This window comes from Xenopus tropicalis, chromosome 9 (assembly GCF_000004195.4).
Source record: "Xenopus tropicalis strain Nigerian chromosome 9, UCB_Xtro_10.0, whole genome shotgun sequence".
In the NCBI taxonomy this organism is placed as follows: Eukaryota; Metazoa; Chordata; class Amphibia; order Anura; family Pipidae; genus Xenopus; species Xenopus tropicalis.
Genome location: NC_030685.2, coordinates 86,671,590 through 86,743,678, shown reverse-complemented (window position 1 = coordinate 86,743,678; position 72,089 = coordinate 86,671,590).

The window sequence follows — 72,089 nt, the reverse complement described above, 5'->3', positions numbered from 1 at the left end:
ACTGCTGCTTACAATGGGTGAGGGGGGGGTCAGATACCATACTGGTTCCGCTCTCCCTGTAGAACCAGAACAGCAGATAAACTGCCGGAACATGACAAACGGGCCAAAGAGTTTCTCAGTGAGAGGAAGGAGACGCACTGGGAAGATCAATGTTACAATATCGCTGTTGCAGAACTGCCAGACACTGACTGCCTGTGACTAAATGCAAATGTCAGACCCGTCAGAGTTCTGGTGCTGAGACTCCCCGGCCGCAGTCTTTGGCTTTAGTCCCATTCGTGCAACAAAGTCACCAAGTAAAGGTCAAGCGCGTGAGTTTTCTGGGATACTGTCGGAATATTCCGCCGGATTTTAGAATTCTCCTCTTTAATAGACATTTCTGTTTTTCGTCAGTGGAAGGGCCCAACTGCCCTGCTGCCTCCGCTCTCCCATGGGAAGGGCCCAACTGCCCTGCTGCCTCCGCTCTCCCATGGGAAGGGCCCAACTGCCCTGCTGCTCCGCTCTCCCATGGAAGGCCCAACTGCCCTGCTGCCTCTCCCATGGGAAGGGCCCAACTGCCTGCTGCCTCCCATGCCTGCTGCCTCCGCTCTCCAATGGGAAGGGCCCAACTGCCCTGCTGCCTCCGCTCTCATGGGAAGGGCCCAATGGCTGCCTCCGCTCTCCCATGGGAAGGGCCCAACTGCCCTGCTGCCTCCGCTCTCCCATGGGAAGGGCCCAACTGCCCTGCTGCCTCCGCTCTCCCATGGGAAGGGCCCAACTGCCCTGCTGCCTCCGCTCTCCCATGGGAAGGGCCCAACTGCCCTGCTGCCTCCGCTCTCCCATGGGAAGGGCCCAACTGCCCTGCTGCCTCCGCTCTCCCATGGGAAGGGCCCAACTGCCCTGCTGCTCCGCTCTCCCATGGGAAGGGCCCAACTGCCCTGCTGGCCTCCGCTCTCCCATGGGAAGGGCCCAACTGCCCTGCTGCCTTCCGCTCTCCCATGGGAAGGGCCCAACTGCCCTGCTGCTCCGCTCTCCCATGGGAAGGGCCCAACTGCCCTGCTGCCTCCGCTCTCCCATGGGAAGGGCCCAACTGCCCTGCTGCCTCCGCTCTCCCATGGGAAGGGCCCAACTGCCCTGCTGCCCCCTGGAGGGCCCACTGCCCTGCCTGCCTCCCTCTCCATGGGAAGGGCCCAACTGCCCTGCTGCCTCCGCTCTCCCATGGGAAGGGCCCAACTGCCCTGCTGCCTCCGCTCTCCCATGGGAAGGGCCCAACTGCCCTGCTGCCTCCGCTCTCCCATGGGAAGGGCCCAACTGCCCTGCTGCCTCCGCTCTCCCATGGGAAGGGCCCAACTGCCCTGCTGCCTCCACTCTCCCATGGGAAGGGCCCAACTGCCCTGCTGCCTCCACTCTCCCATGGGAAGGGCCCAACTGCCCTGCTGCCTCCGCTCTCCCATGGGAAGGGCCCAACTGCCCTGCTGCCTCCACTCTCCCATGGGAAGGGCCCAACTGCCCTGCTGCCTCCACTCGCCCATGGGAAGGGCACAAGTGCCCCGTAACAGTGACTGGCTATGGGGTATTTCATGGAGGGGCATTTTCTGTGTGTGTTTGTGACCTTTCCAGGAGTAAATTAGTTGGTCGGCCTCCCAAGAATAATTCGGCAATGAAAAGGGTGCAATCCATCACTTTGCGCCCCGGGCTGCGCATAGGGAAATGTCTCCCAACTGCCTGTATTCATGAGGGACTGGGAGGGGCTTGTATGTGCTCCTCCCCCTGCCCCCAATTGCCCCCTGCATGCCATTTAGCTATGAATGTTAGGGAGTGCTGGTTCACGAAACTGCTAAATGGCAAAAAAAAATGGTGAAATGTGGCAAATGCCCACATTTTTTTACTCATGCAACATTTTTGATGGGGTCACGCCTTCTTTTGAAGCGACTGTTCCTTTTTGGGGCCCTTTTTGCACCTTTTTTGACATGGCCACGAATTTTTCACAGCTGCCTGCCTTGTGTCTGGCAACTCTACTCCCCGTACTGGATTCTGTATCCGGCGGGAGGTGCAAACCCAGCCCTACCCAGACTGCTCTCTGAATATGACCCCTTCAGGGTTGGACTGGACGCTTGCCGGTTAGGGGGGACCCTGCGGGGGATGGGGGTTAGGGGACCTGGCTGGCGTGGGCACCTGCAGGGCCCCTGGGGTGGGAGAACCCCTCAGTCTGACTCTGGACCCCTCCAGAGTACAAGGGATATAGACCTACAATTGGCAAACCCATCCCTACTGGCTCTTCCCTTACCCCATAGCTCCCAGTTGGGGTGCCAAAGAGGCCTCAATGTCTGTATTCATGCTACTGAGGTGTGGCTACTGCAGATCCACAAGGCCCCAAGCCACTTTTCAAAAACTCAAAAAACAAACTGAGTAGTTTCTTGTTAAAGTGGTTTATCATTATTGTTTACTAACAATGAGCGCCAATGCTCCTAAAATGGCCGCTGGAGCACTTCCTGTTTGGGAAAAATAAAGAGGATTCATGGAAATGACAAATGGCAATATATTTCCGAAAATTTTGTAAAACTTTACGTGAATCTTTCACGAAACCTTCATACTATCAACTTATCGGGACTATTAATAAATACATCATTGATCAATTTTTTTAATAAAAAGAAACTCTCAGGAGTTTATGTGAGTTTCTAAAAACCCCAAAAAATCCAATTTTTAGTAAATCTGCCCCTAAATGTAACTTATACTCTAAAGAGAATAACCCCGGGGCAGAGAGAGAGAGCGAGGGGGGGGGGGGAGTTGATGATAGAGTTACACAGGGAGAGAAATCACCACTTATAATGAGGGATTTCAGACATTCGGAGGCAGTTAAATCATTTAGAGACGTAACATGAGGTTCTCGAGTCTCTCATCACATTAACGGGATAAATGTTGGTACTTTCCCTGCTGCAGGGGACTCGGCTAATGAGGGCACTTAGTGAGAAAGGTAATACCCCTGTGATTAAACAGAATGTATAAGAGTTATATATATATATATCCCCATTCACTTCTATTGAATAAATACAAGTGAGTTTTCCCCTCGACGTGACAAATAGACAGTCGTTTCCTCTCGACAAAATGAAATCTCCGATGCCACAACTCAAGGGCCTCGGTGGGGCAAACGCCTGGGCGCCCCCCGGTATCTCTGGAATAAATACTGGGGCTTTTATGAACGTGCCATAAAGCGGAATCATTTCCCGCCTATCATTCACCGGCCAAATATATTCCCGGGGCCATGAAATTTCAATCTATTGGTTTACGAGGCGAGGGAAGAGGGACATCAGTCAGCGGCGTCGCTGGAAATGGGTCCCCGGAGAAGGTGAACGTCAAAGGGTTCCGGGTTCAAAGGAGATCTCCGCAGAACCTACAAATCCTTCTGGTTTCCACAAGTCCCCAGGGTGGGAATGTGTTATTTGTAGACACGGGAAAGCGTCTGATATTCCTAATTTAATCCACATTAACCGGAACTTCCGAGGCCCCTCCGATAAATACAATGGGGATCCCCATTCTGATTCACATTTATTTATGAATCTCTTTTGTCATGTAGTTGGCTCTAGCACTTCAAACAAACCCTCATTAAAATGTATTAATAATCCTTTTTTACACTTTCAGTCATCTTAAAGATAGAAGTTTCCCTTTGAGACATTTGTTATGATTTATGTCACTTCTCAGCCTTCTCCATCCTTTGTTCTAACATCAGGTTACAGATATATAGAAACATTGGGGTAACAGTCACCCCGCTATAGTTCCAGGGGTACCCAGGGCACAAATAAGCACTCACCCCAAATCCCCCCCTAACTGGCCTTCAGGCTGGGCCCCCTTAGCCCATAACAAGGTTACAGATATATAGAAAACATTGGGGTAACAGTCACCCCGCTATAGTTCCAGGGGTACCCAGGGCACAAATAAGCACTCACCCCAAATCCCCCCCTAACTGGCCTTCAGGCTGGGCCCCCTTAGCCATAACAAGGTTACAGATATATAGAAACATTGGGGTAACAGTCACCCCGCTATAGTTCCAGGGGTACCCAGGGCACAAAAAAGCACTCACCCCAAATCCCCCCCTAACTGGCCTTCAGGCTGGGCCCCCTTAGCCCATAACAAGGTTACAGATATATAGAAACATTGGGGTAACAGTCACCCCGCTATAGTTCCAGGGGTACCCAGGGCACAAATAAGCACTCACCCCAAATCCCCCCCTAACTGGCCTTCAGGCTGGGCCCCTTAGCCCATAACAAGGTTACAGATATATAGAAACATTGGGGTAACAGTCACCCTGCTATAGTTCCAGGGGTACCCAGGGCACAAATAAGTACTCACCCCAAATCCCCCCCTAACTGGCCTTCAGGCTTGGCCCCCTTAGCCCATAACAAGGTTACAGATATATAGAAACATTGGGGTAACAGTCACCCCGCTATAGTTCCAGGGGTACCCAGGGCACAAATAAGCACTCACCCCAAATCCCCCCCTAACTGGCCTTCAGGCTGGGCCCCCTTAGCCCATAACAAGATTGCCCTTGGTGCAAATACAGTGCAAATCTTGGATATGACAGCGGAACTGTCCATGGTGCTGATCAGCCATAATCCCGCTGAATGAGCTGCTACTTTCCCTTAGTTACTTTCTAATGAAATAGGAACTCTCCACGGTGCTGATCGGTATCAGTACAAATCTGCCAGTACCGGTTCCTACAATAGAACCCACCATACTGGGCTGGGACTGGGCCAGATCCCTGAGTGAGAGAAGCTCATATTCCCAGTGACTGTTTCTCTCTCCCCGTGCCCCATACAGTCTATCCGTTACACAGACGCAGTTAGCGGCTACAGAGAAAGGCGTTTGCTTGATATATAAGAAGCTGAGAGCAGAGCCATGAATTCCGTATAAAGTCCCCGCGCTTATTGCTCACGTATCCCTATCATTACGCGCGGCTTTTCTCTCTTTGTCTGATGCTGAAATCGCCCAGTTGGTTCCAAGACGGATGAAGGCGACAGACACAGTCGATGGCTGAGTAATTCCGACAGACGCCATCCATTAATCCGCCGGCTTCTGCTTCTCTTTCTGCTTTGGCAAGAGTCATTGGATAAGTGTCAAGGCCGACGATCGTTTATTTTAATGTTCTATTAAAACGACACGGCGCTTAATATTTAACATAAACGGAAGCCCAATGACCCGTACGTCTGCATTCATCTGGGCCGAGTTGGCCATTTACTCATTATTGCCCGTTGGACTCCTAATGGGAGAGTCTCCCAGTATTCCCAGTATTCCGAGGCTGGAGCGGAGCTTTTCTGGGATTCAGGCTTATTATTCCATGTAGCCCCCCAGTAGCCCACCCAGTAGCCCCCCCATCGTCCAAATGCTTTAATGTCTAGAAAACCTGCTCTGTTGCTGGAAGCCTTCCCGTATCCCAGTATCTGAATAGTTTCCATATTGATCTCGTCAAACGTACGACCGTCTTAATAAACGCCGAGCCATTTGTGTGACGAGCGGCAATTTGGCTTTATTTTCAGCTGAACAACGGAATGGATTTCCTGCCACAAGTCATCGGCCGCCGGCGCAACTTTCCCCATTCCGGTTTCTGGTTAATGGAGACGTAAAAGTGAAAGTTAGCGAAGGGTCGGAAGGGGCAGAGAAACGACCCAAATCCATCAGATTAGGGGAAACAGTTACACTCATGGCCTATTAGGTAACACGGAACTACATTTCCCAGCAACCTCAGCCACAAATTGCCTTCTACAGATAATGAAACATAAATCATTGGCAGAACTTTCCCCAGACAGGGTTAATTGGCCTGTGTAGGAGGGGTCAAAGGGGTAACTACGTCCTTTCTTACATTCTAATTTTTTAAATGGTTAATGGTTAACCTGAAGCCTGCTGCTCAATAGGTGGTGATTCAATATGGCCGTCCGGTTACCTATTGCTGGAAGATTTGGTAAATTTTCCAAGTAGTAAATTCACGGAGTCAGGAAACTCTTGATGTTCACGTCAAAAAAGCGGCGGTTATGAAAAAAAGACCCTGACAGTTGATAATTGCTCAGAAATAGTTGGTGCCGACAGGGTGTAGCTGATCTCATTTAGGCCAATAAAGGGCCATAGAGTCTCCGAGCAATGATGTCTGCCCCATGACTGCAGCAGTAGGGTCCAGGTACTTACCATTTAGATCAATAGAGAAGCACCATTTTGCCAAGTGAATGCACCGACAGGGTCCAGGTATTTGCCATATTGATCAATGGAGGGGCGTCACTTTTCCAAGCAATAATCGTCTGACTTGCATCTGCACTGACAGGGTCCAGGTACTTTCTATATAAGTCAATGGAGGGGCATCACATTTCCACGCAATAATCACCTGACCTGGGACTGCACCACTAGGGTGCACAAATTTTGCCACCAGTGATATTTGCAGCTCAGTGGGCTGGTGACAAGAAGCTCTCATTTGCCCTTCCATTGTCCTAAATGGTAATTGCCAGGTTCTGCAGTTGCAGGTCAGGTGATTGTTCCTTATCAATGTGACTGGGTCTGCAGAGTTCAGGTGATCAGGTTACTATTTAGACCATGATCCCAAAGATAATCATCTGACCTGTGATGGAAATGGTAGGACCTGGGTACTTATCTTTGGGCCAAAGGAGGGGCACCATGATCTCAAATGATAATAATCTCACCTGTAATGGAATTGGTGGGATCCAGGTACTTATCATTTGGGCCAATGGAGTGAGACCATGATCCCAAATGATAATCATCTCACCTCTGAATTGATAGGATCTAGGTACTTACCATTAAGGCCAATGGAGGGGCACGATCATGATCGGACTGGTCCGATTGCCATCTTGGAGTCAGGAAGGAATTTTTTCCCCTCTGAGGCAAATTAGAGAGGTTTCAGATGGGGTTTTTTGCCTTCCTCTGGATCAACTTGTAGTTAGGTAGGTTAGGTATAGGCATTATGGTTGAACTTGATGGACGTATGTCTTTTATCAACCCAACTTACTATGTTACTATGTTACTATGTTACTATCTCACCTAGGATGGAACTGATAGGATCTAGGTACTTACCATTAAGGCCAATGGAGGGGCATCATGATCCCAAATGATTATCATCTCACCTAGGATGGAACTGATACGATCTAGGTACTTACCATTAAGGCCAATGGAGGGGCACCATGATCCCAAATGATAATCTTCTAACCTATGATGGAACTGGTAGGATCTAGGTACTTACCATTTAGGCCAATAGAGGGGCACCATGATCCCAAATGATAATCATCTCACCTATGATGGAACTGGTAGGATCTAGGTACTTACCATTTAGGCCAATAGAGGGGCACCATGATCCCAAATGATAATCATCTCACTCATGATGGAACTGGTAGGATCTAGGTACTTACCATTAATGCCAATAGAGGGGCACCATGATCCCAAATGATAATCATTTCACCTATTATGGAACTGGTAGGATCTAGGTACTTACCATTTCGGCCAATAGAGGGGCACCATGATCCCAAATGATAATCATCTCACTCATGATGGAACTGGTAGGATCTAGGTACTTACCATTAATGCCAATAGAGGGGCACCATGATCCCAAATGATAATCATTTCACCTATGATGGAACTGGTAGGATCTAGGTACTTACCACTTAGGCCAATAGAGGGGCACCATGATCCCAAATGATAATCATCTCAACTATGATGGAACTGGTAGGATCTAGGTACTTACCATTTAGGCCAATAGAGGGGCACCATGATCCCAAATGATAATCATCTCACCTATGATGGAACTGCTAGGATCTAGGTACTTACCATTTAGCCCAATAGAGGGGCACCATGAGCAATTTGTTGGGCGCCTGCTGAGCTGTGCTTGGCGCTTTAACAGACCGCGGCAGAGAGAGAGAGATGTGTCAGCCCTGGGAGACAAATAAACCTTCATAGCGCCGACACATTTCCATGTAAAGAGAAAAGATGTTGTTTTGCCTAATAAAATAATATTTGAAGCAGTTGATATAACACTTCCTTATCGGCGCTTGTCATACGAGACAGCCCAAACCTAATCTGCTCTCCTGCTCGCAATCTCGCCGTCAGCTCGTGACACCTCTCTCAGGTTTGACGAGACAATTCCATCTCAAAGGAGGTTATTTGAGCAAAGAAACTGGTGGATTTAGCGGCACATTAGTGACTACTTATCCGATGGAGCAATGTATCCAGAACCCACACAGAACCGGCTTTCTGACTGTGATGGGAAAATGAAGGATCAAGTTGTTCTGCCAACGTGTTATTGTGGGTAATTGCTGAGGCACCTCGTGGGCTTCTGGGCCAGGACTCGGGCTGCGGATGGGAAAAGCCAAGGCGGAATCATTGTGGCTGTGTATAGTTCAGCTCTTCCCCAGATGGAACTGTTAATTAAATGAAAAATCAATGTATTATTTAAAGAGTTACAAACCCTCTATAGTCACCAAATAGAAATCATTATTGGGTATAAGGTTGTGGTTTTGATACCTGTGGGCTGAACCTATGGGTTGGGGGGTGGGACCATGGAGCAGTGGTTGGGGGATGGGACCATGAAGCAGTGGTTGGGGGGTGGGACCATGGAGCAGTGGTTGGGGGGTGGGACCATGTAGTAGTGGTTGGGGGTGGGGACCATGAAAGCAGTGGTTGGGGGGTGGGACCATGAAGCAGTGGTTGGGGGGTGGGACCATGAAGCAGTGGTTGGGAGGGGGGCCATGAAGCAGTGGTTGGGGGGTGGGACCATGAAGCAGTGGCTGGGGGGTGGGACCATGAAGCAGTGGTTGGGGGGTGGGACCATAAGCAGTGGTTGGGGGTGGGACCATGAAGCAGTGGTTAGGACGTGGGACCATAAACAGTGGTTGGGAGGTGGGACAATGAAGCAGTGGTTGGGAGGTGGGACAATGAAGCAGTGGTTGGGGGGTGGGACAATGAAGCAGTGGTTGGGAGGTGGGTCATGAAGCAGTGGTTGGGGTGGTGGGACCATGAAGCAGTGGCTGGGGGGTGGGACCATGAAGCAGTGGTTGGACCATAAGCAGTGGTTGGGGGTGGGACAATGAAGCAGTGGTTGGGAGGTGGGTCCATGAAGCAGTGGTTGGGGGGTGGGACAATGAAGCAGTGGTTGGGAGGTGGGACAATGAAGCAGTGGTTGGACCATAAGCAGTGGTTGGGGGTGGGACAATGAAGCAGTGGTTGGGAGGTGGGTCCATGAAGCAGTGGTTGGGGTGGTGGGACCATGAAGCAGTGGCTGGGGGGTGGGACCATGAAGCAGTGGTTGGGGGGTGGGACCATGGAGCAGTGGTTGGGGGGTGGGACCATGAAGCAGTGGCTGGGGGGTGGGACCATGAAGCAGTGGTTGGGGGGTGGGACCATGGAGCAGTGGTTGGGGGGTGGGACCATGAAGCAGTGGTTGGGGGGTGGGACCATGGAGCAGTGGTTGGGGGGTGGGACCATGGAGCAGTGGTTGGGGGGTGGGACCATGGAGTAGTGGTTGGGGGGTGGGACCAGGGAGCAGTGGTTGGGGGGTGGGACCATGAAGCAGTGGTTGGGGGGTGGGACCATGGAGCAGTGGTTGGGGGGTGGGACCATGGAGTAGTGGTTGGGGGGTGGGACCAGGGAGCAGTGGTTGGGGGGTGGGACCATGAAGCAGTGGTTGGGGGGTGGGACCATGGAGCAGTTGTTGGGGGGTGGGACCATGGAGTAGTGGTTGGGGGGTGGGACCAGGGAGCAGTGGTTGGGGGGTGGGACCATGAAGCAGTGGCTGGGGGGTGGGACCATGAAGCAGTGGTTGGGGGTGGGACAAAGAAGCAGTGGTTGGGAGGTGGGACCATGAAGCAGTGGTTGGGGGGGTGGGACAATGAAGCAGTGGTTGGGGATTACCCCCTGGAATTACCCCCCACTGGCTGGAGCCCTATTTGTGATACGTTGATTAATAAGTTTCACTGGTTTCAGAGTTAGTTATTTGTACACATGGATGGATTGGGTGCTTGCCCAGAACCGATCCCTGCTGGGTAGTCAGGGGCCCGCAAGTCCCCCTCTCCCGAGTAGGCATGCTCTGGGAAGGGGGTTGGTTGGGCATAGGGGGCCCAGGGGGGGAGGTGTGGGGACCATGGTGGGGGACCCTTGGGGGGGTGCGGGGCACCAGCGGTGGCAACCCTGGTGGGCCCTGCACCCCCCAGTCCGACCCTGTTTGTACAACAGTATTTAATATAAAGTACATAAATATCTATAGACCGATTAGACCTATAGGCTGTTAAAGGATGAAAGAATAAATGGGCCGATGTATCTGTATCCATCGTTGGATTAAATCAACTCATTCCATTGAAAATAAACCAGAAAATACAGTATTTCCCTCCCGGGGGGGCGAGGTTGGCCCGTTATTAACAAGCAAACGACGGGTACAAATGGGCCCATATATCCCCATGTATCATCATTACGCTAAAAAAAATGATTTCCCTCCGATAATCTCCGCAATAATAAATCCGCATTAGCCAAATCCCTCCTTTGAACTTTCCCACAGACTCTGTATAATTTATAACCCGAGTCCCCGGCGCTAGTTAACTCGGAGAGGGTCCGTCCTCGCTGGGAGCTCGCTGACTCGGGAAGGAGATTCATGAACGGCTTTGTATGCCGAGCAGTCTGCCCCAATTACTAAAGTGCCGTCCTTGTATATCCGAGCCCCCCCCCCAACCCCCAGAGTCATTGGATCAGATGGAAACTACATGCAGCAGTTAGAAACCATGACTGTGGCTACGGAATGTATTTATACATATGGGTAGGGGGTGCCATAGTGTTTCCCTTAGACAGTACAGTATGGGGGTACAGCTTATTGTGTGCCCAGAACATTCCTTCCCTGTATATTTGTATTTATACATATGGGTAGGGGGTGCCATAGTGTTTCCCTTAGACAGTACAGTATGGGGGTACAGCTTATTGTGTGCCCAGAACATTCCTTCTCTGTATATTTGTATTTATACATATGGGTAGGGGGTGCCATAGTGTTTCCCTTAGACAGTACAGTATGGGGGTACAGCTTATTGTGTGCCCAGAACATTCCTTCTCTGTATATTTGTATTTATACATATGGGTAGGGGGTGCCATAGTGTTTCCCTTAGACAGTACAGTATGGGGGTACAGCTTATTGTGTGCCCAGAACATTCCTTCTCTGTATATTTGTATTTATACATATGGGTAGGGGGTGCCATAGTGTTTCCCTTAGACAGTACAGTATGGGGGTACAGCTTATTGTGTGCCCAGAACATTCCTTCTCTGTATATTTGTATTTATACATATGGGTAGGGGGTGCCATAGTGTTTCCCTTAGACAGTACAGTATGGGGGTACAGCTTATTGTGTGCCCAGAACATTCCTTCTCTGTATATTTGTATTTATACATATGGGTAGGGGGTGCCATAGTGTTTCCCTTAGACAGTACAGTATGGGGGTACAGCTTATTGTGTGCCCAGAACATTCCCTCTCTGTATATTTGTATTTATACATATGGGTAGGGGGTGCCATAGTGTTTCCCTTAGACAGTACAGTATGGGGGTACAGCTTATTGTGTGCCCAGAACATTCCTTCTCTTCTTTATAATTGTAAGGGGGAATTATTACTGCTTAATAAGGCTTCCAATGGGTCCCATTGTGCCGGTGCCACAGTCCCGTTACTGACGGTCACAGGGAAACCACTTGGCCCCCAGAGAAGCAATGGCGCCGCTCATTGAGTGGATTTTGCTGACGGGCCGTGGGTTCCGGCCGCCATGATGTCGCACTACAAGGAAAATATTGATTTCTAGCGAACGACATCACCGATTAGCTCAGCCAATCATGTGAGGTCACTGAACCAGAATCCCATTAAAGGTTATCGAAAATAACAAGTGGATAAATACAACATGGGATGTAATGTGGAAAGTAGGATTCTCCTGTAGAACAGATTTTTCTGGAATTAATTGATTTTCTGCTGTTTTTTCTCTAATAATTTTGCCCCAATGGGGCACAACAGCATTTCTTTGATGGGTGCAGAGCTGGGCCAGCATTGACACCCAAACACCCTGCCTGCCCACCCACACCCAACACAACATCCCCACCCCCCCTCTCCTTCTACATGGCAAGTATCCCCTTCCCACTGGGTTCACACAGTTGGCTTATGGCCCCTGCTTACACCCCTCTGACACCTCCCCCTTGTACCCACCCCCACAGTTGTTCCCTGGGGGGGCTGGCTCAAGGGGGAGGTGCCTCCCTACCCCTAGTTGTGTCCATGTATAGATGATTTCTATCAGTGGAGTTGAAGGAGAATTCTCACTTGGGTTAGTAAATCCATCCAATACAAGCCCATTGGAATGTTGGGTAAATTGAGAAAAATTTTGCCGGAGAAAATTCAGTCAAAATGTAAGAAATGTGCAGAATTGAGACTCAGTTAAAAAAAACATTTTCCACTCGTTATTTGTTATTATAAATGATTTTTCGTTTCTTTTTTTTCTTCAAATTTTTGAAACTTTTTTAAATTCCCTAATTTATTTCAAAAATGTTCACAATTTTTTTGTTTTGTTTTGTTCTATTTACTAAAGCATTTTTCAAATTGTAATGATAGTTTTTTTGTTTAATCTTTTTCCGAAATCGACGGGGGGCAATTAATCAATTTGAGTCTAAGGCGCCAAAAAACAATATCACCCACGGATAAAATGGGTGAGTAAATCCGTCCTGTTGTGTTTTGCCGGAAATTCCACGAAATGACAGTAAAATTTGTGAAACGGGGAAAAATCCTTTGGTGCGTATCTTTTTTTTTTTTTTTTACAGAACCGCGCCCATTCTTTTTGTGACCACGCCCACTACTTTTTTTGATGTGCAACAAATTGTTTCTCTGCAAATTTTCGCAGAAGTTTCCCAAAACCTTTTACCAATGCCAAAATGTACAAATTCTCTGCAAAAATTTGCTGAAGAAAAGTTGCGCGTGCCCAAAGAAAAGTGTTCACGTGTCCAAAAAATGACGGGCGCATCCCAAATTTTGTTCCAAAGTTTCTCAAATTTCTCAGCAAATCAGAACGGGACAGATTCACTCATCACTACTAGTCAGTCCAGTTTTGTTACCAGCCCATTTGTCAAGAAGAAGTGGTGATTTCTCATTGGCTTTCAAGGAGGACCTTTAGGACAGGAGGAAAGTGGAGGGACAGGGCCACGACAGGGCAAGAATGAGGACTCAGGTAGTGTTAGGCGCAAGGGCTCATGTGGCTTGTAGTCCAGGCAGTGATTGGTAGATGGTAGGGGAGGTAATAAAAAGGGCAAGTGGAAGGGGGTTTGCCGCCAATTTTACTGAACAGCCCCACCCACCCACCCTATTGAGAGGCACAAGTCGCAGCCATTGGTGAGGAATAAGGGGCAGGAGTAGGCAGTAGGAGCCATGGCGGAATTTGTGCAGGTCAGAGACTAGGGGTGGCAGTGATTAGCCAATGTTAAAAGGGGAGGGACAAAAGATAAGGGGAGGAGTCTCTGGGATTTGTTATGCTGGTTAACAAGGGATCTCCATAGGAGCAGCCTTCAGATGCTAAAGGTAGAGATCCTGCTGGATAGGGTTATATATTAACGTGTTGGCATTGTAACGTTATATGATTGATAATTATATGCAATAAACTTGGCTGCGGCCTTGTATACCCACACGGAGTCTGAGTGTTAGTGAGACGGGGGTGGGGGTTTTGGGGGAGGAAGGGGCAAGACGCTGCCCATGTCAAGGCAAATCAATATGGTGGCACAAGTCAATATCAAAAGAGTGATTTGAATTATTTGAAATCAAATGAAGCAGAAATACCCGGCGTCTGATTTTATAATTACGCTTTATTTTATCCATTTTATTTAATTATAAATAGTATAAAATGAATGTATTTGTAGGATACATAGGGGGAATTGTACTGACATCTCAGTGATCCCTACAGCAAACTTTGTATTTGTGCAACAACTGTATTTTTATGCTTCACCTGTGTCCCCGGCTCAGTCAGTCTCAGCGCGGCCCCTTTATTAATCCCCGCGGATTTACGGGGCACTTTGTACCGCTCCCTGATTCCCCTCTCTGTGTTACCTGTCATATTAAATCAATGAGACGCTGAATGGGCCCCGGGACGTATTCATTCCCTTCACCCTTCAACCTTTCAAATCAATTCACAAACATTTTTCCTTGATAATTCTACATGTAAGGGACTCGCTTATAAATATTATATAAATCAGTTGTTACGGGGAGAACCCTGGGACGAGACAATGTGTTTTATTCACTCGGTTTTATGTCGTCTATAGATTATTTAGAAGCTGTATAATAATAATAATAATATTGTTAGTGTTGTTGGTGTTAGGGTTTTCTGGAATTTAGCATTATTTTTAATTCATAATTATTTTTATAAAATGCATAAAAGTAAAATGTATAAAAATTACTAAATAATAATGTGTATACATGATGATGATGATGATGATGATGATGAAGATGATGAAGGTGAAGAAGATGATGATGATGAAGATGATGAAGATGAAGATGATGAAAAAGATGAAGATGATGATGATGGTGATGATGAAGATGATGATGAAGATGATTATTTAGAAAATGTATAATAATATTGTTGGTGTTAGGATTTTCTGGAATTTTGCATTATTTTTAATTCATAATTATTTTTATAAATGCATAAAAGTAAAATGTATATAAATTACTAAATAATAATGTGTATACATGATGATGATGATGATGATGATGAAGATGATGAAGGTGAAGAAGATGAAGATGATGATGACGATGATGAAGATGAAGATGATGAAAAAGATGAAGATGATGATGATGGTGATGATGAAGATGATGATGAAGATGATGATGATTATTTAGAAAATGTATAATAATATTGTTGGTGTTAGGGTTTTCTGGAATTTTGCATTATTTTTAATTCATAATTATTTTTATAAAATGCATAAAAGAAAAATGTATAAAAATTACTTAATAATAATGTGTATACATGATGATGATGATGAAGATGAAGATGATGATGATGATGATGAAGATTATGAAGATGATGAAGATGATGATGAAGAAGATGAAGATGATGATGAAGATGATGAAGATGAAGATGATAAAGATGAAGATGATGATGATGGTGATGGTGATGATGAAGATGATGATGATTATTTAGAAAATGTACAATAATATTGTTAGTGTTGTTGGTGTTATGATTTTCTGGAATTTTGCATTATTTTTAATTCATAATTATTTTTATAAAATGCATACAAGTAAAATGTATAAAAATTACTTAATAATAATGTGTATACATGATGATGATGATGATGATGAAGATGATACAGACGGCTCCAAAATGATCATTAGAATATGACGGCGGCCATTTTGCTGGGTAGGCGGCAATTAGAAGAACATTCATTTTGGGCTCATAATTCCGTCGCATTTACAGAGCCAACGGAGTAAATTAAAAACAAAATGTAACAGGCTCGTTAGTCTTTATGCTCCAAAATGTTAGACTGAAATATTCTGTATATTGTTTTACCTGAAACGTAAACATCCAGCTCTCGGCCAATAGCAACGTCCCATCTGGCGCTTACTCGAGGAACTTTTTTTCAATCTCTGTTTGTAAAATCCATGAAATCCCATCACTGGTCACTGATTTACTGTATTAATAAGAAAAACTCGTTAGAATAAAAAACGTGAATATGTCCATCTTTCAAATTTACGAGCTCCAAAAACGTTGAAAAACTCGAAAAATTTGAGTTTGCAAATATGGCCTGACTTGGCCTAGGGCAACTCCCATTGACTTCTATAGGAACTTTTCTGTCACTTAATAAATACCAGACATTCTGTTTTTCAAACCAGAACTCGAATTTGAGTTTTTTAAGCACAAAAAAACTCAAATCGAGCAAAAAATCAAACTCGACCGTTGATAAATCACCCCCCCAACGAAGTCAAAACTATACCCCCAGAATGAATATTTACCCAAAAGATAGTTTATATTATTTTAAGGGGCCTATTAAAGAATCTCCCCAAACTGGAATATATATATCAGTAAATATTGCCCTTTTACATCCTTTCCCTTGAGCCGCCATTTTGTGATGGGCTGTGTGCTCCCTCAGAGATCAGCTGACAGGAAGTGATGCAGCTCTAACTGTAACAGGAAGTAGTGTGGGAGCCAAAGGCAGAACTCTGCCCATTCATTGGCTGATGGGGCCTAGCATGTATGTGTGCCTTGGCTTGTTTGTGTGCACTGTGACTCCTATGATCCCAGGGGGCGGCCCTTAGTACCTAAAATGGCAGTTTCCTATTTAGGATTACCCAATGGCACATACTACTAAAAAAGTATATTAGGACCTGCCAGACCGGGGGTGAGTGAGTGTAGGACTGGCCAGACCGGGGTGAGTGAGTGTAGGACTGGCCAGACTGGGGGTGAGTGAGTGTAGGACAGGCCAGACCGGGGGTGAGTGAGTGTAGGACAGGCCAGAACCGGGGTGAGTGAGTGTAGGACAGGCCAGACCGGGGGTGAGTGAGTGTAGGACTGGCCAGACCGGGGGTGAGTGAGTGTAGAAACAGGCCAGACCGGGGGGTTGAGTGAGTGTAGGACAGGCCAGACCGGGGGGTGAGTGAGTGTAGGAACTGGCCAGACCGGGGTGAGTGGTGTAGGACTGCCAGACGGGGTGAGTGAGTGTAGGACAGGCCAGACCGGGGGTGAGTGAGTGTAGGACAGGCAGACCGGGGGTGAGTGAGTGTAGGACTGGCCCAGGACGCGGGGGGTGAGTGAGTGTAGGACAGGCCAGCCGGGGGGAGTGAGTGTAGGACAGGCCAGACCGGGGTGAGTGAGTGTAGGACAGGCCAGACCGGGGGGTGACGTGAGTGTAGGACGGGCAGACCGGGGGTGAGTGAGTGTAGGAACAGGGGGCCCCAGACCGGGGGTGAGTGAGTGTAGGACAGGCAGACCGGGGGTGAGTGATGTAGTAGGACAGGCCAGACCGGGGGGTGAGTTGAGTGTAGGACAGGCCAGACCGGGGGTGAGTGAGTGTAGGACAGGCCAGACCGGGGGGTGAGTGAGTGTGGGACAGGCCAGACCGGGGGTGAGTGAGTGTGGGACAGGCCAGACCGGGGGGGTGAGTGAGTGTTGGACAGGCCAGACTGGGGGTGAGTGAGTGTGGGACAGGCCAGACTGGGGGTAATTGTAATGAGAAAGAAGTTGTTTCATTTTCCACATATAAACTGGTATCTATTCCCCGGTAACCAGCCATAACCACGCAGCACCAAATGCTGGAAATTTGCTACAAAGGAGAGTGAACAAAATATCCAGGGTTAAAACGCGCCGAGCTGTAGAGATCAGTCTCCCTTGGAAACAGGACCCATCAATACTGAGAGGCTGAGAGAAGATCAGGGCCCTCGGACTTGAAAGGGAGTTGTCACTGTGACGAGAAAGGTCAAGCGAGAAGAAAGGGCCCGGATTATGCTAAAGCCCCAAACAAATCCCGGATTCTGTGCGACCCGATCACTTAGTGATTGTTCAGCTCTGACAAATGTATTTCTGCAAGAGCCATTGATTTTCAAATACCCAACAAAAAAGAAATATCTTGGATTGAGGGAACACGTAGAGAGACACATACAGACCTTTCCATATCTCAAACACAAAAACCTTGTGAAATGGAGGCATTTGTGAACGGTCCCTTCAGTTGGTTTGTTATAGCTGGGTTAGTTGCCCTTTAATAACTATTATTCTCAGAGGCTTTACCACCTCTAATTGACACAAATAGATCTCTATACAGCCAAACACACACACACTCTGTACTACATAGTCTAGATATACCTATATACCAAGCTTGTTGGCCTTCTCCTGCTGACCTACTCATTATGGTCGTAATAATGACTTAACTGTTTTCCTAATACCTAGGGAGCGTTGGCAATTACCTTTCTGTGTACAATATCAATACCCAACGGAGCCCTTACACAACCAGCAACGTGCGTATGGGAACTGAAAACCGAGATGTGGCAAGTTCTTTATCATTAGACGTTCTAGGCTATTTTTACAAAAACTGTACATATATCCAGGTTGGAAGAGGACAAGAAGAAGAGGACCTTTCCTTGGTCTCTTAAGTCTTTCCTTGTCTGTATGTCTGTGAGTCTAACTATGGTGAATTTAACTAAGCTCAGATTCTAAGTGCCCACTCCAGGGAGAGAGGTCCATAAAGAAGAAACTAGTGGACCTTAGTTTCCATGATTTATTGGAGTTCAGAAGAACAGATTTTTACTGTAGAGATGCAATATGCTGGTTTTTCTGAGGGTCAAGTAAGACTTGACCCATAGATTCTGTTTCTGGTCTTTCTTTTCTTGACTTGAATAGCTCCCTGTTGTACAGATTGTATTTCTCTGAAGGTCATGTAGAACCTTTCCTGGGTCTCTCAAGTCCTTGTCTGTATGTCTGTGAGTCTAACTATGGTGGATTCAACTAAGCTCAGTTTCTAAGTGCCCACTCCAGGGAGACAGATCCATAAAGAAGAGCAGAACAATGGTCCATTAGTTTGATGAAACTCAACTGGAAAGAAAAGAGCCATAGAAGACACATCTCATAATCAAGAAGTCCAGAAGAAAGATGAAAATTATAGGATAGTCTTCACACCTTTCAGGCCTTAATATTGAGATCCAGTATGGTGGTTGCTCTGAAGGTCATGTAGACTCTTAAGTCTTTCCTTGTCTGTAAGTCTAACTATGGTGGATTCAACTAAGCTCAGTTTCCAAGTGCCCACACCAGGGAGAGGTCCACAAAGAAGAGCATAACAATGGTTCTGCTCTTCTTTATTGACCTCTCTCCCTGGAGTGGGCACTTAGAAAGACTTAAGAGTCCAAGGAAAGGTTCTACATGACCTTCAGAGCAACCACCATACTGTATCTCCAGAGTACAATCTATACAACAGTGAGCTATTCAAGTAAAGGAAAGAAAGGTCCAAGAACAGAATCTATGGGTCAACTCCTACTTGACCCTCAGAAAAACCAGCATATTGCATCTCTACAGTAAAAATCTGTTCTTCTGAACTCCAATAAATCATAGAAACTAATGTCCACTAGTTTGATGAAACTCAACTGGAAAGAAAACAGCCATAGAAGACACATCTCATAATCAAGAAGTACAGAAGAAAGATGAAAATCATAGGGTGGTCTTCACATTTTTCAGACCTAAATATTACTGACATAGAAGATTGGGGAAAACCTCCAAAGGAGAACACGATTTTTGGGGAATTTTTTTAGGAGATCAGAGCTTAGTTAATACAGACCCACAATATGCTCAGACTTTAGCACAAGCCCTATGTGATCATTTCTTTCTCCTTTGTTTTTCTTCTGGTTGTTCAGGAGAAGGTACAGTAGACACAGTAGGTTTGGTGCAGGCCTCCTAGCTGTTTTATGGATTTTTTTTTCCGATTCTCAAACTCAGAATCCCCAAAAACATCTACTTACTCAGAGGCCATTGGCCATTTCTTATAATAGGGATTCACGAACCAATCATTAGGGTCGAGGATTTTGCCTCATACATTTCACCTTATTTTTACTGGATATGTATGGATATATACATTTCTACTTGTTAATACTGTGTGCTGGGGACTTCTATTACATTTCACCTTAGAGCTGAGTTGGCTGCTATTAAACTTTACTTACAAGGTTAATTTGTAATGTTGCCCTGGGCTGCCTGGTTCCCCTGAGACCTACTGATTGATGGGAGCTCATTGGGCCCAGACAGACAGAATAAAGAGTAGATTAAGGGTATTTTTCATATCAGGTAGCCATATGTGACCCAAGCACTGTGGTCCTTGTGTTTTGGGGGAACAATTGTGCACTGGGCCCCCTGCAAAAAAATCTACAGAGGGGCCCGACGCATAGACGTACCTATATGAGGTCCCCTGATGGCCCACTCCCTGCACCCTCAAAAGCTCACTCCCTGCCCCCTCACCGCCCACTCCCTGCCCCCTCACAAGCTCACTCCCTGCCCCCTCACCGCCCACTCCCTGCCCCCTCACAAGCTCACTCCCTGCCCCCTCACAAGCTCACTCCCTGCCCCCTGACAAGCTCACTCCCTGCCCCCTCACAAGCTCACTCCCTGCCCCCTCACAAGCCCACTCCCTGCACCCTCCATCTGTAGAGAAAGTGTTATCCGGTGCTTCATCTGTAGAGAGGGGGTTAGTCAGTGCTCCATCTGTAGAGAAACTGTTATCCGGTGCTCCATCTGTAGAGAGGGGGTTACTCAGTGCTCCATCTGTAGAGAAAGTGTTATCCGGTGCTCCTATTGTAGAGAGGGGGTTAGTCAGTGCTCCATCTGTAGAGAAAGTGTTATGCGGTGCTCCATCTCTAGAGAGGGGGTTAGTCAGTGCTCCATCTGTAGAGAAATTGTTATCCTGTGCTCCATCTGTAGAGAAAGTGTTATCCGATGCTCCATCTGTAGAGAAAGTGTTATCCGGTGCTCCATCTGTAGAGAGGGGGTTACTCAGTGCTCCATCTGTAGAGAAAGTGTTATCCGGTGCTCCATCTGTAGAGAGGAGGTTAGTCAGTGCTCCATCTGTAGAGAAAGTGTTATCCTGTGCTCCATCTGTAGAGAAAGTGTTATCCGATGCTCCATCTGTAGAGAAAGTGTTATCCGGTGCTCCATCTGTAGAGAGGGGGTTACTCAGTGCTCCATCTGTAGAGAAAGTGTTATCCGGTGCTCCATCTGTAGAGGGGGGTTAGTCAGTGCTCCATCTGTAGAGAAAGTGTTATCCGGTGCTCCATCTGTAGAGAAAGTGTTATCCGGTGCTCCTATTGTGGAGAGGGGGTTAGTCAGTGCTCCATCTGTAGAGAAATTGTTATCCTGTGCTCCATCTGTAGAGAAAGTGTTATCCGATGCTCCATCTGTAGAGAAAGTGTTATCCGGTGCTCCATCTGTAGAGAGGGGGTTACTCAGTGCTCCATCTGTAGAGAAAGTGTTATCCGGTGCTCCATCTGTAGAGGGGGGTTGGTCAGTGCTCCATCTGTAGAGAAAGTGTTATCCGGTGCTCCATCTGTAGAGAAAGTGTTATCCGGTGCTCCTATTGTAGAGAGGGGGTTAGTCAGTGCTCCATCTGTAGAGAAAGTGTTATCCGGTGCTCCATCTCTAGAGAGGGGGTTAGTGTGGCTCCATCTGTACATAGAGGGTAAGTCAGTGCTCCATTTGCAGAGAAAGTGTTATCCAGTGCTCCATCTGTACCAAGCAGGTTATTCTATGTTCCATCTGTACAGAGAGAAATCACGGGGGGCAGGGAAGAGGTGGGAGAGCGACGTCATGGGGTGGGTCTTTCTAAATTTGGAAAACCAAGCAGGAGGTTTTGACCCGGACAACCCTTCCGGAAACTGAGCTGTCTGGGGCAATTCTGGCCAGGTGGCAACCCTGGTTCCACCCCACCCTGTTTCCCTGTTTCTCATTTTAAACCTGCAAAAGAAAAGTGACTTTAGTTTCAGACTGAAAGAAAATGTCCTTAACTTTCGGCAAAGTTAACTCGGGCGCGGAACGGGGGCTGTGGGTTGGAAAGTACATACCTTGCGAGGGAACAGCAATCTGCCGCTTGATTGATAGTGCCTGACAGGCAGCGCCGCTATATATAGAATCAATTGTCATTAAATAAAGGTGGATTTTCTCCGGCTCCTTTCTAAGCGGCTCGACTCCCGGAGTGAAGTCCTAACGACGAATTCAATAAAGGGGATTATGGGTGTTTTACATGGTGACCCCCGGGAGCCCCTTATTATTATTATTATCATGGTTAATTTATCTTCGAAACCTTAGATTTCTCTCAGTTGGAAAAGTTTCAGCAGCGGGACGTTTCCAATAACGAGGCATTAAACGAGCGCCGTAGATGGGGAGCCTTCTTGCCTGGAGCCATTCTAGAAATTCACCTGGAAATAAACCGCACGTCGGCGGGAGTTGAAATAAATTTGGGGGGGGGGAAGAAATAGTCCTGTCAGTCAGAGAGAGACGCGGCGGGACATCTTAAGCAGCTTATTGATCTCCGGCTGAAAATTCATACGAGGCAGCTGCTTGTCATAAAACATTCAGCGGCGGAAATCAATAAGAGATGGTGAGCGCTGGGGATGGGCGACTTCAAAGTGGCACTTTCTAAATCAGCCCTGCCGGAATGGCACGCCGGCACCGGTCTCGGTCTGCAAATGGATATTGTTCTCATGTTCTCTGACGCTGCCCTTGCCCGGAGAAATATACATACAGATACATAGCATACAGATGGAGCACAGGGTATTGCAGGGGAGCCCTCAAGCAAAGGCCACTCTGGGATACCGGTTCCATTCACTGCCAGTTACTGCTGGGATATTTTATGTTTCAGCTGTTTAAGGACAAGCTCCATCTGTACAGAGAGGGTTATTTTGTGCTCCATCTGTACAGAGAGGGTAATTCGGTGCTCCATCTGTACAGAGAGGGATTTTCAGTGCTCCATCTGTACAAAAAGGTTTTTTCAGTGCTCCATCTTTACAAGGTTATTCTACTCTCTATCTTTACAGAGAGGGTGATTTTGTTACATCTGTACAGAGAAGGTTATTCAGGGCTCCATCTGTAGAGAAAGAGTTATTCTGTGTTCCATCTGCGCAGAGAGGGATTTTCAGTGCTCCATCTGTACAGTTATTACTGCAAAAATACAATCCCTTGCAGTAAGTCAAAGGGGGTTATAATTATAACATTCAAGTTATTTCATTTTTTTGAGCGAGGGAAACTCACTGAGGAACAGCAGGACGTCATATTTGGCAAAATATCAGCAAAGTATCAAGACATATTATGCTCAGTGACCTGCAGGTTTGTTTCTATAAAGGGGCACTTGTGGTTTAATGTATGTCTTCCTGATGCAGCCAATCAGGAGTCAGCCAATAAGTATAGCCAATAAGTGGCTTCAGTGCCCAATAGCCTTCCAGATGCCAAATCCCTGGCAATGCCCAGACCTTCTCTCCTTTCTTACCAATCTTCACTACCTGAATCCTATGATCTTTCTTGAACTTTCTAGAACTTTCTCCTATCTAGCCCCCAGTTACGCCCAAATGCTCTGGATTTCCCTCCTTATCCCACCGATGCTCCAATGAACCCCATTCCCCAAACCCCTGCTGTGCCCAGATCTCCTCTTGGCTCCACTTGCCATCGGATTGGTCACTGCCCGCTCTGCATTAGTGCCTATATAACTCATTTGTACAGAAATACAGTCCGTTTCGTGTGTGGCCCCAAGAGAGAGGGATACGATCTATAGATTTATATCATTCCGTGCCTGTATAACTGCCGCCATTAAAGAGACTAAAAAATTGCTCCCTATGGGGGCTCAACCCTTACAGATCATTTCATAATACAAATGTTCTAATTTACTTTAATGTCAGATAGTATTGAGTCCATTTAGGGAACACAGGAATAATGAGGCACAAATGGACCTTAAGATGCTGTTGAAGCTCAGGACAATCCTACTCTATGGTTGGACTGGGCCGGTGGGCCCCGGCGGCCCAGACCCGACCCTTGCCAGTGATCCCTCTGCCCAACCGTTCCTCCCCTGACGTGTTAAATTTACGCATGCTCAGGGGAGGATGTTGGGTGGGGGACCCTTCGGGGGGTTAGGGGGGCCCCTGGGGGGTACCCCCCAGTCCGACCTTGCCCTACTCGTTGGTCCCACTGCTAACACTATGGCGCTCATGTATACACCTCAGTGCCACAGGGGGCATTGCTGCAAATCCTCAGGGAAACTAAACCCCCAAATTCCATTATCTGCAGATTCTAGTGAATTTTTCGCCAGACATGCATTCATTGCGAATATCCGGGTTTCGCCACTGGTGGATTTTTTTCACAAAACGGGCACAAAAATTCGCTGAGGAAAAGATTTGCAGAGTGAGGAAAAAGTCACGGGCGGGTCAAAAAAATAGTCGAGATCGTCGAAAAAATTTGCACTCATCAAAAAAGTTGAACGATAGGCGCGTTTAATTCATTTTTCGCTGTTTTGCGACTTTTCCGGCGAACCAAAACGGGACAGATTCACCCATCATTAGCAGATTCTACCTATTCTATAGAACTCGGCCATCGGGTCAAAAAGTTTTACTAATTTTTCAGCCAAACCGGACAGATTTGCTCATCACTAACAATCAGGCTAGCCATTGGATCATAACCCATGTGCCCATCTCAAGGGTCAGGGTCAATCCTATTGGTCCACTCCTTTATGCCCGCCCCATTTCTTTAGTATGAGTTCAGTTTATAGGATTTGTGCTGAACATACTTTTGCCTACAGTTTAAATCACAAAAAAAATGTTTTTTGTTGTTTCTAAACAGGGAAAATGGAAAAATGAAACTTTCTCCATGTTTGGAGCAACAAAAACAGTCACAACAAAGGGTGGCTGCAAAGGGCGTATGTGTTTAATTCTATTCAACTGCCCCTTTTTATCATTTTTAGTATAATGTAGACAATGATATTCTGAGACAATTTGCTATACGTTTTCATTTGTAATTATTTGTTATTTTAGCAGTTGTTTAGTTGCCAGGGTCTTGTTAACCTTAGCAACCAAGCAGTGGTTTGAATGAGAGGCTCAAAAGTGTATAGGAGGGGGTCAGACTAGAAAGCTAAGAAATAAAAAGTATGATAATAACATTGTAAGCTCAAAAAGCAATAGTTTTTGGTCGCCGGGGTCAGTGACCCCCTGTAAAAAAAAAACCAAATGCTTTGCAAAACTACAACTACAAACTTTATTACTCATCTCTCTATTCAGGACCCTGCCTATTCATTCAAATCAGTGCATGGTTGCTAGGGTAATTTGGACCCTAGCAACCAGATTGCTGACATTGCAAATTGGAAAGCTGCTGCATAAAAAGGTAAATAACTCAAAAACCAAAAATAATAAAAAATGAAAAACAATTGCACGTTGTCTCAGAATATCATTCTCTATATAGTAAGAGTTATTCTAAAGGTGATCCCCCCGTTACATTGTATCTGGGGGAGTTACTCCATGTTGCGCTCTCAGCAGAACTCACCAGCGCGGTGCTTTCTCCTAATGAGCGTAGAGCGTAATTACTCCCGTAAAGGCCGCACTTATCAGGAGGCTAAAGGGCAAGTATAATACGGTTTGCCCTTGAGTTAGTTAAAATCATATATAAATTGTGCAGGGTCCATGCAAATTACTGCGATGCCAACGAAAGATAAATGAAACGTCGCTTGTACCTTTTGTCCTTGGGAACCAAAAACCTATTCATTACAAAGCAAGATTGATTAGAGGCTAATTAAAGTGCGTCCCTTATTCTAATAAAGACATTTTATTTTCAGGATACTGGGTAACTCCTAGGCCGGCACCGCAAAGCCTCCTCATTAATTAATTGGAGCAAAAGCAACAGCTATGTGTATTTAGGGCAACACTCCGGCCTGCTCTGGGGGCAACCAAGTAATGATTGGGCTACGAGGAACAGAGATAGTAGGACAACATAGAAAGATGGAGACAGTAGGGCAAGATGGAGACAGTAGGACAAGATGGAGACAGTAAGACAAGATGGAGACAGTAGGGCAGAATGGAGACAGTAGGACAAGATGGAGACAGTAGGACAAGATGGAGACAGTAGGACAAGATGGAGACAGTAGGCCAAGATGGAGACAGTAGGACAAGATGGAGACAGTAGGGCAAGATGGAGACAGTAAGACAAGATGGAGACAGTAGGGACAGAATGGAGACAGTAGGACAAGATGGAGACAGTAGGGCAAGATGGAGACAGTAGGACAAGATGGAGACAGTAGGGCAGAAATGGAGACAGTAGGGCAAGATGGAGACAGTAGGGCAAGATGGAGACAGTAGACAAGATGGAGACAGTAGGGCAGATGGAGACAGTAGGACAAGATGGAGACAGTAGGACAAGATGGAGACAGTAGGGCAGATGGAGACAGTAGGACAAGATGGAGGACAGTAGGGCAAGATGGAGACAGTAGGACAAGATGGAGACAGTAGGGCAAGATGGAGACAGTAGGGCAAGATGGAGACAGTAGGACCAAGATGGAGAGGGGCAAGATGGAGACAGTAGGGCAAGATGGAGACAGTAGGACAAGATGGAGACAGTAGGGCAAGATGGAGACAGATAGGAGTGGAGAACAGTAGGGCAAGATGGAGACAGTAGGGCAAGGATGGAGACAGTAGGGCAAGATGGAGACAGTAGGGCAAGATGGAGACAGTAGGACAAGATGGAGACAGTAGGGCAAGATGGAGACAGTAGGGCAGGATGGAGACAGTAGGGCAAGATGGAGACAGTAGGGCAAGATGGAGACAGCTAGGCATATGGAGACAGTAGGACAAGATGGAGACAGTAGGACAGATGGAGACCAAGATTGAGACAGTAGGGCAAGATGGAGACAGTAGAACAAGATGGAGACAGTAGGGCAAGATTGAGACAGTAGGGCAAGATGGAGACAGTAGGACAAGATGGAGACAGTAGGACAATATGGAGACAGTTAGGGCAAGATGGAGACAGTAGGGCAAGATTGAGACAGTAGGGCAAGATGGAGACAGTAGGACAAGATGGAGACAGTAGGGGGCAGTAGACAAGATGGAGACAGTAGGGCAAGAAGACAGTAGGGCACAGATGGAGACAGTAGAGAACAAGATGGAATAGGGCAACAGTAGGACAAGATGGAGACAGTAGGACAAGATGGAGACAGTATGGCAAAGATGGAGACAGTAGGGGCAACAGATGGAGACAGTAGGGGCAGATGATGGGGACAGTAGGACAAGATGGAGACAGTAGGACAAGATGGAGACAGTAGGCAAGATGGAGACAGTAGGGCAAGATGGAGACAATAGGACAAGATGGAGAACAGTAGGACAAGATGGAGACAGATAGGACAGATGGAGACAGTAGGGGCAAGATGGAGACAGTAGGGCAAGATGGGGACAAGTAGGACAAGATGGAGACAGTAGGGCAAGATGGAGACAGTAGGACAAGATGGAGACAGTAGGGCAAGATGGAGACAGTAGGGCAAGATGGAGACAGTAGGACAAGATGGAGACAATAGGACAAGATGGAGACAGTAGACAAGATGGAGACAGTAGGACAAGATGGAGACAGTATAAGAAGATAATGAAAGTTTTGCAACTGAGGAATAAATGGATATCGGGAGAATGACATTTTCTTTAATGAGCCAAAAGCAGTTTTTGGGCAAATATGTCCTTTAATTCAAAGATTAATTTAAAACTTCTTACTAAACTTGTGAGAAGCATAATTACTGCTGCCTGTATATTTATCTCAATCAACAACTTCCCAGGAAGGCTCTATACATACACAGCAGGGGCCTATCTACGTGATGATCCACAGGAACCCTGCAGCGATATTACATGCTAAAGTATAAAAAGGAGTCAGAAACTTTACAGAGAAGTCTTAATGGAAGGAAAACATTAGGCACAAATTCAAAGAAATAACTAAATGTGCTCAAAGCCTGTACAGAGAGATACCATAAAACTATGGCACATAGGGATTCCCCTGTACTAAGCACAATTCAGCAGGAACAGCCCCCTAAGTTTGCCCATAGCCTGTACAGAGAGATACCATAAAACTATGGCACATAGGGATTCCCCTGTACTAAGCACAATTCAGCAGGAACAGCCCCCTAAATTGCAATCTTTGGCTATGAGCAAACTTAGGGGGCTGTTCCTGCTGAATTGTGCTTAGTACAGGGGAATCCCTATGTGCCATAGTTTTATGGTATCTCTCTGTACAGGCTATGAGCAAACTTAGGGGGCTGTTCCTGCTGAATTGTGCTTAGTACAGGGGAATCCTATGTGCATAGTTTTTATGGTATCTCTCTGTACAGGCTATGGGCAAACTTAGGGGGGCTGTTCCTGCTGAATTGTGCCATTGAGTTAGTTATGGTATCTCTGTTATGTCTGAGGCTTAGTTCAACTCTCTGTACAGGCTATGGGCAAACTGGGACTGTTCCTGCTGAATTGTGCTTAGTACAGGGGAATCCCTATGTGCCATAGTTTTATGGTATCTCTCTGTACAGGCTATGGGCAAACCTGTTCCTGCTCTCTCCCTATGTGCCATAGTTTTATGGTATCTCTCTGTACAGGCTATGAGCAAACTTAGGGGGCCGTTCCTGCTGAATTGTGCTTAGTACAGGAGAATCCTTGTCTCCCAACCAAATACTAACCAAGGCCAGCCCTGCTTAGTTTTCCAGATCAAATAAGATCAGGTTCATTTGGGCCGCAGGTGAGTTCCTGTATGTATCCAGGTGCACACAGGATTTAAATGTATCTATCTGCCCTCAGGGCACTCAGAGTTTGGCTTAGCCAGTAAGTACCCCTGTGGCACTCAGAGTTTGGCTTAGCCAGTAAGTACCCCTGGGGCACTCAGAGTTTGGCTTAGTCAGTAAGTACCCCTGGGGCACTCAGAGTTTGGCTTAGCCAGTAAGTACCCCTGGGGCACTCACAGTTTGGCTTAGCCAGTAAGTACCCCTGGGGCACTCAGAGTTTGGCTTAGCCAGTAAGTACCCTGGGGCACTCAGAGTTTGGCTTAGCCAGTAAGTACCCCTGGGGCACTAGAGTTGGCTTAGCCAGTAAGTACCCCTGGGGCACTCAGAGTTTGGCTCAGCCAGTAAGTACCCCTGGGGCACTCAGAGTTTGGCTTAGCCAGTAAGTACCCCTGGGGCACTCAGAGTTTGGCTTAGCAGGTAAGTACCCCTGGGGCACTCAGAGTTTGGCTTAGCCAGTAAGTACCCCTGGGGCACTCAGAGTTTGGCTTAGCCAGTAAGTACCCCTGGGGCACTCAGAGTTTGGCTTAGCCAGTAAGTACCCCTGGGGCACTCAGAGTTTGGCTTAGCCAGTAAGTACCCCTGGGGCACTCACAGTTTGGCTTAGCCAGTAAGTACCCCTGGGGCACTCACAGTTTGGCTTAGCCAGTAAGTACCCCTGGGGCACTCAGAGTTTGGCTTAGCAGGTAAGTACCCCTGGGGCACTCAGAGTTTGGCTTAGCCAGTAAGTACCCCTGGGGCACTCAGAGTTTGGCTTAGCCAGTAAGTACCCCTGGGACACTCAGAGTTTGGCTTAGCAGGTAAGTACCCCTGGGGCACTCAGAGTTTGGCTTAGCCAGTAAGTACCCCTGGGGCACTCAGAGTTTGGCTTAGCCAGTAAGTACCCCTGGGGCACTCAGAGTTTGGCTTAGCCAGTAAGTACCCCTGGGGCACTCAGAGTTTGGCTTAGCCAGTAAGTACCCCTGGGGCACTTAGCAGAGATCTCCAACTCCAGAAGTTCCTAGAACATTAGGAGAGAAGGTTCCTGCCAGTGCTGACGTCTGACTAACGGCTCTAATGAAACACCTACAGTAGGTGGCGGATATCTCATGCGCTCACTAATGAAAGTTTTCTCAACCAGAAAAAGAATTAAAATTAGAAAAATATTCCGGGCTGTTTCCTCCACAGTCACAGGGGAATAAAGGCTGATAGCGCCCCCGCCCTGCAGTACGAGATGTTTGGGCGGGTACATTATATTTATTTATACATATAGAAGATTAATAGGCCTGGGTTAAAAGCACTAGATTCTTCTTATTATTATTATTATTCTATATCATGTGATTTAGAAATGCCTAATATTCCTTCCCAGTCCAAGCTCCTCCCTTCTGTGTTGGTAGCTGAGATTGGTTGGATGAAGTGGATTGGTTGGATGGAGATCCATATAATATAATGAGTATAAGAGCATTAGTGAGGTTGGGCAGTGATGTTGGGGATCAGTTGGTGTTCCAATTCATCCAATAGGGGTTCAGTTGGGTTGGGGTCAGGGCTCTGTGCAGTCCTGGTTCTTCCAATCTCAGCAAACCCATTCTGTAGGACTTGGGGGGCATTATTTGCTGAAACAGGAAAGGGCCTCCCAAATTGTTGCTCCATATAGGAAGGACAGAATCCCATTGCAAGATGTGGGGCACCCAGTGGTGCTAAGACTGGACCATGGGCCCTGGAACTAAAGAGAAACTGCTCCCCTCCAATGCCAGCCCCCTGCTGAAGATATGCCCCACACTCACCTTCGGGCCTTAGCAGGAGTGCACTACGGAGATAGTAAGACAAGATGGAGACAGTAGGGCAAGATGGAGACAGTAGGACAAGATGGAGACAGTAGGACAAGATGGGGACAGTAGGACAAGATGGAGACAGTAGGGCAAGATGGAGACAGTAGGGCAAGATGGAGACAGTAGGACAAGATGGGGACAGTAAGACAAGATGGAGACAGTAGGGCAAGATGGAGACAGTAGGGCAAGATGGAGACAGTAGGACAAGATGGAGACGGTAGGACAAGATGGAGACAGTAGGGCAAGATGGAGACAGTACGACAAGATGGAGACAGTAGGGCAAGATGGAGACAGTAGGACAAGATGGAGACGGTAGGACAAGATGGAGACGGTAGGACAAGATGGAGACAGTACGACAAGATGGAGACAGTAGGGCAAGATGGGGACAGTAGGACAAGATGATGGAGGGGTTTCCGGGGGCCTACTGCTCCCCTAGCAGTTTCTCCACTGGGGGCACCCATAGGAATGGGTTCCCACATACTTTGGCATTACCGTGTATGAGCCCATTCATTCCGTTACCCCGCGAGGTTCCCCTTTAACCCACGTGGATTTACTAAATCCTGCATTTCAGCGTCTCTTTGTTTCGGCGGCACGACCCGCGCACGATAATTAACCAACCATGAAAAAACCAGCCGACTCTGTAATTAAATCAGTAATGGAATATTTTGTTCCCCAGAAACTTTAAGATGATATTAGTAGTTAACGTAAACATTACAATTGCAAATGACACGTTGCCAGGTAGTAATTACTAATAACGCGGAGCGGCGCCGGCATTCGGCAAATTGGAAAGATCTATTTTTAATTGAAATATGAGTGCGCTACGTGGGCTCGGGAATACCCGGCAGATTTACTACTGGATCATTGGCATTCGGGATGCGCCGCCACCGCCGCGCTCAGAGCTGTGTCCTCAAAGGTCGCGGGAAATTGAAGTCGGGAAGGCAAGCATGAAAAATGACTTATGCCTTTCATTTAGTAACGTTTACCTTTCAATCTCTATACGGCACATTGGGACAATAGAGCAAGGGGGACGGTGGGAGGGGCACCTGGGGGCCCCTCATCAAATTGGGAGGGAAATATTAGCGGTTCTACTTACAGGAAGCGTAAGGTGACATTCGCTGGTCGCAAGGAGAAAGGAAACATCAGTCAGGAAACGGGGAACCAAACTCTGAGGCCTAAGGAGACAGTAGGGCATGATGGAGAAAGTAGGGCAAGATGGAGACAGTAGGGCAAGATGGAGAAAGTAGGGCAAGATGGAGACAGTAGGGCAAGATGGAGACAGTAGGGCATGATGGAGAAAGTAGGGCAAGATGGAGACAGTAGGGCAAGATGGAGAAAGTAGGGCAAGATGGAGACAGTAGGGCATGATGGAGAAAGTAGGGCAAGATGGAGACAGTAGGTCAAGATGGAGAAAGTAGGGCAAGATGGAGACAGTAGGGCAAGATGGAGAAAGTAGGGCAAGATGGAGACAGTAGGGCAAGATGGAGAAAGTAGGGCAAGATGGAGACAGTAGGGCAAGATGTAGAAAGTAGGGCGGGATGGAGACAGTAGGGCAAGATGGAGACAGTAGGGCAAGATGGAGACAGTAGGACAAGATGGAGACAGTAGGGCAAGATGGAGACAGTAGGGCAAGATGGAGACAGTAGGGCAAGATGGAGAAAGTAGGGCGAGATGGAGACAGTAAGACAAGATTGAGACAGTAGGGCGAGATGGAGACAGTAGGACAAGATGGAGACAGTAGGGCAAGATGGAGACAGTAGGGCGAGATGGAGAAAGAAGGGCAAGATGGAGACAGTAAGACAAGATTGAGACAGTAGGGCGAGATGGAGACAGTAGGACAAGATGGAGACAGTAGGGCGAGATGGAGACAGTAGGACATAATGGAGACAGTAGGACAAGATGGAGACAGTAGGGCAAGATGGAGACAGAAGGACAAGAAGGAGACAGTAGGTCAATATGACGACAGTACGGCAAGATGCAGACAGTAGGGCAAGATGGAGAAAATAGGGCGAGATGGAGACAGTAAGACATAATGGAGACAGTAGCACAAGATGGAGACAGTAGTGCAAGATGGAGACAGTAGGACAAGATGGAGACAGTAGGGCAAGATGGAGACAGTAGTACAAGATGGAGACAGTAGGGCAAGATGGAGACAGTAGTACAAGATGGAGACAGTAGAACAAGATGGAGACAGTAGTACAAGATGTAGACAGTAGGACAAGATGGAGACAGTAGGGCAAGATGGAGACAGTAAGACAAGATGGAGACAGTAGGGCAAGATGGAGACAGTAGGGCAAGATGGAGACAGTAGGGCAAGATGGAGACAGTAGGGCAAGATGGGGACAGTAGGGCAAGATGTAGAGAGTAGTACAAGATGGAGACAGTAGGACAAGACAGAGACAGTGAAGCAAAATGGAGACAGTAGGACAAGATGGACACAGCAGAACAGGATGGAGACAGTAGGGCAAGATGGAGACAGTAGGACAAGACAGAGACAGTGAAGCAAAATGGAGACAGTAGGACAAGATGGACACAGCAGAACAGGATGGAGACAGTAGGGCAAGATGGAGACAGTAGGACAAGATGGAGACAGTAGGGCAAGATGGACACAGCAGAACAGGATGGAGACAGTAGGGCAAGATGGACACAGCAGAACAGGATGGAGACAGTAGGGCAAGATGAAAAAATTAGGCAGCCCTTTGGTTTTTTATGAAGTGTTTTATTATTACAGAGAAAAGTGTGAACATGCCCCATCTGCCTATAATCCCCTCTAATGTACTTGTACAGAGTAATCATGTCCCCTCGCAAGCGCCTCTTTTCCAGAGAAAACAACCTCAACCTCGAATAGTCTACTCTAGGAGTGAAAGTCTGACTTAAGGAAGTTAGTCGATAGGTCAGAGGCTTCACAGAACCAACGGAAGGCTTAGTACCCAAGAACATGAGCATAAGGGTAGAAAGAATTGCCTTGGAGGGTTGCTGTGAATTCTTTGTACTCTGGGGTTGGGTAATAGTGTTGGGAGTACTACCAACACTGGAGCTGTAGGACAGTCAGGCAAGGTGAGACTGTCGAGGTTCTAGCCCCCAGTCTATGCTCCTATCGCTAGGTGCTCATTTCTTATGTTGGGGCCACCCCTAGACTTGAACTCCAGACACCATCTGCCTTCCTCTACTAAGCCAAGCTCAATGAAGCCTGAACTTTGGCAATGCCATGTTGTAATGACTAAGGAACCCCACCCTACACTCCTGGACCAGTAGGGAATACCCACCTAACATAGGACATGCCCAACCTGGATGGATAACTTCTCCCATTCTCTAACCAGCACACTAGAATATACCTTACGAAGAGTAGGAGGACAAAGGGAAAGCTTTATAACCAAGCCAATTGGGGAATCCAGAAGTTTTGAATATTATTTATCAAACTTATTGCATCAGAATGAGCTGATGTTACAGGTATGGGACCTGTTATCCAGAATGCTCGGGACTAAGGGTATTCCGGATAAGGGGTCTTTCCGTAATTTGGATCTCCATACCTAAAGTCTCCTAAAAAATCAATAAAACACTAAATAAACCCAATAGGATTGTTTTGCATCCAATAAGGGGTAATTATATCTTAGTTGGGATCAAGTACAGGTACTGTTTTATTATTACAGAGAAAAGGGAATCATTTAACCATTAAATAAACCCAATAGGGCTGTTCTGCCCCCAATAAGGGGTAATTATATCTTAGTTGGGATCAAGTACAGGTACTGTTTTATTATTACAGAGAAAAGGGAATCATTTAACCATTAAATAAACCCAATAGGGCTGTTCTGCCCCAATAAGGGGTAATTATATCTTAGTTGGGATCAAGTACAGGTACTGTTTTATTATTACAGAGAAAAGGGAATCATTTAACCATGAAATAAACCCAATAGGGCTGTTCTGCCCCCAATAAGGGGTAATTATATCTTAGTTGGGATCAAGTACAGGTACTGCTTTATTATTACAGAGAAAAAAGAAATCAGTTTCTAAAATTCTGAATTATTTAATTAAAATGGAGTCTATGGGAAACGGGCTTTCTGTAATTCGGAGCTTTCTGGATAACGGGTTTCCGGATAAGGGATCCCATAATCTGAAGTTATTTGTAAATGCCATTGCTATTGAAATAAGTACCTGCCTGGCTGTTTATACTCTCTGCACTGCTGCTTCTGACCCCCCGACTCAATGTAGCAGAATCTGACAGAACCTGGAGGATAACGGACTATTTCTTGAAATGAAATCCGCCAGTGGCCACAAACGATAAGAAAGAAGCAATAAATGAAGGTATCAGACTTTATTGAAGCTCCTCTTTAGGAACCAATGACTTGTAAATGAATTCCATGGAAAGAAAACAGTGTCGGTGACCGCCGCGCCGCCAATAAAGGGATAAAGTGGCTCCGGCGCAGAGCGGAGCCATAATGGATACCTGCGCATCGCCTAATGTACTCCGGCTCCCCGTATTGCCTATAAATTACCGGGCAACTTGTCGGCTTTATAATTACTGTTTATTCCAGCAAAGTTCAAGAGCTGATTTATTCGCAGTCGTTTGGCGCGCGGCGGGGAGGTTAAGCGTGGGGGTCACAGATAGCGGAGAGATGACTCTCTCCCCCGCGCCAATTGATTTAACTACAAAAGCAAAGAAAAGGAGCCGTGATTGAAGCCGTTAAACCATTTAAAACTTCTCCGGCGTCGTGATTTGATTCATCGATGCGTTATCGGCCGTCGCATTAAACTTCCATTGAGGCAGCGGCGTCGGCATGAAAGGCAAACGGCGATTTACATACGAGAGGCGGATTATAGATTCTGACTGTCACTTAGAGGAGGAGATGTCCCTTTCGAGAGATCTGCCCGGCCCAAGCTGCCCTACTGCTAGATATTAGCAGCCAGAGACGGAATAGCCCCCCCCCCCCCGATATATATCCCCTATTATATCTTATCTACGGTGTTTATGTCTTTATTGTGATCATCAATACTGAAATATGATTGGCCGTCTTACTACAGTGTCCACTAATATGCAGATACCTTCCATAAAATTCTGCATTTACCTCTGCCCATGGTCATGTATGTGCCCCTCACCTTCCCCTCTGTCTGGGCAGGGTCCCTCTGTGTCTCCCCATTCTGTATGTGCCCCTCGCCTTCCCCTCTGTCTGGGCAGGGTCCCTCTGTGTCTCCCCATTCTGTATGTGCCCCTCGCCTTCCCCTCTGTCTGGGCAGGGTCCCTCTGTGTCTCCCCATTCTGTATGTGCCCCTCACCTTCCCCTCTGTCTGGGCAGGGTCCCTCTGTGTCTCCCCATTCTGTATATGCCCCTCACCTTCCCCTCTGTCTGGGCAGGGTCCCTCTGTGTCTCCCCATTCTGTATGTGCCCCTCGCCTTCCCCTCTGTCTGGGCAGGGTCCCTCTGTGTCTCCCCATTCTGTATGTGCCCCTCACCTCCCCCCTGTCTGGGCAGGGTCCCTCTGTGTCTCCCCATTCTGTATGTGCCCCCCCTCTGTCTGGGAAGGGTCCCTCTGTGTCTCCCCATTCTGTATGTGCCCCCCCTCTGTCTGGGCAGGGTCCCTCTATGTCTCCCCATTCTGTATGTGCCCCTCCTCTGTCTGGGCAGGGTCCCTCTGTGTCTCTCCATTCTGTATGTGCCCCTCGCCTTCCCCTCTGTCTGGGCAGGGTCCCTCTGTGTCTCCCAATTCTGTATGTGCCCCTCACCTTCCCCTCTGTCTGGGCAGGGTCCCTCTGTGTCTCCCCATTCTGTATGTGCCCCTCGCCTTCCCCTCTGTCTGGGCAGGGTCCCTCTGTGTCTCCCCATTCTGTATGTGCCCCTCACCTTCCCCTCTGTCTGGGCAGGGTCCCTCTGTGTCTCCCCATTCTGTATGTGCCCCTCACCTTCCCCTCTGTCTGGGCAGGGTCCCTCTGTGTCTCCCCATTCTGTATGTGCCCCTCGCCTTCCCCTCTGTCTGGGCAGGGTCCCTCTGTGTCTCCCCATTCCTTATGTGCCCCTCACCTTCCCCTCTGTCTGGGCAGGGTCCCTCTGTGTCTCCCCATTCTGTATGTGCCCCTCACCTCCCCCCTGTCTGGGCAGGGTCCCTCTGTGTCTCCCCATTCTTTATGTGCCCCTCACCTCCCCCCTGTCTGGGCAGGGCCCCTCTGTGTCTCCCCATTCTTTATGTGCCCCTCACCTTCCCCCCTGTCTGGGCAGGGTCCCTCTGTGTCTCCCCATTCTGTATGTGCCCCTCACCTTCCCCTCTGTCTGGGCAGGGTCCCTCTGTGTCTCCCCATTCTGTATGTGCCCCTCACCTTCCCCTCTGTCTGGGCAGGGTCCCTCTGTGTCTCCCCATTCTGTATGTGCCCCTCACCTTCCCCTCTGTCTGGGCAGGGTCCCTCTGTGTCTTCATATTCTGTATGTGCCCCTCACCTTCCCCTCTGTCTGGGCAGGGTCCCTCTGTGTCTCCCCATTCTGTATGTGCCCCTCACCTTCCCCTCTGTCTGGGCAGGGTCCCTCTGTGTCTCCCCATTCTGTATGTGCCCCTCACCTTCCCCTCTGTCTGGGCAGGGTCCCTCTGTGTCTCCCCATTCTTTATGTGCCCCTCAAATTCCCCTCTGTCTGGGCAGGGTCCCTCTGTGTCTCCCCATTCTGTATGTGCCCCTCACCTCCCCCCTGTGGTTGGCTGTACCTGTACCCATGCCCCCGGCCCAGGCATTTATTGGCCAATGTTCAGTTAAACACAATGCCGGGCAATAAATCCGGTTAAGGAACATTAAACAATATTTCACTATTGGCAGAAGATTTGAACCTTCGCCAGGAATGAAACATCTTCATTTCCCCCCCAGTCTCCGGCGCCCGCTAACCCCCTGCAACCGACGCCTCTAATCACATAAACCCGCGTAATTATTCTAATTCCTATCGATAATATTTCATCCGTCCGTGAAGCGCCTCAATAATCTCGTTTTTTCTCCCATGAACGTATTGATTTTGTGACAAAGCTGATTTGTGGATCTTTCTCCGATCCAATAAACTGTGAGATAAACTCGCTCCTTGAGTTATTATTAAAGCCTTGTTCCAAAATGTGAAATATTTTATCAAAAAAACCCTTTCTGCGCTGCGAGGGTTCAGCCGGATGGAAGTAACGCGCTTTGTACCCGCGCCTCTCCGCCCCACGCGCCGCGCTGCCTCCTGGCTTCATCACATGGATAATTTATCTCGTCAAATTAGTGATTGTCAGGAACCCAACAAGCGGTGAAAATGACTCCATGTGGTGAATTCATTAGAAAGGAACCTCTGCTGAGCCCCCACGCGTTTCATACAGAGAGGGGCTCATTCACAGACGAGCCCTGGAATTAACTACCTTTGCTGCTATAACTGCCCCTGCCCTTCTGGGAAGGTTCCCACTAAATGTTGGGACAGTGTTGCTGGGAGTTGCTCCCATTCAGCCACAAGGGCATTAGTGAGGTTGGGCAGTGATGTTGGGGGTCAGGCTCACAGTCGGGGTTCCATCCCACAGGGGGTCAGTTGGGTTGCCCCTCCCATTGCTGCTATAACTGCCCCTACCCTTCTGGGAAGGTTCCCACTAGATGTTGGAACAGTGTTGCTGGGAGTTGCTCCCATTCAGCCACAAGGGCATTAGTGAGGTTGGGCAGTGATGTTGGGGATCAGGCTCACAGTCGGGGTTCCATCCCACAGGGGGTCAGTTGGGTTGCCCCTCCCCTTGCTGCTATAACTGCCCCTGCCCTTCTGGGAAGGTTCCCACTAGATGGTGGAACAGTGTTGCTGGGAGTTGCTCCCATTCAGCCACAAGAGCATTAGTGAGGTTGGGCAGTGATGTTGGGCATCAGGCTCACAGTCGGGGTTCCATCCCACAGGGGTTCAGTTGGGTTGGGGTCAGGGATCTGTGCAGTCAGGTTCTTCCCTTCCCATTCTGTAGGACCTGGCTCTGTGCATGGGGGGATTATTGTGCTGAAACAGGAAAGAGCCCCCCCAAACTGTTCCATAATTCAGGAAGCACAGAATTGCCAGGAATGTCATTGTACCCTGTAGCCTTCTGGTTTCACTGGAACCAGGGGCCCAAACCATGGAAACAGCCCCAGCCCATTGTTTATCCTCAATCAAATGTTACCATTGACATTATGCATTAAGGCAGGTAGAGTTCTCCTTATATACAGCCCACCAAAATCATGTCTGCCCCCATGCACGTCCCAGCTCCGCCCCTAGGGGTAGGCAGAAGAGGCACCTACCTAGGGCGCAAAGAACTGGGACACAGGGCAGGTACCCCTTCTGCCTACCCCTTGCCTCACGTGGTGCGTTCCAACCCCCCACAACATTATCATGCATGTATTCTCAAGGGGGAGTGGCCATTGGAGACACAATGGCCAATCAGGTTGCATAGGGCACCCTGTCGGCTTGGCCCACCCCTGCGTCACGGATCTGCCCCCCCATGGATCTGCCCCTACCCTGGCAGGTAAGAAGATTGAAGAAAGTTGGCAACCCAGAATGCCGCTGCTAGATACCCTTCCATCCCATAATAACTCACCGGTGTGGGACAAAACTCCTGTTTAGCTGAGAGCCCTTAAACAACACTAATATGAACCAATCAGAGAGAGGTAAATTACAGTCGCTTCATTTCGCAAAAAAACTCACCGCCGGCAAAAACTCATTTATCCCGAGCAATTGCTTCCCGGGCCGAGGCGCGTTCCGCCGCCATTCGTCTTGTTATATCTGCGCTGCCAGGTAACGGCTCAGCGCAATTAATTATGCACCGCGCATACATTATGAATATGTTTATTTTATCCCGGCTTTGTTTTAATATTTACCGCCGCCTCCTTTCTGCATTTCAAAAAGCCGCTTCTAAATGATTATTTTAAGAGTTCTGTCCTCCGGCGCCGCCGACTTTGAGTAATTACAATACAAAACTGCATGTTTAAGCGGCCGACGCATTTCGCATCTTTTTTATTTTGCAGCGGTTTAACCCTAAAAGTGGCTGTACAATTTGGTTTGAGTTTACCTTTCCAGGTTCTACTGAATCCTTAGGGGTTTCCCATGGCATGTTTAAGCGGCCGACGCATTTCGCATCTTTTTTATTTTGCAGCGGTTTAACCCTAAAAGTGGCTGTACAATTTGGTTTGAGTTTACCTTTCCAGGTTCTACTGAATCCTTAGGGGTTTCCCATGGCATGTTTAAGTGGCCGACGCATTTGCATCTTTTTTATTTTGCAGCCGTTTAACCCTAAAAGTGGCCGTACAATTTGGTTTGAGTTTACCTTTTCAAGGTTCTACTGAATCCTTAGGGGTTTCCCATGGCATGTTTAAGTGGCCGACGCATTTCGCATCTTTTTTATTTTGCAGCGGTTTAACCCTAAAAGTGGCCGTACAATTTGGTTTGAGTTTACCTTTCCAGGTTCTACTGAATCCTTAGGGGTTTCCCATGGCATGTTTAAGCGGCCGACGCATTTCGCATCTTTTTTATTTTGCAGCGGTTTAACCCTAAAAGTGGCCGTACAATTTGGTTTGAGTTTACCTTTCCAGGTTCTACTGAATCCTTAGGGGTTTCCCATGGCATGTTTAAGTGGCCGACGCATTTCGCATATTTTTTATTTTGCAGCTGTTTAACCCTAAAAGTAGCCGTACAATTTGGTTTGAGTTTACCTTTCCAGGTTCTACTGAATCCTTAGGGGTTTCCCATGGCATGTTTAAGCGGCCGACGCATTTCGCATCTTTTTTATTTGCAGCGGTTTAACCCTAAAAGTGGTCGTACAATTTGGTTTGAGTTTACCTTTCCAGGTTCTACTGAATCCTTAGGGGTTTCCCATGGCATGTTTAAGCGGCCGACGCATTTCGCATCTTTTTTATTTTGCAGCTGTTTAACCCTAAAAGTGGCTGTACAATTTGGTTTGAGTTTACCTTTCCAGGTTCTACTGAATCCTTAGGGGTTTCCCATGGCATGTTTAAGCGGCCGACGCATTTCGCATCTTTTTTATTTTGCAGCTGTTTAACCCTAAAAGTGGCTGTACAATTTGGTTTGAGTTTACCTTTCCAGGTTCTACTGAATCCTTAGGGGTTTCCCATGGCATGTTTAAGCGGCCGACGCATTTCGCATCTTTTTTATTTTGCAGCGGTTTAACCCTAAAAGTGGTCCGTACAATTTGGTTTGAGTTTACCTTTCCAGGTTCTACTGAATCCTTAGGGGTTTCCCATGGCATGTTTAAGCGGCCGACGCATTTCGCATCTTTTTTATTTTGCAGCCGTTTAACCCTAAAAGTGGTCGTACAATTTGGTTTGAGTTTACCTTTCCAGGTTCTACTGAATCCTTAGGGGTTTCCCATGGCATGTTTAAGCGGCCGACGCATTTCGCATCTTTTTTATTTTGCAGCGGTTTAACCCTAAAAGTGGCCGTACAATTTGGTTTGAGTTTACCTTTCCAGGTTCTACTGAATCCTTAGGGGTTTCCCATGGCATGTTTAAGCGGCCGACGCATTTCGCATCTTTTTTATTTTGCAGCGGTTTAACCCTAAAAGTGGCCGTACAATTTGGTTTGAGTTTACCTTTCCAGGTTCTACTGAATCCTTAGGGGTTTCCCATGGCATGTTTAAGCGGCCGACGCATTTCACATTTTTTTTATTTTGCAGCGGTTTAACCCTAAAAGTGGCTGTACAATTTGGTTTGAGTTTACCTTTCCAGGTTCTACTGAATCCTTAGGGGTTTCCCATGGCATGTTTAAGTGGCCGACGCATTTCGCATCTTTTTTATTTTGCAGCCGTTTAACCCTAAAAGTGGCCGTACAATTTGGTTTGAGTTTACCTTTCCAGGTTCTACTGAATCCTTAGGGGTTTCCCATGGCATGTTTAAGTGGCCGACGCATTTTGCATCTTTTTTATTTTGCAGCCGTTTAACCCTAAAAGTGGCCATACAATTTGGTTTGAGTTTACCTTTCCAGGTTCTACTGAATCCTTAGGGGTTTCCCATGGCATGCTTAAGTGGCCAACGCATTTCGCATCTTTTTTATTTTGCAGCCGTTTAACCCTAAAAGTGGCCGTACAATTTGGTTTGAGTTTACCTTTCCAGGTTCTACTTAATCCTTAGGGGTTTCCCATGGCATGTTTAAGTGGCCGACGCATTTCGCATCTTTTTTATTTTGCAGGCGTTTAACCCTAAAAGTGGCCGTACAATTTGGTTTGAGTTTACCTTTCCAGGTTCTACTGAATCCTTAGGGGTTTCCCATGGTATTTCCTTAAAAAAAAAACCCATAATTATAGATGCAAGAAAATTCGCCAATTAGAATTCAACTGACCAAAATCTTCATTATAAATGCAGAAGAACTGACCAATGAGAATGTTGATTCAGAGCACTGTGTCAGCCATCTTGCTGGTACCTTACATATAGAGATAATTATGGCATTTTCTCCCATCATTATATGGCACAGGAATCAGACATGGGGATAAAGGGACAGACTTGTTTATTGTGCAATATTGCCTTAAGAATACAACCCTGATGTGGCTGGACTACAGCTCCCAGCATGCCTCACCCTTCATTATATGTTACATTATTCTTGAATTTGTAGTACAGCAACAGATGAGTTTGGTTGAACAGTGCAGTGCAGCAGGGCTTAGTTCCCCTTTAAGCCACTGACACCCCTTACAGATTACCCTGGGGCACTTAGGTAACTACCCAGTCAGTTATCTGACCAGCCCAGCCAGTAAAACACCACCTAGGGCCAGAAATAAAAAAATTACCAGCATTGTACTGGTACTGTCTATGGGGGCACAGTGTATGGGGGTTACTGTCTATGGGGGCACTGTGTATGGGGGGTACTGTCTATGGGTGCACTGTGTATGGGGGTACTGTCTATGGGGGCACTGTGTATGGGGGTTCTGTCTATGGGGGTTCTGTCTATGGGGGTTCTGTCTATGGGGGCACTGTCTATGGGTGCACTGTGTATGGGGGGTACTGTCTATGGGGGCACTGTGTATGGGGGTTCTGTCTATGGGGGTTCTGTCTATGGGGGTTCTGTCTATGGGGGTTCTGTCTATGGGGGCACTGTCTATGGGGGCACTGTGTATGGGGGGGTACTGTCTATGGGGGCACTGTGTATGGGGTGAACTGTCTATGGGGGCACTGTGTATGGGGGTACTGTGTATGGGGGTACTGTCTATTGGGCCATTGGTGGCACTGTGTATGGGGGGTACATTGTTATAACTCACTTATAACTGACTGCCTTCTCTCTATATTTGTATTTTATATGTAGGAGTTGCTATATTGTTTTCTTATGTATGAGGGTATAGCACATTTGCGTCTGATCTCGCCATTTCAACTATATAAAAGGAGTATTTTTTTTTTTTAATGGATGGGGTGTGGTAATTGGGCGTGGCCACAAAAGTGGGCGTGGTCAATTCTTTTTGTCCCTCTTTTCATTTTTCATATGTTGGGAGGTATGTTATAAGGCCAAACCCACCTATACTCCACCCATTTCCCCACCCACTCCACCCATGTGACTTCCCTGCCTATTCCCCCGACCCAAAGGCCGGTATAACATTGGAAAACCCTGAGACAATAGAAGTTTATAGCCCCCCCCCCCCCCTTGTTTGCAAGAAACTGTAAACATTTCCTGTCTCACTTCCTGGTTCTGCCGAGTCGCTGTTTGCAGAGGAGTCGGTAGTAAAACACTGTACAAATCAACACACAACGTGCGGCTCCTTATCTCAAAGCCTGAAGCTACAGCCAATGGCAATTTGGATTTATATTACAGAGAATGGACTTGAATTGATTAAAGATAAACTGAATGTTGGAGTTGATATTTATTCCCATCTGCCCCGCGTATTGAGGGCCCGGCTAGAGCAATATCCCCCCCCGGTCTGTCCATTCTAATATCCGTTCCTTGACTGACTGTCTTATTATACTAACGACCCTCATTAACGAGGAGCCGCTCGCCCATCAGCAGCGCTTAATGCTGACAGACAGATGTCTATTACTTCCGCCGGTCGGCTTCAAGGTTATTACCGACTTAATTGTTTGACTAAATTTTGAGCTTAATAAGAGAAGTCGTATTGGTGTTGGGAGACGCCGACTCTCCGCCTCCCTATTTGCATAACGAGATCATTCAGAGACTGTGTTGCATAAATTATCTCATTATATCCGAGATGGGGAAAATACAGGGGCTTCAACACAGCGCAAGGGAAACCCAGTCATGTACTGTACTAACAGCAGTCCTGCCCTGCTTTATGGCTGAGATTCTAGCTATCTGTATAACAGAGCATTCTGTCACAGTGGCACAGATCCTATCTGATCCCCCCATTGTAAGCAGCAGTCCTGCCCTGCTTTATGGCTGAGATTCTAGCTATCTGTATAACAGAGCATTCTGTCACAGTGGCACAGATCCTATCTGATCCCCCATTGTAAGCAGCAGTCCTGCCCTGCTTTATGGCTGAGATTCTAGCTATCTGTATAACAGAGCATTCTGTCACAGTGGCACAGATCCTATCTGATCCCCCCATTGTAAGCAGCAGTCCTGCCCTGCTTTATGGCTGAGATTCTAGCTATCTGTATAACAGAGCATTCTGTCACAGTGGCACAGATCCTATCTGATCCCCCCCATTGTAAGCAGCAGTCCTGCCCTGCTTTATGGCTGAGATTCTAGCTATCTGTATAACAGAGCATTCTGTCACAGTGGCACAGATCCTATCTGATCCCCCCATTGTAAGCAGCAGTCCTGCCCTGCTTTATGGCTGAGATTCTAGCTATCTGTATAACAGAGCATTCTGTCACAGTGGCACAGATCCTATCTGATCCCCCCCATTGTAAGCAGCAGTCCTGCCCTGCTTTATGGCTGAGATTCTAGCTATCTGTATAACAGAGCATTCTGTCACAGTGGCACAGATCCTATCTGATCCCCCCATTGTAAGCAGCAGTCCTGCCCTGCTTTATGGCTGAGATTCTAGCTATCTATATAACATACATACAGTACAGGATAATACACAGAATTCTTTTGCTCATTACTACACAAATGGGGAATGGGGGTCAGACGGTTATGCATGTAGTTGAATTAACCTTAACATTTTCAACTTTCTAATTATTAAGACTGACCTTATACTCGTCCTGTTGGTTCCCAGTCCCTGATCCAATTAGCACCACTCTGATACAGCCCAGATCAACACGCTTTAACCTGCCCATATGCCAGGAAATCCTTTTACATTTTCTCACAAACAATGCCAATAAAATGAGAAATCACTGGTATCTTCGTTGTCTGCTGGGGATTTGTTCATTTTTTTAACTTTAGCATTTAAGACATTCTAGTTATTAAGAGAACCCCCCTGCGCATTCTCCTGGACCCCCCTCTCTTTTCAATCAGCACCTCTTGGGTTTGATACAGCGCAGGTCTGCGAGTTTTAACCTGCCAATATGTCAGGATTGTGTTATAAAACTAAAACAATTTTATAGTAAAGGGGAACTAAAATCTTTATGAGTGATACTCAGAGTTCCCTGTATAACTCAGCCTGCAGCCTTGTGCCTTTATATGGGGGGCACAGAACCCCTCAGTGACTGCTAATATCCTTATCATTTACAGTAGGGGGTACATTATCCCTTATAATACATGAGTGATACTCAGAGTTCCCTGTATAACTCAGCCTGCAGCCTTGTGCCTTTATATGGGCACAGAACCCCTCAGTGACTGCTAATATCCTTATCATTTACAGTAGGGGGTACATTATCCCTTATAATACATGAGTGATACTCAGAGTTCCCTGTATAACTCAGCCTGCAGCCTTGTGCCTTTATATGGGCACAGAACCCCTCAGTGACTGCTAATATCCTTATCATTTACAGTAGGGGGTACATTATCCCTTATAATACATGAGTGATGCTCAGAGTTCCCTGTATAACTCAGCCTGCAGCCTTGTGCCTTTATATGGGCACAGAACCCCTCAGTGACTGCTAATATCCTTATCATTTACAGTAGGGGGTACATTATCCCTTATAATACATGAGTGATACTCAGAGTTCCCTGTATAACTCAGCCTGCAGCCTTGTGCCTTTATATGGGGGGCACAGAACCCCTCAGTGACTGCTAATATCCTTATCATTTACAGTAGGGGGTACATTATCCCTTATAATACATGAGTGATGCTCAGAGTTCCCTGTATAACTCAGCCTGCAGCCTTGTGCCTTTATATGGGCACAGAACCCCTCAGTGACTGCTAATATCCTTATCATTTACAGTAGGGGGTACATTATCCCTTATAATACATGAGTGATACTCAGAGTTCCCTGTATAACTCAGCCTGCAGCCTTGTGCCTTTATATGGGGGGCACAGAACCCCTCAGTGACTGCTAATATCCTTATCATTTACAGTAGGGGGTACATTATCCCTTATAATACATGAGTGATACTCAGAGTTCCCTGTATAACTCCGCCTGCAGCCTTGTGCCTTTATATGGGCACAGAACCCCTCAGTGACTGCTAATATCCTTATCATTTACAGTAGGGGGTACATTATCCCTTATAATACATGAGTGATATTCAGAGTTCCCTGTATAACTCAGCCTGCAGCCTTGTGCCTTTATATGGGCACAGAACCCCTCAGTGACTGCTAATATCCTTATCATTTACAGTAGGGGGTACATTATCCCTTATAATACATGCAGTTACTGAGGGATGTGCCAGAGGTTCAGGAGTCGGGCAGACACAGAACACACAATACCTTTAGTACCGGCTCGTGGCACATCATTATATGGAAAACCTGTAAATACTTCAAAACAATCTTGCCTATTTTCCGCCCTTCCTGCCATTTAGCAGCCTGGAGAGGGATGGAATCATCGCGGCGGCAGTTTGTTGCAATGAGGCCTATGGAGCGTAGCAGAACGCACGTTGCATAATGATGTAAGAAGTCACCACTGTCAGAACTGATCAGGAGACAAACCTGCCAACGCACAGGGAAACATAGGGTTAATAGAAACCAGGCTACCGGCAGGGGCAGTTGGTTACACCAGGGTAGGGGCATTGAGAAACTTGCCTCAAAAGTCAATAAGTATTAAAATATTTTTAAAGGGGAACTAAACTATGGGTTGCCCGGTATAGTACTGGGCTGTTTTGGACCAATCATGGGCCCCCACCCAAGGGCCCACCACCCCCACCTGTGGAGCACCCACCCCCATTGTGAACCTTCCTCCACTACAAACCTGTTCTTTCTGCAGCTGGAAACTCCCTGGTGCCCTGCTGGCACAGTCCAACCTTGACTGGAAGTGGCACAGTTCAACATGGCGGTTGGTATCCCCCCCTCTCAGCTCTGCATATGAACCATGGGATACCAGAGAATGTACCACTGAGGAAGGTGGTATCTTACTGAGCCCCCTTTCTTTGTGGGCACCCCCACGTCCATGGGGTCAGCTTCACCCTAGTTGTGCCATTGCTTTAGCAGCAGGGTTGCCACCTCTTTTTGCTGTCAATACTGGCCTTTGGGTTGGGCGGCAGGCAATGACATCACTTGGAGTGGGTGATGATGTCACAGGGCAGGGAAATGGGCGGGCTGGGCTGGGTAATGGGTGGGCTGGGCGGGTAATGGGTGGGCTGGGTAATGGGCGGGCTGGGTAATGGGCGGGATGGGCAGGGTAATGGGCGGGATGGGCAGGGTAATGGGTAGGCTGGGTAATGGGCGGGATGGGCAGGGTAATGGCGGGATGGGCAGGGTAATGGGCGGGCTGGGTAATGGGCGGGATGGGCAGGGTAATGGGTGGGATGGGCGGGTAATGGGTGGGCTGGGTAATGGGCGGGCTGGGTAATGGGCGGGCTGGGCTGGGTAATGGGCGGGCTGAGCTGGGTAATGGCTGGGCTGAGCTGGGTAATGGCTGGGCTGGGTAATGGGCGGGATGGGCTGGGTAATGGGCGGGAATGGGCAGGGTAATGGGTAGGATGGTCAGGGTAATGGGTGGGATGGGCTGGGTAATGGGCGGGCTGGGCTGGGTAATGGGCGGGCTGGGCTGGGTAATGGGCGGGATGGGCAGGGTAATGGGTGGGATGGGCTGGGTAATGGCTGGGCTGGGTAATGGGCGGGATGGGCTGGGTAATGGGTGGGATGGGCTGGGTAATGGGTGGGCTGGGCTGGGTAATGGGCGGGCTGAGCTGGGTAATGGCTGGGCTGGGTAATGGGCGGGATGGGCTGGGTAATGGGTGGGATGGGCTGGGTAATGGGCGGGATGGGCAGGGTAACGGGTGGGATGGGCAGGGTAATGGGTGGGATGGGCAGGGTAATGGGTGGGATGGGCAGGGTAATGGCTGGGCTGGGCTGGGTAATGGGCGGGCTGAGCTGGGTAATGGGCGGGATGGGCAGGGTAATGGGTGGGATGGGCAGGGTAATGGGCGGGCTGAGCTGGGTAATGGGTGGAATGGGCAGGGTAATGGCTGGGCTGAGCTGGGTAATGGCTGGGCTGGGCTGGGTAATGGGCGAGCTGGGCCGATACATTTGTAAAACCAGCTCCAGCTCGAAGATGGCGATTTACCGGCTGGGTGGCAACCCTATTCAGCAGTTACATAGCAACAGTTGTGTTTCAGGCAGTAAGGTTAATGAGGCTGGGGGCCTAAGTGGTCTCTGTGTATGTAGGGGCTACTAGATTTTAAAAAGCTATACTCATGTTTTCATAGATTCTGAAATTAGGTATGACTTGGTCAATGGTGGGTGGCAATGATTAGGGTTTGACTGGGTCAGCGGGACACCAGGAAAAGCTAGTGGGCCCTGGCACTTGTGGGCCCGGCCAACCCAGACCTGCTCCCCACCTGCATCCATTGGGGCCCCCCAACTTCCCCCCCGATCTTGGCTGCAAGGGAGGAGTACAAGGTCCATGAGAGGCATCTGGTATTCCATGCGGAAGCCCTAATAACTGGAGTGGGGGGTCCCCCCAGCTGTTTGGTGCATCCCATAGGCAGAAATATCATATCCTGAAAATATTAAATATAAAAAAAGACATTTCTAAATCCCGGCTGAGATATTTAGGGAAAGGATTTCCCCACAAGGATAAAGGAAACCTGCCCGATATTCTGACATATTTGTCTGCGTAGAGGTGGTTTGGGCTGTGTGGCAGAGGAAGGGTTAAGAGGGTATGTGGGCATGCTAGGGCGAGGGCTAAATCAGCCATGTAATGACCTTTCCTATATGAGATCCTTCAGAGCTGTGAGATTGAATGATTTCCGCGCTTGCCGGGAGTTGGCGGAACCTAATTGCGTTTCCGAGGGAAGGGGGGACATTTGGCCGATTTATGATTGACGTGTGTTCACTTGTGCGCTGAAGCGAGACGCCCAAAGCTGATTGTTAACAGGACATTCCCAATGGTTTGGGGTTATAATGACCTTCCAATTGCCTCCTCAAGGGCAAGAGCCGGGTGGGGGGGATCTAATAACCAGCAAAGCGTGGCACAATGGGCACCTTGGAATATAATGGCGTCAGATTAAAGCTACATCTGCTCACGGTGCATTACAGGCCTTGTTATACACAGGGTTTTGTGTCTCTCCGGGGGGGGGGGGGGAATATCTCTATTTCTATTGTTCTCTCCAGCCGCAATGCACTTACTCTGCCAGCAGGTGGAGAGTGTGTTCTGCCTATGGTAAATGCATTTAGGTCCCCAGGCTATGGGGCAGATTCCTCTGGTGGGGCCATTTAGAGTAGAATTAGGGGGTGAGTGTTTATTTGCTGCCCAAGTCCTTCCTGGAAGGCCCAGATAAAGATCAAATGGGGTGAGGCTCAGCCCACAAGCCAAAATAGGTGCACAGACTGAATTTTGGATCCAGGGTTGGACTGGGGGGTGCAGGACCCATCGGGTGCCATGGCCCAGACCGACCCTTCCCGGCGCTGCCCCGGCCGTACCTCCCCCTGTCACAGGGCAGGGAAATAGATGGGCTGGGCAGGGAAATGGGTGGGCTGAGCTGGGTAATTGGCGGGCTGGGCTGGGTAATGGGCGGCCTGGGCTTGGTAATGGGTGGGCTGCGCAGGGTAATGGGTGGGCTGCGCAGGGTAATGGGTGGGCTGCGCAGGGTAATGGGCGGGCTGGGCTGGGTAATGGGCAGGGTAATGGGTGGGCTAGGCTGGGTAATGGGTGGGCTGAGCTGGGTAATGGGTGGGCTGAGCTGGGTAATGGGTGGGCTGAGCTGGGTAATGGGTGGGCTGAGCTGGGTAATGGGCAGGCTGAGATGGGTAATGGGTGGGCTGAGCTGGGTAATGGGCGGGCTGGGCCAATAAATTTATAAAACCAGCTCCAGCTCCAAGATGGCTGGGTAATGGGTGGGCTAGGCTGGGTAATGGGTGGGCTGGGCTGGGTAATGGCTGAGCTGCTGAGCTGGGTAATGGGCAGGCTGAGATGGGTAATGGGCGGGCTGAGCTGGCTAATGGGCGGGCTGGGCCAATAAATTTATAAAACCAGCTCCAGCTCCAAGATGGCTGGGTAATGGGCGGCTGGGCTGGTAATGGGTTGGGTAATGGGCTGAGCTGGCTGGCTGGGTAATGGGTGGGCTGAGCTGGGTAATGGCTGGGGGTAATGGGCTGAGCTGGGTAATGGGCGGGCTGGGCCAATGCTCCAGCTCCAAGATGGCTGGGTAATGGGTGGGCTAGGGCTGAGCTGGGTAATGGTGGGCTGAGCTGCTGAGCTGGGTAATGGGGCTGAGATGGGTAATGGGTGGGCTGAGCTGGGTAATGGGTGGGCTGAGCTGGGTAATGGGTGGGCTGAGCTGGGTAATGGGCAGGCTGCGCAGGGTAATGGGTGGGCTGCGCTGGGTAATGGGTGGGCTGAGCTGGGTAATGGGTGGGCTGAGCTGGGTAATGGGTATGGGGGCTGAGCTGGGTAATGGGCGGGCTGGGCCAATAAATTTATAAAACCAGCTCCAGCTCCAAGATGGCTGGGTAATGGGCGGGCTGGGCTGGGTAATGGCGGGCGGGCTGGGCTGGGTAATGGCGGGCGGGCTGGGCTGGCTAATGGGCGGGCTGGGCTGGGTAATGGGCGGGCTGGGCTGGCTAAATGGGCGGGCTGGGCTGGCTAATGGGCGGGCTGGGCTGGGCAATGGGCGGCCTGGGCAGGGTAATGGGCGGCCTGGGCAGGGTAATTGGCGGCCTGGGCAGGGTAATGGGCGGGCTGGACCAATAAATTTATAAAACCAGCTCCAGCTCCAAGATGGCTGGGTAATGGGCGGGCTGGGCTGGGTAGCTGGACGGTCAGCCTTAGCAGCACTTGCAAGGATCGGTCAGGGCCGCCGGGGCCCGCTGATTTTTTCCCGGCATCCCAGGGACCCAGTCCGACCCTGCCTAGAGCAGTGACACTTTAAGGTTATTTTTGAAAGCTTGCCCATATGTACGCAAAGAATAACTGTTTCCAGGGTCGGACTGGGCTGGCGGGACACTGGGAAAAAAACCCAATTGGCTCTGCCGACCCAGACCCAAACCGTGTGGTCACCAGAAAGCATCAGTTGCCCCCTGCATAGGTATGAGTATGAGCTATGCTCGCTGGGGCGGGGGTAAAAGTGATCTGAAGGTGGGGGCCCCTTGGGTTGCAGTCACAGTGGACCCCGCACACCCCAGTCTGACCCTCACTCTTTCACAGAAAATGTATTTTCCATTGTTCTTATACAATAAACTCTTCATTTACTTACTGAGAGCACAGGCAGCACAGCAATCAGAAATCGAAATATATTCTCATATACATTTTGTGTATTTACCTATTGGATTGTTCCCTCTTGTAACTCCCAACCCTATCAATGAGGCAGTGGTTCGAATGAAAGACTCTGACCCCCCCCAACCCAACACCCCCCCCACCCCCATCATGTAATTCTGTCATTATCCGGACACCCCATTAGGTGAGGTGGATAAATGGTTCTTATCTCATGAATATAAGAGGACGGAAAGGCGTTAACTCTCCCGTAGTAATTCCCATATCTGTATCAAGGAGGGCGCAATTTATGTTGTATTGTAATAAATATTAAATATAATCCCCCCCACCCCCCCCCCCCGCTCCATAAAGCTGCCTAATCCCCACCTTCTTTATCACTTGGGCCCATAAATACTTAAGGAGCTGGGACGCTGGGGCTTTATTCAGAATATATACCCCCCCCCAGCAAGGCACTCGCTTCTGTAAAACAGCCCAGGGGCAGCCCGCTGGGTAATAAGGGATGAATGTCACACATATCAACCCCCCCCCACCCCAAATGAGCTGCCAGGGGGTGATGGGAGTTGTAGTTATGCAATGAATGATATTTGAAAGTGCTAAAGAAAAAAATTATATTTCATATTTTTTATATTCCTTATGTTGGGGGTCTCGGCTGATTCCCTATTTACTCCCTATAACATCCAATAAAATCATCTGCTCCCAGTATATCCTTGCGCATTGTTCTCTATTGTGTCTTCTCCGGTGTCTGTATCTGCCCTGCGGTCACCCCCGGGGTATATTCGGGGCTCGGCCGTCTCTAATAATATTTGTGATTCCTGAGTCCGGACCTGCTGACCCAGGAGCTTCCCATAATTCCCTGATCACTGGGTCGCTCTGTTATTACTGTATAGGGGGGGCCGTAGTATGTTCCGTGTCCTGTATGTAATTGTGTTTGTGAGTCAGTGGGTGTGAGGGGGTTAATCTTTTGTAAATAGAAGAAAAGTGCGACATTAATGCCATAGTGTTTCCCTTAGACAGTACAGTATGGGGGTACAGCTTATTGTGTGCCCAGAACATTCCTTCTCTGTATATTTGTATTTATACATATGGGTAGGGGGTGCCATAGTGTTTCTCTTAGACAGTACAGTATGGGGGTACAGCTTATTGTGTGCCCAGAACATTCCTTCTCTGTATATTTGTATTTATACATATGGGTAGGGGGTGCCATAGTGTTTCCCTTAGACAGTACAGTATGGGGGTACAGCTTATTGTGTGCCCAGAACATTCCCTCTCTGTATATTTGTATTTATACATATGGGTAGGGGGGTGCCATAGTGTTTCCCTTAGACAGTACAGTATGGGGGTACAGCTTATTGTGTGCCCAGAACATTCCTTCTCTGTATATTTGTATTTATACATATGGGTAGGGGGTGCCATAGTGTTTCCCTTAGACAGTACAGTATGGGGGTACAGCTTATTGTGTGCCCAGAACATTCCTTCTCTGTATATTTGTATTTATACATATGGGTAGGGGGTGCCATAGTGTTTCCCTTAGACAGTACAGTATGGGGGTACAGCTTATTGTGTGCCCAGAACATTCCTTCTCTGTATATTTGTATTTATACATATGGGTAGGGGGTGCCATAGTTTTTTCCCTTAGACAGTACAGTATGGGGGTACAGCTTATTGTGTGCCCAGAACATCCCCTCTCTGTATATTTGTATTTATACATATGGGTAGGGGGTGCCATAGTGTTTCCCTTAGACAGTACAGTATGGGGGTACAGCTTATTGTGTGCCCAGAACATTCCTTCTCTGTATATTTGTATTTATACATATGGGTAGGGATTTTATTGAATAAAAACATTACAAAAGGCAAAATAACTTCACATTACAATAACATTAAACAAACACAAAAAGCTTTAAAATCAGAAAGAAACGGTTACATTTAGCACAGAGTTCCATTTACATTTAGTTACTCATTTCACTTGTTCTCTTAAAATCCATCTCAAGTCTTTTGATTTTTACATTTGCCATTTACTTGCTCCTCACCGGTTCTTTTGACCTGGAAACTTGGGGCTCCTGCTACTTCCTCTGGTCCCTCCACAATTCCATCCTCCCCCAGAGACCCCCACTCATCCTCTTGGTTTTGGCCTTTCTTTTTATTTTTCCTCCCTCTTGAAACCTCTTCACTGAAAACACTTTTCCTTTTTTCCTTCCTTTCCTCCTCCCTTTCCTTTCCCAGTCTCACCGAAACCTCCTCTTCCTCCTCCCTTTCCTTTCCCAGTCTCACCGAAACCTCCTCTTCCTCCTCCCTTTCCTTTCCCAGTCTCACCGAAACCTCCTCTTCCTCCTCCCTTTCCTTTCCCAATCTCACCGAAACCTCCTCTTCCTCCTCCCTTTCCTTTCCCAGTCTCACCGAAACCTCCTCTTCCTCCTCCCTTTCCTTTCCCAGTCTCACCGAAACCTCCTCTTCCTCCTCCCTTTCCTTTCCCAGTCTCACCAAAACCTCCTCTTCCTCCTCCCTTTCCTTTCCCAGTCTCACCGAAACCTCCTCTTCCTCCTCCATAACTGCAGCCCAGGATTTCCCTAACAAATCAAATCTGTTTTCTGTTTCTACCGCCATCTCTTTGGGCACAGCCTTTCTCTTATTTACTTTCTTTGAGTTTCCACCAACCACCCGCCAATCCTGTTTCTCCGCCCCTTGCTCCTCCCTCTCAGTGAGCTCCACCCCTTCCCCAGAAGTACTTCCTCCGTTCCCCAAATCCGTTCCTCCCTCAGTCCCCCTTTGCGCTGCTCCCTGAGTCTCCGGTCCCTCCTCGCCCCCCATACCCTCCCTCAGTTCCGCCAGCAGGTTTGGGCACTGTTTCTGGACGTTATGCCAGGCGTCGGGGCAATCCCGGTGTGCGTGGCCCAGTTTCAGGCAGAGATTGCACCTAATGGTGACACAGTCCTTGCTTGGGTGTCCCACCTCCCCACAAAAGGCACATTTCTGTACGGTACATTTGCCGGCCAGATGCCTATTGGAGCCGCATTTAAAGCAGACCCGGGGCTGGCCCACATAGAAACACACCCCCCTGTCCTTCCCTAGAAACAGAGAGTTGGGGAGATGTTTCTGCACATGGAGATGAGAGTGCAGTCTCACCTGGACCTTCCACCCCCCTATCCAAAAACCCTCTTCATCATAGATTCTCTTTAAAGGGGAGAGTACCTGGCACTGCCGCTTTAGCCAAAACATCACATCCTCCTCATTTATGGACTCGCTTTTAAAAATAATTGTCACATTTTTAACCTCCGGCTTTGAAACCGGAATAACCTCAAATCCGTTCCACATGGCCGAGCCCCTCTCTCTCTCATACCCCTTCCAAAATTCATCCAGCCCCTGGGGCAACTTAAAGCTCAAGTCAAACTCCGTATCAGTGACAGTGACTAGGGCATAAACATCATCTGGGGTGAAACCCAGGGTCTCCTTGATCAGCCTCCTGGCTACGTATCTCCTGCCCGGGAACCCCTCTCTCCCCTGCACCCACTTAATCTTCACTACGTTCCTCCTCTTGCCCGGCTCTGCCACCTCAGTCTGGGGCAACAAAGCCCTCTCTGCCCCCCTGGTATCACTATTAGTAACAGCATCACTGTAAGATACATTGCCCCCTGTTCCACCAGCCCCCCCATGTACCCCCCTCTCCCCCCTCCCGGGAAATCCATCTCCTTTACTTCCCCCTCTTGAACCAACAGTCTCATTTACCCCATTCCCACTGCCACTCACCCCATTCCCACTGCCATCCACCCCATTCCCACTGCCACTCACCCCATTCCCACTGCCATTCACCCCAAACCCACTGCCATTCACCCAAACCCACTGCCATTCACCCCAAACCCACTGCCATTCACCCCAAACTCACTGCCAATCACCCCATTCCCACTACCATTCACCCCAAACTCACTTCCATTCACCCCATTCCCACTGCCACTCACCCCAAACTCACTGCCATTCACCCCATTCCCACTCAGAGAGAGAGTCTCTGTATGTTGGTGCAGGTCACATGGGGCAGTCTCTGTGACAGTCTGTGAAACTACAGCCTGCTGAGCATCCTGGGAAAAGGAAAAGTCATTGCTGGTTTGGGCTTATGTGGCTGCTCCATTTGCTGGAAGCTCTCTCTATTCCCACACAGTTCTTGCCCGGGCCCGATTGCCCCCATGGTGCTGCCCATCTCCTGCTCGGTCTCCTCTAGTTCTTTATTAATAAAAGCCAATTCCCTTATTATCTCAGATCTCCTTCCCCCGTTACACAGTCCCAGATCAGCAGCCAAAAGCTCAATCCGTAGCTTTAAATCTCCCTCCTTTCTCTCCAACACAGACATTTTGTGCATAAAGTCAGTGATTCCCTCAGGCTGCGGCCTCTCTCCCCCTTCCCCCTCAGGCTGAGCCGCACACAGTCCCGGCTGCAATGCTCGGCCCTGACAGCCCAGTGAGTTAGTGGCAGGTACCTGTGGGCCGGCGGCCATGTTGGGCTCCTCACTCAGTGCACTTTCAGCAACTTCCATAGCGACAGGGCTCTCCCCCGCTGCTCCCGGCACCTCCATGCCGCCTCTCTCCTGCTCACCGGTCCCAGAGGTCATGGCGCCTGCTTCCTGTTCCTCCCAGGCCTCCGTCCCGCAGCTTCCCGCAGGCACGCCGGCCTGGATTCCCCGGGCAGACGCTCCCACACAGCCAGGTGAGCTAGTTTGAACTTTCCTAGGTGAGGTCTTACGTGCCGGTCGCTTCTTTCTTCCAATCAGAATAGCTTTCTGTGCAGCAGCGCTGTCTGTTATGGCTGCCACTCCTGCAGCCCTCCTGCTAGAACCCAAGCGGGTCTCCACTCTCCTACCCGATGGGTCACTCATCTTTCCCCTCATTATTAAATTCCAGGGAAAGGGAAAAGTACTGAGCAAAAACCTTTCCCAAATACCCCCCCAGACCCAAAAAAGGGCCTGGGAGTTGCAGCAGCACACACCACCTGCTTGCTCTCAGTATGGGGGTGGAGCTTATTGTGTGCCCAGAACATTCCTTCTCTGTATATTTGTATTTATACATATGGGTAGGAGGTGCCATAGTGTTTCCCTTAGACAGTACAGTATGGGGGTACAGCTTATTGTGTGCCCAGAACATTCCTTCTCTGTATATTTGTATTTATACATATGGGTAGGGGGTGCCATAGTGTTTCCCTTAGACAGTACAGTATGGGGGTAGAGCTTATTGTGTGCCCAGAACATTCCTTCTCTGTATATTTGTATTTATACATATGGGTAGGGGGTGCCATAGTGTTTCCCTTAGACAGTACAGTATGGGGGTACAGCTTATTGTGTGCCCAGAACATTCCTTCTCTGTATATTTGTATTTATACATATGGGTAGGAGGAACACTTCCCTACATAATACAAAGTTCTCTTGCAATTACAGTCTATAAATATGTGTTAGTTTGCCGCATGATAATCAATATGGCAGCTTCTCTATTATATAAATGCAAATATGAATATAAGGAGAGCTAATAAAGGGCTGTACCCCACACCTCCCCATTGTATATTTTCTCACCATATGGAATTAGCACAGTGCGTTCTGATTAATTGGCGCCGCGCTACAGAGCGGCTTTTATTTAGCGTTTAAAGAAATGAATGAACAGCGATGCACAATGTCATTCCCGAATGGCGCCGTTATTATCTCAATAGAACAAGAGCCGTATTATTATTAATGTTAAATGATCAGGAAACCGGATAATTGCGGCTCCGTGTTGTGCCGAGTGTTATAATAATAAGAGAAGGTTTGTTTTCCAGCAAAAGTTACAGGAGTAATAGGGAACGATTTGCCAAAGGCTTGTAGCAGCCGGGCCAATTTCCCAGTAGCCTTTAGGCTTTGAAGATTGTACAGGTATGGAATCCCTTATCCGGAAACCCGTTATCCAGAAAGTTCCGAATTACGGAAAGGCCGTCTCCCATAGACTCCATTATAAGCAAATAATTCTAATTTTTAAAAATGATTCCTTTTTCTCTGTAATAATAAAACAGTACCTGTACTTGATCCCAACTAAGATATAATTACCCCTTATTGGGGGCAGAACAGCCCTATTGGGTTTATTTCATGGTTAAATGATTCCCTTTTCTCTGTAATAATAAAACAGTACCTGTACTTGATCCCAACTAAGATATAATTACCCCTTATTGGGGGCAGAACAGCCCTATTGGGTTTATTTAATGGTTAAATGATTCCCTTTTCTCTGTAATAATAAAACAGTACCTGTACTTGATCCCAACTAAGATATAATTACCCCTTATTGGGGCAGAACAGCCCTATTGGGTTTATTTAATGGTTAATGATTCCCTTTTCTCTGTAATAATAAAACAGTAACCTGTACTTGATCCCAACTAAGATATAATTACCCCTTATTGGGGGCAGAACAGCCCTATTGGGTTTATTTAATGGTTAAATGATTCCCTTTTCTCTGTAATAATAAAACAGTACCTGTACTTGATCCAACTAAGATATAATTACCCCTTATTGGGGCAGAACAGCCCTATTGGGTTTATTTAATGGTTAAATGATTCCCTTTTCTCTGTAATAATAAAACAGTACCTGTATTGATCCCAACTAAGATATAATTACCCCTTATTGGGGCAGAACAGCCCTATTGGGTTTATTTAATGGTTAAATGATTCCCTTTTCTCTGTAATAATAAAGCAGTACCTGTACTTGATCCCAACTAAGATATAATTACCCCTTATTGGGGGCAGAACAGCCCTATTGGGTTTATTTAATGGTTAAATGATTCCCTTTTCTCTGTAATAATAAAACAGTACCTGTACTTGATCCCAACTAAGATATAATTACCCCTTATTGGGGCAGAACAGCCCTATTGGGTTTATTTAATGGTTAAATGATTCCCTTTTCTCTGTAATAATAAAACAAGTACCTGTACTTGATCCCAACTAAGATATAATTACCCCTTATTGGGGCAGAACAGCCCTATTGGGTTTATTTCATGGTTAAATGATTCCCTTTTCTCTGTAATAATAAAACAGTACCTGTACTTGATCCCAACTAAGATATAATTACCCCTTATTGGGGCAGAACAGCCCTATTGGGTTTATTTCATGGTTAAATGATTCCCTTTTCTCTGTAATAATAAAACAGTACCTGTACTTGATCCCAACTAAGATATAATTACCCCTTATTGGGGCAGAACAGTCCTATTGGGTATATTTAATGGTTAAATGATTCCCAATCACATAATTAGAACATTTAATGAAAATGTCAAATCAAAGTCCCTCGGAATGATTTTGGGTTATTTCTTTTGATCATTATACAGGAATAACCCCAGAGCGCAGAACATTCCGTGCTTCCGTCGCCCACCTACACTGCGCTTCTGCCTTTCGCTGCACTTTAATAGCAACCGAATGAAATGTGGCTTCAATCAAGGCAGGGTCAGAGCCCGAGGGGCAGATTGCCCGGAGAATATTGATAAATCCCAGCATTGCCGCTGCCCTTGGACTTGCCCCCCGGAGGGGTCACAGCTGAGTCATTAAATCTGGGCCTTGTGCATCGGCCAATATTCCCTCGCTTTAGTATTAAACAAAAGTCTACATGAGAGGTGCAACTGTCAGCCGGGCCAGGATGGGGGGCAGTCTATGAACCACCCCATGAACTGTCTCTTTGTAGTGTGACATCCTCTCTCTAGGAAGCAGTTTCTTTAATTACTGGGATTCCCTTCTCTATAGAAACCTCAGCATAAGCACCGAGATAGGAGTCCTAAGGCCAGAGATTTGGGGTGAGTGCTTATTTGTGCCCTGGGTACCCCTGGAACTATAGCGGGGTGACTGTTACCCCAATGTTTCTATATATCTGTAACCTTGTTATGGGCTAAGGGGGCCCAGCCTGAAGGCCAGTTAGGGGGGGATTTGGGGTGAGTGCTTATTTGTGCCCTGGGTACCCCTGGAACTATAGCGGGGTGAGTGTTACCCCAATGTTTCTATATATCTGTAACCTTGTTATGGGCTAAGGGGGCCCAGCCTGAAGGCCAGTTAGGGGGGGATTTGGGGTGAGTGCTTATTTCTGCCCTGGGTACCCCTGGAACTATAGCGGGTGACTGTTACCCCAATGTTTCTATATATCTGTAACCTTGTTATGGGCTAAGGGGGCCCAGCCTGAAGGCCAGTTAGAGGGGGATTTGGGGTGAGTGCTTATTTGTGCCCTGGGTACCCCTGGAACTATAGCGGGGTGAGTGTTACCCCAATGTTTCTATATATCTGTAACCTTGTTATGGGCTAAGGGGGCCCAGCCTGAAGGCCAGTTAGGGGGGGATTTGGGGTGAGTGCTTATTTGTGCCCTGGGTACCCCTGGAACTATAGCGGGGTGACTGTTACCCCAATGTTTCTATATATCTGTAACCTTGTTATGGGCTAAGGGGGCCCAGCCTGAAGGCCAGTTAGGGGGGGATTTGGGGTGAGTGCTTATTTGTGCCCTGGGTACCCCTGGAACTATAGCGGGGTGACTGTTACCCCAATGTTTCTATATATCTGTAACCTTGTTATGGGCTAAGGGGGCCCAGCCTGAAGGCCAGTTAGGGGGGGATTTGGGGTGAGTGCTTATTTGTGCCCTGGGTACCCCTGGAACTATAGCGGGGTGACTGTTACCCCAATGTTTCTATATATCTGTAACCTTGTTATGGGCTAAGGGGGCCCAGCCTGAAGGCCAGTTAGGGGGGATTTGGGGTGAGTGCTTATTTGTGCCCTGGGTACCCCTGGAACTATAGCGGGGTGACTGTTACCCCAATGTTTCTATATATCTGTAACCTTGTTATGGGCTAAGGGGGCCCAGCCTGAAGGCCAGTTAGGGGGGGATTTGGGGTGAGTGCTTATTTGTGCCCTGGGTACCCCTGGAACTATAGTGGGGTGACTGTTACCCCAATGTTTCTATATATCTGTAACCTTGTTATGGGCTAAGGGGGCCCAGCCTGAAGGCCAGTTAGGGGGGTATTTGGGGTGAGTGCTTATTTGTGCCCTGGGTACCCCTGGAACTATAGCAGGGTGACTGTTACCCCAATGTTTCTATATATCTGTAACCTTGTTATGGCAGAACATCCCTATCTGAACAAGTTAAATCCTAAAGAAAGTTTAATGGGTTCTTATGGGTTAGAACTCCTCTTAGTTCTCCGCCCCAGAAGGAGCCCATTAAAATACTTGCCATTAAACAAAGTGCTTAAAATGTAAAAGTGCATCTTTTCGCCAGACAAGTCGGAGTATGAAGGGGGGCTAATGAGTTGGTGCGTCGGGTGGGAGCGGATTCGGGAATCATCAACACATTCACGATCCATTAAAGCCTCTTCTGTGAGAGCAAATGTTCCTGTATGTCAAGTGCGTTACGGAACAATCGAATGGGGGGAAAGGAACCGCGGAACATTCTGATCCAACGGCTGAATTTGTACCTTTAGAAACATAATTTGGGGGGCAGGAAAGCCAAAGCGCATTTTATTCACTGGGTTCTGGCTTTTCCCTGTGATTAGTATCCGGGCATTGTGTCGTTTGGCAGAATAATACGGGGGAACCGCCACCACCGGACCTTCACCGCAGCCTCTGAGAACCCAGTAATGTGGGGCTGTCAGGGCCCAGCGAGGATGGGGAGTGGATTTAAAGGCACAACTCAAAATCAAAATGGTTTAATTTGTAAAGGAAAAAAAAAACTGTTTATTATAGTAATTAGTGTAAATTGGCATTTCCTGCTCTCGGAGCCAAGTAAATGCGCTCTCTCAAAGGCCGACGGCTACAGAACCAAAATGGCCAATTTAACCCTTTAGCTTCGGCTTATCCCTCCACTGACCTTCCTGAGATTCTACTTTGCTCAGGGGCCTTTATGGGCATAAAGAAAACACATTGGGTGGAATAGGAACCCACCAAGCCTACCCCTGATTGGCAGGCTGTTCAGTTAGTGCCCTACTTGCAGCCAATAGAAGTTACCCTAACACTAGCTGCCCTACCTAAATAACATTGGCTAACAAGACTCTCATCTGGGCATTTATTGGTCCTCGGGCCCTGGGCTTTCATCAGTTAATGAGGCTCAATCCATTTAGGGACTTCCCCTGTCTCTTGATTGGCACTCGGTGACTCCATCTTCTACAACTTTCACCCAATGACGAGCCTGGAATAATAATGAAGCAATAATAACCTATTACACCGGACTCTCTCACCCAGAATGGACCTTTGCTAAGTGGAAGAGGAAGGTGAGGGGGTTGTGCAACTACACACCGCTCTTGCTGCTATACTGAAAAATAAAGATAGAGGGCGCCAGAGATTATTGCAAAGAACAAAATAGACAGAGTTTATTGAACGTCCACAGGGTTTTACTCACACACGGTTCCTCTGAGGCAAGTAGAACAGGCTGATACCCCCTGGATCCCCTCAGGGAATTCTCTATCTTGATTGCCTATCCACTGGGATCCCTACACTACAGGCAATATGGCCTGGGGAAGATACCTCCAAAACTACCCGTCCTATGTAGGAGCTCAGAACTGCTCTTTCTATCTCAGCCCTAACTGCCTTACACCCCTAGACTGGTACGGGGGCCCAACCCTAACTGCCTTACACCCCTAGAGTGGTACTGGCACGGGGGCCCAACCCTAACTGCCTTACACCCCTAGCGTGGTACTGGTACGGGGGCCCAACCCTAACTGCCTTACACCCCTAGAGTGGTACTGGGGCCCAACCCTAACTGCCTTACACCCCTAGAGTGGTACTGGCACGGGGGCCCAACCCTAACTGCCTTACACCCCTAGCGTGGTACTGGTACGGGGGCCCAACCCTAACTGCCTTACACCCCTAGAGTGGTACTGGTACGGGGGCCTAACCCTAACTGCCTTACACCCCTAGAGAGGTACTGGTACAGGGGCCCAACCCTAACTGCCTTACACCCCTAGAGTGGTACTGGTACGGGGGCCTAACCCTAACTGCCTTACACCCCTAGAGTGGTACTGGTACGGAGGCCCAACCCTAACTGCCTTACACCCCTAGAGTGGTACTGGTACGGGGGCCTAACCCTAACTGCCTTACACCCCTAGAGAGGTACTGGTACAGGGGCCCAACCCTAACTGCCTTACACCCCTAGAGAGGTACTGGTACAGGGGCCCAACCCTAACTGCCTTACACCCCTAGAGTGGTACTGGTACGGGGGCCCAACCCTAACTGCCTTACACCCCTAGAGTGGTACTGGTACGGGGGCCCAACCCTAACTGCCTTACACCCCTAGAGTGGTACTGGTACGGGGGCCTAACCCTAACTGCCTTACACCCCTAGAGTGGTACTGGTACGGGGGCCCAACCCTAACTGCCTTACACCCCTAGAGTGGTACTGGGGCCCAACCCTAACTGCCTTACACCCCTAGAGTGGTACTGGTACGGGGGCCTAACCCTAACTGCCTTACATCCCTAGAGTGGTACTGGTACGGGGGCCCAACCCTAACTGCCTTACACCCCTAGAGTGGTACTGGTACAGGGGCCTAACCCTAACTGCCTTACACCCCTAGAGTGGTACTGGTACGGGGGCCCAACCCTAACTGCCTTACACCCCTAGAGTGGTACTGGTACAGGGGCCCAACCCTAACTGCCTTACACCCCTAGAGTGGTACTGGTACGGAGGCCCAACCCTAACTGCCTTACACCCCTAGAGTGGTACTGGTACGGGGGCCCAACCCTAACTGCCTTACACCCCTAGAGTGGTACTGGTACGGGGGCCCAACCCTAACTGCCTTACACCCCTAGAGTGGTACTGGTACGGGGGCCCAACCCTAACTGCCTTACACCCCTAGAGGGTACTGGTACGGGGGCCCAACCCTAACTGCCTTACACCCCTAGAGAGGTACTGGTACGGGGGCCTAACCCTAACTGCCTTACACCCCTAGAACGGTACTGGTACGGGGGCCCAACCCTAACTGCCTTACACCCTAGAACGGTACTGGTACGGGGGCCCAACCCTAACTGCCTTACACCCCTAGAGCGGTACTGGTACGGGGGCCCAACCCTAACTGCCTTACACCCCTAGAGCGGTACTGGTACGGGGGCCTAACCCTAACTGCCTTACACCCCTAGAGCGGTACTGGTACGGGGGCCCAACCCTAACTGCCTTACATATATACAATATGGAGGCTCTGGTTGCCAAGGGAAATGTGTTACTTAGTATCTGTGCCAACGTAACGATGCCCCTAATTGCCTCTCTCTGTAACGAGGCGCCCACAGCACCTGCATGTAATGTTCCTGGCAGCGCCCGGCGCAATCTACCCCCCGTTTCCTTTGGAAACCTCACATGTGAACCTAAGGGGCTCAATTAATCAGGAACAATCACATGGCAACGCCTACAGCCGCCAGTACACCTGCCCGCGGGCACAGCTGCCTTCTGCTGAGAATAAATGGCTGCCGTAATGTCACCGTATGGAGGGGACTGAACTCTGAATACGTGCGAGAAAGATTTAAAGGGCAACTTAACATCAACATTGAAAAAAAATAAACTCTTCTTTTTATGATACATATTCTTTAATCTTTTCGTGTTGGTTGCTAAGTATGTGGCACCCTAACAACCATATAAAATGCTACGGGTAACGGAACATATTTTGACGCTCCTTACATTTTCTGCTCAGACGGCAGAAAACTGGGCTGTCCCGGTCTCCTAAGTCTGGAAAACCAGGATCGGCCAATCATAGCCCTGCCCCGTGATGTCCTAGTCCTGCCAATGTGACGTCACTGCCCCGCCCAATGATGTCACACCCTCCCCCCTGTCTGGAAATAGCCACCGCCAAAGGTTTGCAACCCTAATTTCAATAGGTCTAGTAACCCATAGCAACCAGCTAGCTGTAAGCATTTACTAGTTAGATACTTCTGTACCAAAGTAAATTAATCAACCTGACTGCCCCTTTAAAGGAGAACTAAAGCCTACTAAGGAAGTAGGCTGAAAATCCTGCACCTTGTTTTTTGGACACAGTTATCCTGTTATCGAGCTGCTGGACTTCTGGGCTGGGACCAGGTCTGGACTGGAAATCAAAATGGGCCCTGGCATTCCAAGTACATAGAGGGTCCAAACAGCCCAATAAATAGTGACTACCTATGGCATCTAGGGTTGCCACCTTTGCCATGCCTATATAATAGACTTTCTATTAAAAAAAATAAAAAGTCCCCCCAGCCCCGACCGGAAGGTTTCTATAGAAATCCAGACCCGAGCTGGGGGGCTGCGTGACGCGGCACGTTTGACGTCCCCTGTACAGAAGTGACATCACACTCTACCGGAAGTGATGTCATGCACATGCTGCACGTGACATCACTTCCACAATTGGGGGGGGTGGGATATTAAGGTCCGGTGCCTAGGGTGGCACTGGACCTAAATACAACACTGAACTTCAGATTAAAAAAAAATTAAAGATGGCCGTGAGTTCCACTGTGGAATGCACAGCCATATTTGATTTTTTTTTCCAGGGGTTGCAGCAAAGCGAAGAGGAACAGGGGCAGCAAGGGGACTGGAGGGGGGGCAGTGGGATCTGGGTGGTGGGCCCCTGACTCGGGTACCCAGTGGGCCCCAGATATCCCCAGTTTGACTCTGGCAGCACCTCTGGCATTTTCTAGAAACCACAGATTGCTAGTTCAGGCCTGGCTGGGACAGTGGTTATTATTATTATTATTATTATTCTTAACATTTATTTATAAAGCGCCAACATATCCCGCAGCGCTGTACAATAAGTGGGTTTCATACATTGGGCATACAGAGTAACATATAAAGCAATCAGTAACCGATACAGGAGGGGAAGGGAGCCCTGCCCCAAAGAGCTTACACTCTACAAGGAGTAACATATAAAGCAATCAGTAACCGATACAGGAGGGGAAGAGAGCCCTGCCCCAAAGAGCTTACACTCTACAAGCTCATTTATCAACACTGGGCAAATTTGCCCATGGGCAGTAACCCATAGCAACCTATCAGTGATTGGCTTTTTTTAGTCAGCTGCAGGTAGAACAATGAATACAACGATTTGATTGGTTGCCATGGGATAAATGACCCCTCCAATAAGTCCAGAAGATAAAATCCAGTCAGGTTCTTTTGTAGGTTTTAGTTGCCCTTTAAAGGTAAAGTTTCACTAGTATTTGTGCGCAACGCTCCCAGCCCCGTCGCCCGTCCTTTCCTCTCCATGTTTATCCGGATATAAAGGAAAATTTGCACGAGAGAAATGTGCGTCCCGGAGGCGATGTAAGAATTACACCCAGCAAATAGCGGGCGGAGATACATTAGCGAGGAACCCACCTTGGGCGACGGATGGAAAAAAAAGAATATGCGATGGCTTCGCTGTTTGCGGCGGCGGAATGAAGCGCAGAATGGCTTTGTGCCTCAGTGACGAGGCAATCAGGGTTTAATGGCTGTCGGCGGGAAGCTTTTATTTGCGCGGATAAAGTAAACAGAGCAAGTCGTGGATCACGCATATTGTTTTCCAATCGGAGGAGCCGGCCAATCCGTCACCATCGCGGCCCGTTAGCCGAGCGCCTCCGCCCCGGGGAAGCCTCTCCCTCGGATACATGAGATGCCCACTGAGACGTACAGAAGGAATAAAACTCTATAATATCCCAACTGTACCCGGCAATGGGAACGGAAAGGATTGGAAACGACGCTCGGAAACAAATCGGATGAATTTGGCTCAATCCGGTCTTTCTCAAACTGCTCCGAACAATAAACTTTAATGCCAGTAATTCAGAAGTTTTCATCGTGGGCCCCCCCCCCCCCCCAAGGGTTTAGGTTACACCCCCTAAGCAATAACGAATAAAACGTTAGCTTCATAAATATAAAATCTGATTTATGGGGGGGGTCACTGACCCTAGCAACTAGGGAAGATATTAAATCAGCCCAAACCATAAACTTTAATGCCAGTAATTCAGAAGTTTTCATCGTGGGCCCCCCCCCCGAGGCTTTAGGTTACACCCCCTAAGCAATAACGAATAAAACGTTAGCTTCATAAATATAAAATCTGATTTATGGGGGGGGGTCACTGACCCTAGCAACTAGGGAAGATATTAAATCAGCTCCAAACCATAAACTTTAATGCCGGTAATTCAGAAGTTTTCATCGCGGGCCCCCCCCCCCCCCCGCCAAGGCTTTAGGTTACACCCCCTAAGCAATAACGAATAAAACGTTAGCTTCATAAATATAAAATCTGATTTATGGGGGGGGGGGTCACTGACCCTAGCAACTAGGGAAGATATTAAATCAGCTCCAAACCATAAACTTTAATGCCGGTAATTCAGAAGTTTTCATCGTGGGCCCCCCCCCCCGAGGGTTTAGGTTACACCCCCTAAGCAATAACGAATAAAACGCTAACTTCATAAATATAAAATCTGATTTATGGGGGGTCACTGACCCTAGCAACTAGGGAAGATATTAAAACGTACCCTAAAGGGCAAGTAGAGTGTAAATCAATGGCATTAGAATAGGTACCCCAATTTCTAACTTTAAACCCTGGGTAGGTGCCCCTCTTTGCTGATTATTTCTGCCACGAGGTTCTGCCACCAGTGATCCTTTGAGGTTTTTACAGTCCTGCCAGAGAATTACAGATCATGGCGCCAGCAGAAATATATATTGGGCCATTAGAACTTCAGAGAAGACTGGAACCAGCCCATGGTTGGCTTTACTTGTCCTTTAAAGTGAGGCAAAATGGGAAAACAAATAAGTGTATAAAGAAAAAAGGTTTAAGCTGTGAGTCTGGACCAATCATGATCAATAAGCTCATTGGCCTGCTTCCTCTATAGTTATAGAAATCCCCCTTTCCCAGTCTTCCTCTTACCTGAGAGCAGGTAGTGGGGGCTGGGAAGGCATAGAAGGACAGCTGGGCCCCTCCAAAGATTTTTAACAGGGGGGGTGGGTTGTGCCAAGTGGTTACACCACTGGTTGTTGCCTTCCCACTATATCTCACCCTAGTTCTCCTGCTGCCTGGGCCACCCCTGCTGCTGCTCCGGGGGCCCCCATAGGGACCCCAAGACCACTGTTTGGGAAGCAGTTTGTAATTACAATGGGAACTCACTAGGATTGAGAAGACCACCTCAAACATATGCAAATAAACAAATGGAATTGTGGGAACTAATCCCAGTGGGTGAGCTTTAGCCTATAGGATAAACCCATGAAGATGGAATTTTCTTGGAGCTCTTGGGGATTAGTTCCCAGAATTCCTTGTGTTTATTTGCATAGATATGACGCGGTCTCCTCAACCCTATTGATTTATCTGTGGATCCACATCCCTGGCTCCATCTATAACCCTGCGCTACACCGACGAGCCCCAAAAAGGGGCAAAACAGCTATTATCCTGGATTCTGCTTTACAAACCCAATGGGTGAGCGTTAGCCTATAGGATAAACCCATGGAAATGGGATTTTCTTGGGGCTCTTTGAGACTAGTTCCCAGAATTCCTTTTGTTTAAGTACAATGATGACCCCCCCACGTGGGAGAGGGGCTGTGGAAGGATATAGGAAAGGGCAAGTAAGACCACAGAGAACAAGAGAGGCCATATAATCTGTTCGGGACCTTTGGAAAGGACTAGAGCATTAGAGCAGTCATAGGACTAAACCAACCTGTAGCCAATCAGAGCATTAGACATTCACAGGGATAGACCAACCTGCAGCCAATCAGAGCATTAGACATTCACAGGGATAGACCAACCTATAGCCAATCAGAGCATTAGACATTCACAGGGATAGACCAACCTGCAGCCAATCAAAACATTAGACATTCACAGGGATAGACCAACCTGCAGCCAATCAAAACATTAGACATTCACAGGGATAGACCAACCTGCAGCCAATCAAAACATTAGACATTCACAGGGATAGACCAACCTGCAGCCAATCAAAACATTAAACATTCACAGGGATAGACCAAGCTGCAGCCAATCAGAGCATTAGACATTCACAGGGATAGACCAACCTGCAGCCAATCAGAGCATTAGACATTCACAGGGATAGACCAACCTGCAGCCAATCAGAGCATTAGACATTCACAGGGATAGACCAACCTGCAGCCAATCAGAGCATTAGACATTCACAGGGATAGACCAACCTGCAGCCAATCAGAGCATTAGACATTCACAAGGATAGACCAACCTGCAGCCAATCAAAACATTAGACATTCACAGGGATAGACCAACCTGCAGCCAATCAAAACATTAGACATTCACAGGGATAGACCAACCTGCAGCCAATCAAAACATTAGACATTCACAGGGATAGACCAACCTGCAGCCAATCAGAACATTAGACATTCACAGGGATAGACCAACCTGTAGCCAATCAGAGCATTAGACATTCACAGGGATAGACCAAGGATAAACCTATGTATATGGGATTATTTTGGGGCTCTTTGGGACTAGTTCCCAGAATTCCGTTTCTTTAAGTACAATGATAACCCCACATGGGGGGGGGTTGTGGGAGGGTATAGGAAAGGGCAAGTAAGACCACAGAGAACAAGAGAGGCCATATACACGGCCTCTCACAAAGGGAAAATAGGAACATGTAATATTAGTGACCCTGTAACTCAGACTTATTATTAGTCCCCAGGAATAATCCCCCCAGGCTCCTCTGTTTCTTCTATGGAAGAGTCCGGCCCAAACCGCTTACTGTGATTACTCCATTGTCACGGAGTTAACCCCCTTATCTGAAGCCTACGATAAGGAGATCCCACCGCCGCTCATACTCAGAGCTCAATGGTTTTGCTGCTCTTGCAAATTCCTGCCGACCCCACCCCCCCACTGAGAGCAAAATGAACTTGTGAAAAATGAAAAATTTAGAAAGTGCCAAAAATAAGCGTTTCAGCCGCGGCAGCAACGAAACGTTCGGGTTATTATGCAGATTCCTCATCTCGCGGGACATTTTGGGGAGATGCTTTATGACTTTGGGTTCAGTTACAGCTCAGGGAGGGGGGGGGGAGCTCGAATTAGACTTAAACCTGACATTTTGTGCTTAAAGGGGACCTGTCACCCTAAGAAATAATTCCAAATCCTTATCTATCATGTAAGTTGAGCAAAATAAACTTTAATTACACTGTATAAATGATTTATTTTTTCCCCCTTCAGTCTTGGAACTTAAAATTACAGCCAGCAAAGCTTTTTATCACAACCAAATTGCATGTGTTTGGCATCTAGATGATCTCTAGGAAGTGCTGAATGGAAAGTGAAAGTAACTGTAATTAAAAATCAGACCTGTCAATCATATATTGCCTGCCCTGCCTCTATGCTGCAGGCATAAACCAACCTGTAGCCAATAAGTGCATTAGAAGAGTCACAGGACTAAACCAACCTGTAGCCAATTAGAAAAGTCACAGGGCCAAACCAACCTGTAGCCAATCAGAACATTAGAAGAGTCACAGGGCCAAACCAACCTGTAGCCAATCAGAACATTAGAAAAGTCACAGGGCCAAACCAACCTGTAGCCAATCAGAGCATTAGAAAAGTCACAGGGCTAAACCAACCTGTAGCCAATCAGAACATTAGAAGAGTCACGGGGCTAAACCAACCTGTAGCCAATCAGAACATTAGAAGAGTCACAGGGCTAAACCAACCTGTAGCCAATCAGAGCATTAGAAGAGTCACGGGGCTAAACCAACCTGTAGCCAATCAGAACATTAGAAGAGTCACGGGGCTAAACCAACCTGTAGCCAATTAGAACATTAGAAGAGTCACGGGGCTAAACCAACTTGCAGCCAATCAGGACATTAGAAGAGTCACGGGGCTAAACCAACCTGTAGCCAATCAGAACATTAGAAGAGTCACAGGGCTAAACCAACCTGTAGCCAATCAGAGCCTACTGATAAGCAGGGTATACTTCCCCTTGTAACAACCTTTTTTCTAATTGGGACGGTTCCTGTACGACTCGGTACCAATAATCCTGGTCCATCTCAGGGGCGGCTTTAACATAACGAGGACTACGTTCCGGAACAACCACTTCAGCAGCCCGAGATTCCCCCGAGCCAATCAGAGGCGTTTATTCCGCGGCGCCGCCGGAACATTCTCCGACACGCGGGAAGAAAGTGATGGATTCTGACGGGTTCAGAAAGGCAATAAGTGAAATCCCAATGTCTGTGAAAGGCAATAAATTGAATCAAACGTCCGTGTTGGGAACGGAAAAAAGTAAAACCTGATACGACAATAAATTGTCAGCGCGGCCGGCGCAACATTCTTTATTGCAACAATAATAAACGTGGGACAGAGGGAAACTCCGAGCAAATGGAACTGGGCCGGCACGGAACACTGCCAGCCCGGCTTTGGGCCCACCATATAAAAACAAAAATAAAATCTGTTTGGTTGCTATGGGTTACTAGACCCTTTTATACAAGAATATTCTTCCACATCCCTCAGCAGAGCCCTCATTGGTTGCCCTGCTCTTCCAGGGGGGGGGCTGTATTGGGGAATAAAGCAGAATATCCCCCCCTATACAGAGAATTAGGGCACAGTAATATTATTTCTGTTCATGTTCAGTTTTTCAACACAATGAAAACTTCACCCCCAGTCTCTTTTCCGCAAGGAGAACATTGGCTGTTGAATTCGTTCCAGATTGGAATTCAGAGCCATTGATTTTTGAGGAAAACACAGTGAAAAAAAAGAATCATTTCTGCCCGACGCAATCTGTTTTCTCGTTTTTCCGTTCGGAGCGGCGCAACTTTTTTTCTTTTCTAACAAAAGAACGTGTTTTGTTCCGGAAGATTGTTTAGATATTCCCCAGAAATGTGTATTGTGCGGCCAGAATGACTTTCTGCGGGATCGATACCGTTCCATTTCTCGGCAGCCGCCGCCGTTCCTCTGGGTTCTGGGTTTTTTATAATCTGTACAATTCCGAACCCTGACAGGGAAAGTGCGCTCTGGGGCGAGTGGCACACGCGGAGTTAACTTACTGCCAAACTGAGTGGGAATGGGATAGGGGCCTTAGATTGTAAGCTCACTGGGGCAGGGGCTGATGGGAATGTGATAGGGACCTTAGATTGTAAGCTCACTGGGGCAGGGGCTGATGGGAATGGGATAGGGGCCTTAGATTGTAAGCTCACTGGGGCAGGGACTGATGGGAATGGGATAGGGACCTTAGATTGTAAGCTCACTGGGGCAGGGACTGATGGGAATGTGATAAGGACCTTAGATTGTAAGCTCACTGGGGCAGGGACTGATGGGAATGGGATAGGGACCTTAGATTGTAAGCTCACTGGGGCAGGGGCTGATGGGAATGGGATAGGGACCTTAGATTGTAAGCTCACTGGGGCAGGGACTGATGGGAATGTGATAAGAACCTTAGATTGTAAGCTCACTGGGGCAGGGGCTGATGGGAATGTGATAAGGACCTTAGATTGTAAGCTCACTGGGGCAGGGGCTGATGGGAATGGGATAAGGACCTTAGATTGTAAGCTCACTGGGGCAGGGGCTGATGGATGGAGGACTTAATGTTGGGGCTGATGGATGGAAGGACCTTAGATTGTAAGCTCACTGGGGCAGGGGCTGATGGGAATGTGATAAGGACCTTAGATTGTAAGCTCTACTGGGGCAGGGACTGATGGGAATGTGATAAGGACCTTAGATTGTAAGCTCTACTGGGGCAGGGACTGATGGGAATGGGATAGGGACCTTAGATTGTAAGCTCACTGGGGCAGGGACTGATGGGAATGTGATAAGGACCTTAGATTGTAAGCTCACTGGGGCAGGGGCTGATGGGAATGGGATAGGGACCTTAGATTGTAAGCTCACTGGGGCAGGGGCTGATGGGAATGGGATAGGGACCTTAGATTGTAAGCTCACTGGGGCAGGGGCTGATGGGAATGGGATAGGGACCTTAGATTGTAAGCTCACTGGGGCAGGGGCTGATGGGAATGGGATAGGGACCTTAGATTGTAAGCTCACTGGGGCAGGGACTGATGGGAATGTGATAAGGACCTTAGATTGTAAGCTCACTGGGGCAGGGACTGATGGGAATGGGATAGGGACCTTAGATTGTAAGTTCACTGGGGCAGGGGCTGATGGGAATGGGATAGGGGCCTTAGATTGTAAGCTCACTGGGGCAGGGGCTGATGGGAATGGGATAGGGACCTTAGATTGTAAGTTCACTGGGGCAGGGACTGATGGGAATGGGATAGGGGCCTTAGATTGTAAGCTCACTGGGGCAGGGGCTGATGGGAATGGGATAGGGACCTTAGATTGTAAGCTCACTGGGGCAGGGGCTGATGGGAATGGGATAGGGACCTTAGATTGTAAGCTCACTGGGGCAGGGGCTGATGGGAATGGGATAGGGACCTTAGATTGTAAGCTCACTGGGGCAGGGGCTGATGGGAATGGGATAGGGACCTTAGATTGTACCCCCCCAATTCTCGCCGCTGGCAAATAACAAATCACAGGCTCGGGGCTGCGCTGAAACGGTTAATGAGTAACAATTACATTT